Here is a 72089-nt window from a genome sequence, read left to right on the forward strand (position 1 = left end):
AGACAGAGAGAGAGAGAACACATACATAATTAAAAATAATAAAATCCAGTTAATCCTGATGGCACAACCTTTATATTCAGCCCTCAAGAGGCAGAAGCTGGTAGATCTCTTTGCATATAACCCCAGCTTGGTCTACAAACTGCACCTCTAGACCAGCAAGCTCTAGCCAGTGGGACTGAATCAAAAAATAAATAATTAACATAAAATCTACATCACCACAAGGATTTTTTCAAAAAGTGAGTAAAGAAATTTCATCATTGAATGGTAACCCAAGGCTTTTATGAAAACAACAATCATTATGTCCACGGTAAGGATTTCACTTTACCATGAACAACTTAAAACCATAAAAATAATGAAAGAAAAAAAGTTAAACCTAACTAATGCAGAATGCTTTAAATATACCATCTTTTAATTGTTAGTGATTTCTCCTGCCAATGCTTCAAGTATCTAACATTTTGTACCTTCTCTAGTTTGGGTTAAATTTTTCCTAAGCAGCCTTTCCTAAGCAGATTTAAGTGGGATGTAAAGTAAGATTATGTAGTCCATATTGCCCACAAAAACATCTTGAATTTGATCCTGATCAGTTTATACAGGTGTTTATGAAGACCCTCCTTTTCCGACTAGCAAAAGGAAAGCTCAAAGCTCATGGATGCCTGCCTTATGTCATTAGGTTCAGAAAAGATTATTGAGACCCTGCAGCCTGGCAAACATGCACACATGCATGATTGCAGGGAGCTACTGGCTCACTAGCACAGGCTGGGGGTTGGGAATGTGATGAGTCAAGTCAGTGCAGCAGCAGGTTCTGCTCAGAGGAGAGGGAGTCAAAGATGCCTGTCACATCCACCTGAGGAATGGTCAGGAAGACAATGCAGCAGCCAAGGTCAGCTCCCTCTGGGCCCTGTTGTGTGTTTCATAGACAGACATCATCTTTGCTCATTAATTATTGCAAATCTGTATAAATTAGTACACTGTTGTATAGATCTATAGTCTTTGGCTCTGAGGAATCAGATCAGAAAGCTATCAGATCAAGACCTTCCTTTCCTTGTTCTACCCTGTATTGTCCTGGCCGCACACTACCCCTCCTCTTGTTCCCTCAATCAGTCCTGCCACTTTATCTCTGTACTCTTCCAGGGTGAACATTAACATTTCAAAGCCCAGGAAGTGTTGTGGATTGTTGCTGTGTGGGAATACAGGCTATTGACCAAACAGAAATGAATATTTGTTTGGTACAGGGATATGGCACAAAGTCACCATTCTGAATAGGAATTAAATTTGGTGTCTGCCATGCCATGAAGGATGTGAAGGGATGAAATACTTGACAGTTAACATACACATTAACAGTAGAGTGGCAACACCACAGACCGTGGTGGTTTCCAAATGTAAGGTTATGAATGGTTAGAAGGATCAAGTAAGTATGATTTCTCATGATAGGATAATTATAATAAAGGAAAGGGGCTTCCAAAGTTACTGTAATTAGAGTGGTAGACAGAGTGAATTGAAGTGTGTGTGTGCTGGTCTTCATGTCTGTCTGTGTGTTACACTTGAGGATCACAAGTGAGGAGTGGGTATGTCAAGAGAATATCCAGTGTGAGAAAAGGCAGAGTGTCTTTTGCATACAGAGCTACAGTCTACAGTGGTACAAAATATTAATTTTCTCCATAATCTTGTCAGGTGATCTAGTTTGAACGTTGGGAACATTCTTTGGTGTCTTTATGTATTTTTTTTATTTATTGGCATATTCATTTTTTGAAATGTTGTCCTGATATGACAATAGACTAATGCTTTGAGAAATACATGGTTTTGATATGTCATCTATTTCATGTTTATAAAATATGCAAATGGTATGGTGAATTTGTCTTTAGGCACCCTCTGACAGAGAAATCCACAGGGATATGTACCTTTTTTGTTTGTTTGTTGGAGGTTTGGGTTATTTTTTGTAACTGTATTTTTTTTTCATTTCAAAATTATCTTTGTATATTTTTTCCTTTTAATGATAATTGATTCTTTTCTAATACAATATATCATGATAACAATTTTCCTTCCTTCTATTCCTCCAAGTTCTTTCACACCTCTCCATGTCTGGGTCCATGTTCATGCTTTAATTGGAGTCTGTGTTGATATCCATGGCCCGAATTAGTACAGGGACTCATTGGATTTATGGGTGTTGTAATCTGAGGGCGGTGTGAGACAGCCCCATTATTTATTGACCCTGAGATATCTTGCCCTGCCCTTGACTAGGTTCTACAGCAGAAGTGTTGGCCCCACCTTTCATGGGAATGCTGGCCCCCACACTCAGGAGATATGATTCCACCCTTCACCATGGGCATGTGAGAACCGGGGCTACCCCTCACATATAGGGGGCAGTCCCAGTAGCCAAGGCTAACCAGCTCAGATATGACCCAGGCCTTGGGTTGTCCCACACTAACATCTACCTCATCCACATCCCAGGCCTTGGATTGGCCCACCCTAACATCTACCTCATCTATGACCTAATGGAGCATGTGAAGGGACTGGTCCTACAGAATGATAGCCATAGGGTCTCCATGGCACTGTGCAACAGCATATCCAAGAGGAGTTTTGGTGAGTTTGGTCCAGTGATGATGGTGTGCTAGAGGACAGAAGCCTTAAACCAGACCAATTGATCTCCGTGACATTTTTTTAAATTTTCTTTTATTTTATTTTCCTATATAATTGAATTCTACATATCAGCCATGGTTTCTCTTATTCTGCCCCCTCCCGCTCCCCCTATTTCCCCCCAGTCCACACCCCATTCCCATCTCCTCCAGGCAAAGACTCCCCAGAGGATTGAAATCAACCTGGTAGACTCAGTCCAGGCAGGTCCAGTCCCCTCCTCCCAGGCTGAGCCAAGCTTCCCTGCATAAGCCCCAGGCTTCAAACAGCCATCTCATGCACTGAGCATAGGACCCTGTACCACTGTCTGGGTGACTCCCAAACAGATGAAGCCAATCAACTGTCTCACACATTCAGAGGGCCTGATCAAGTTGGAGGCTCCTCAGCCATTGGTTCATAGTTCATGTGTTTTGATTCGTTTGGCTATTTGTCCCTGTGCTTTATCCAACCTTGGTCTCAACAATTCTCGCTCATATAAACCCTCCTCTTTGTTGCTAATTGGACTCCCGGAGCTCCATTCGGGGCCTAGCCGTGGATCTCTGCATCCAGTTCCCTCAGTCATTGGATGGGGTTTCTATCACAGCAATTAGGGTGTTTGGCCATCCTATCACCAGAGTATGTCAGTTCGGGCAGTCTGTTAACCATTGAGAGTAGTCTATTTTGGGGACATTTTTGTGGATTTCTGTGGGCCTCTCTAGCACTTTGCTTCTTCCTATTCTCATGTGGTCTTCATTTACCATGGTCTCCTATTCCTTGTTCTCCCTCTCTGTTGTTGATCCATCTGGGATCTCCCGCTCCCCCAAGCTGTCTTTCCCTCGACCCTCGTCCTTCAATAACCCCACTCACATCCAGGCTGTTCATATAGATCTCTTTCATTACTCCATCATTGGACGATCCCTGTATCTTTCTTGGGGTCATGTTTTCCAGGTAGCCTCCCTGGTGTTGTGAGTAGCAGTCCAGTCATCTTTGTTCCACATCTAGTATCCTCTTAAGAGTGAGTACATACCATGTTTGTCTTTCTGAGTCTGGGTTACCTCACTCAGGATGATGTTTTCTAGATCCATCCATTTGCTTGCAAACCTCATGATGTCATTGTTTTTCTCTGCTGAGTAGTATTCCATTGTGTATATGTACCACAATTTATTTATCCATTCTTCAGTTGAAGGGCATCTAGGCTGTTTCCAGGTTCTGGCTATTACAAACAATGCTAATATGAACATAGCTGAGCAAGTGACCTTGTGGTATGAATGGGCATTCCTTGGGTATATGCCCAAAGTGGTATAGCTGGATCTTGGGCGAGATTGATTCCCAATCAGACCAATTGATCTCCTTGAATTTTAGGCCACCCTGGTCTGCATTGCAAATTACAGACCAGCCAGATGTAAATAACGTTTTCCTGTCTCAAAACAACAATAAAAACAATATCAACACAAAAATTTTGGCAAGTTAAGCAATTCTGATGCAGAATGTTCACTAATTATTTTACTTTCCTCTATTGGGCCATCATTAGGGTCCCTGGCTGTATAATGAATCATAAATTTTCCCTCTCTGTATAGTAACACTTAAACCTGAGTAAAATATTTTACCATTTATAACTCACTGTAACCCTCTTCACTATATGATTCTTTGTATGGGTTGCAAGTCTTTGGCTCCAAGAATGTGAACTTTAGTAAAATTAGAATGTTATTCCCTTTTCCCTGTATACTTAAGGCTATTAAAAATGACCCATTGTGGTCGAATACACACCTTTATTCCCAGAATTCAAACAGACAGGAAGGTAGATCTCTCTGCATTTGAGGCCAGCCTGAATTGAATAGTTACAGTGTCCCCACTTAGACAGGACTACATAGTAAAACCCTGTTCAAAAACAAAAACAGAAACAGATAAGTCAACACTGAATCCCATCCTTCATTTTTAAATGCTTTTGCCAAATCACAGGATGAATGCATATTCATGTCTTTTACTCACAGTAACTCATCTCTTGCAGAGCAAATTATTTCTATACAGACAACTCAGCATGTCTAGAAATCTCACTGTCCAAGAAAAAGGCCACTCAACAGGTTCCACAACTTGAATATAATCATAATCATTATGCCCTACTTTTATGGATGGTGATATAAAGTTTAGTTCATCAATCATTTTAAGGATATATCCACACTTACAAGGTGAACCCTATTTATTTGTAGACATGACTTTGAATATCATGTATACGCAGATATCCACTATGGGATTGTCCCTAAGAACATTCGATTCTCAGATTTGTTAAACATAATGGCACACTATGACACCCATGAGAAAGACCATACTCTCGCCAATATAGCAAAAAGGCAAATCATCTCATGGCACTTGGGGGTAGGCAGCTATCAGAAACTGTCCCATGGACATGCCATCCTCATATCAGCACTGCTTGCATGCTTGGTTCCCCATATAGAGGCCATGGAACCACTTCTCCTTGATATCATCACTGTTCATGCTCCAATTTTGTTACATGAATTGCTGTGTGCAATAATTTATGCCTGAATTTTCCACATTATATTCTCAATAAGTGTTATTCTACACATTTTAGATTTATTTATATTGTTTCAAATATCAGGAATTTTTTCTTTTCTACTGTGGAAAGAGGGAGAGAAACGTGAAATTACATGGCTAGGGAGATGTTGAGGATCTAGAAGTTTTGTGGAGGATAAAATTAATTAATATCAAAATTAATACCAAATTATATTTATCAAAATATATTTCAAATATTATATATATATATATATCATTTATTATCAAAATAATTTAATCAAAATATATTTCAGGACTAAAAAAAGTGCTGACCAAGGGTGATACCACTGAATTTGCCAAATTGGATAGGCAACTATGGATACCTGGGAGTAGGAGCAGTGATCTTCCCCAGGAAAAGCACATCAACTCATTGTGCAATGCCAAATGGTCATCCCTGAAGACATACATACAAGTAACATTATACAGACTGCACAGGTTATATATAGGAATAAGTTTTTGTATAAATATATGTATGTATAAAAATATACATACAGTAACTTCTGTAGGAAAAAAGAGCTCATTAATTTAATGGAGAGAGTGGAGGGTTATGTGGGATGATTTGGAGGAAAGGAATGAAAAAAGCTATTTATTGCATGAACTAAAAATATATTTAAACTGTATTTTTTTTTACAAAAAAATAATTATTTATTTAAAAAAATCACTGTTTAAGGCCATAAAAGATAGTCAGCTAGTAAAAGTTCTTGCTGCTAACTTAGTCAACTTGAATTTAATACCAGGGATCCATGTGATGGAAGGAGAGAAATGCCTATTTTAATGAACCCTTTGACCTCCACACATGAAACATAAAATGTGTGTGTGTTCCTCTCTCTCTCTCTCTCTCTCTCTCTCTCTCTCTCTCTCTCTCTCTCTCTCTCTCTTTCTCTCTCTCTCTCTTTCTCTCTCTCTCTCTCTCTCTCTCTCTCTCTCTCTCTCTCTCTCTCTCTGTGTGTGTGTGTGTTAATGCACACATAAGCAATAAAGGTATAATTTTAAAATTAAATAATTTGATGTTTGTGAAATTGTGTTGCTGTGTTTGCATACAATATGCAATAAGTCTTTGACTGGTATATTAACATTTATTTTATTTGGTTGGGCGGTTTGGTTTTTTCAAGAAGGGTTTCTTTGTGTTGCCTTGGCTGTCCTGCACTTCTCTCTATAGACCAGGCTGGCCTCAAACTCTTGGAGATCCACCTGACTCTGCCTCTCTGGTGCTGAGGATTAAAAAACATTGGCCACCACACTCAGCTGAAATTGATTTTAAGTCTGTTAAATATTTTGTTTTATTTCTTCTTCCTTCCTTTCTTTCTTTTTTATTTAAACAGAGTCATATGTCACAGGCTGGCCTGGAAATTATGTTGTACCAAGAATGATCTTGTACTCCTGATCCCTGTGCTTCCACCACTTGAATGCTTGCATTAGAGGTGTGCATCACTCCTGTTTATGCAGTGTTAACATAAAACCCAGGGTTTTGTGCATGCTGAGCAAGAACTCTTCCAGCTACACCCTGGCATCCCATTGGGTATTTTAACCACATTTAAGGCTACAAATCATGCCTAGCAGTTGATGGAAAACACAAAGCAAAATCAATGTATTTCTGTAGAGTTTTGTCTACTATTGCTTTGCCTCGGTTTTTTTGGTTTTGCTGGTGGTTGGCTTGTGCATTATGGTGTTTGATTTTGTGTTTTTAATGGGCTCTGTATTTGTGGTTCTTATTCTTTTTTAAATATTCACGTATTTTTTATTCATTTGATTTTTGTTTCAAGAATAGAAAAAAAGGAAAGGGTATGATTAAGGTGGGTATGAATTTGTAGCTGGAGTTTTCTCCCTGGGTCCCACCATGTCCCGGAAGTCCAACAGCTCAGTTATAAAATAAACACACAGATGCTTATATTATTTAAACTGTTTGGCCTAAAGGCTCAGACTACTTGCTAGCTGTTCTCATATCTTAAATTAACCCATTTCTATTAGTCTATAAGTTGCCACGTGGCTCGTGGCTTACCAGTACCTTATGTCTTGCTTGTCATGGCAGCAGCAGGTAGTGTCTCTCTGCCTCAGCCTTCCACTTCCCAGAATTCTCCTCTCTGTTTGTCCCTCCTATACTTCCTACCTGGCTACTGGCCAATCGGCATTATATTTATACAGCGCAATATCCACAGCATGAATTGATTTTAATTCTACTGTTCCATCATAATTCTACCAATATATCTCAAAATAGAAAAAAAAGAGACAAAGTTTCATAGGAGACATATTCTTCAGTGCCACATAATTTATCTTCAAGTATCAAGCCACTGTGTATGTGTGTGTGTATGTGTGTGTGTGTGTAGTTTCAGTTATTTTGAGCAATTGTGTGTTAGTTTTTAAAAACAATACTATTTGTAAGCTGTCTGTAAAACTGTTCATGATGATAGGAAAAGAAAAATCAAAATTATCTTCTTGTTAGGGAGATGGAGGCTATATCAGAGTATATTAGAGGTTCTTGGAAATTCATTATAGCCAAGAAACAGGTGAAGGACCAATGGATAGAAAACTTTTAAGTACTGATGAAGACTCTGGCTCAAGAAAGATCAGAGTGATAAGACATCATTTTGAAAATGGGGAGGGATGAGAAGCATATTCCAATGTTGCAGGCTGGTACATACTTGCACCATAAAAATGTCTCTTGTTAAGATAGAATTTTATGTAAAAGTGCACAGATATCCTAAAACAAGTTTGTACAATCCTGAATGAAATTTAATTAAAAAAGAAGGAATATCATTTTTAGGAGGCTTAAGTGTGTTTTGTTGTTCTTGCCAATTTTGTTGTGTTTGTTTTCCCTTATACTTCTGGATACTGGTCTCTAAGGCTGCATACACTTGAAAAGTGCTCTACAGGTGTTCAACAATGTCATTTCAATAATTCAAGGAATTTTTAACAAAATATTCCCCTATCACCTATACCATCCTGTTCCAATGAACAGCAGTAATATTTTCATAACTTCACTTGACAAGTTAGATTAATATTTGTTTGAAGCAACATGTTCAATTGTTTCAGATCAGTCTTTACACAAGTAGCACAACTTTCTGATGCTCTCATGCTGACATAAATTTTGAAATAGAGTAACATGAATATCTTCCTTTCCTCAAGATAATTTTATGCTTTGTAGATTCTCATGTTCCCATATAAATTCCTGTGTTAATTTGTCAATCATTCCTAACATTATTGCCAAATATCATCAGGGATTTCCTTTCTTCATGTCATAACATGGAAACTTTATGCAGTTTATGTATAAAGTTTATGCATCTACCATCCTCTATGACATGAGATGACCTTTCAGACTGAGGATAGCCACTATGTCATGAATCTTCTGTGACATGTGTTTTAGTGTCATGAGAATATATTCCTTATCACATTAAAAGTAACAATGAGACAATGAAATAAGCTTGGTCTTGAGACTTAGAGTGAGAAAAACAACTAATTCTTACTCCAATCTTCACTTCTCAAACCAGAATCTGTAACTGCTTGTTTAGAATGTGTAATTTTATAACATTCTTACCCTTCCAGGCTAACACTTCACTTGTTGAGAAAATACCAGCTTATGTTAAATCGTTTGATTCTGCATAAATTACAGCTATAGTGATTGAAAATGAACTATGTAATACTGGTAGAACTACAGGCCTCTCCCATATTTCAGAATTCCATGGACACTTAAACTCAAGGTTTCAGTGACTCCTGTGATCAGAGTTCCACCTACCATCCAAGAAAATGAAGGATCTGAGGGAAAGGTCATTTAAAACTTATGAAAAGAAATATGGTGCCTAAGGAAAAATTACTGTGCTCTGTAGAGAAGAAGTTTTCAATTTTTATTTCATTATGGAATGTAATACGTAATTTCTAGAGTAGAGGGATCCTAATCAGGCTTCCTTATAAAGACAGAAGGAATACTTGACAATGTCATCTTTTCCTGCCATTCCTACACAAACCATGAATGCAAAAACACAAATGAATAAGTCTGATCAAGGATATGCTATGCTTTTATGAATATCATTTATCTCTTCAGTTGCTCTATGGTGCACAAGACTAAGGAAATCTCTTAAGTTAAAGCTTTCATGGGTTTTCACGTGTGATGGATGTCACAGAGTTTTCTGAATATTCAGTGAAGTCTCCTGGCCCCTGTTACCCTGTTGAAATCTGCACTGGATAGCTACAGAGATGGGAAGCACCATTTGCAATGTTTCTGCCATCCTTCTAGAAAACTGAAGGTTCTGGGAAGTGGTGGGGAGGAGGTGAAGCTGGACAGAAGGTTCAATCTTTGGTTTCCACTGTGAGGGCATGATGAGAAGAGCAGTGGTGACCCTCTCAATCTGATTTCCTTTGGCTCATCTTGAGGCTATTTAAACAAGCTTCTGGAAAATTTCCACAGGTCTAAAACATACTACCAAGTCTTTCAACATGTAACCCACAGTGAAAATGTTCACAACTTTTTCTTCCTGGCAGTTTCAATCTTTTGTTACTTAATATTTTCTGAATTTCATAGTGGTAACATATTTTCCAAGTAGTATTTGGTGTGTAATGCACTACTAATTTCTGTAGAATTATAAAATAATGTAATTTTCTATCCTGCTTCTTCAATATTGAAGATTTTCAACTGTGTATATTGTAGTAATCCAAAAACTTTAAACATTTTGGGTAATATTGATGTTCATTTTTTTGATGCTGTATTGTGTTTTTTTTTCCTTAAGAAATGTTTTATTTCTTTTACATACCAACCACAGGTCCCCTCTCTTCCCTTCTTCTGCCCCCTAGCTTTCCTCCCCAAACCCACCCAGTATTAGGCTTTGTTATTCCTCTTTTGTTTATCAACTGTATCTTTTTATTTGCAATTTTCCAATAAACTAGTTCAATAGGAGATTTTTTCATTCAATGTCAAACATTCCCATGGTCTCAAACACTCGTTATAAAACAACATTTAAAAATTATCCTAGTTTCAAAGAACTTTCTCCCTTTCTTGAAACACTTACTGAAGGATCACAGCTGCATATCCTGATTTAATATAGTCTATCCCTTTGAAATTTTTCTGAATCTGGGCCCCTAATTCTTTCATTTTCCAATTCAATTGCAATAAATGGTTTGAATTTTTTCTTGTCTTAGAAATATATGAAGTAAACATTATCATGTGAAGTTCAAAATGTTTTTAGTTACAAAGTGTCACCTGGTAAGTAGTTAAATCATGTGGGACATCAGTCTTTGTGAGCTAGATCAGGAAAACAATGTGAGATAACAACTAAGTGCAGCAGTCACAGAAAGGCTGAATGATTCCCCTTTATAGTGTCATTTACCAATGAAGGCATTGAAGACACAAGTTTGTAGCTAGAGTTTTCCTGCCTGGCCCACAGTCAGGATAAATCTCTGCCACCCACCAGTCCCACAACCTCTCAGACCTGACCAAGTAAACACAGAGACTTATATTGGTTTCAAACTGTATGGCCGTGGCAGGCTTCTTGCTAACTGTTCTTACTGCTTAAATCAATCCATTTCCATTAATCTATACCTTGCCACGTGGCTTGTGGCTTACCAGCATCTTCACTTGCTGTTTGTCATCATGGCGGCTGGCAGTGTCTCTCTGACTCAGCCTTCTACTTCCCAGCTTTATTCTCCTCCTTGTTCCACCTACACTTCCTGCCTAGCCAATGGCCAATCAGTGTTTTATTTATTGACTAATCAGCAACACATTTGCCATACAGAACATCCCACAGCACAAGTTAGTACTTAATCTTGCTGAAACTTACACATAGAAAACAGATGTTAGAATATGTAACCACACAGTAATGAATGTTGTAATATTTTAAGGGCTTTCATTTTACCTAAAATCTCTGATTTAGGAAGGAAATGTTACAGTATTGGAGAAGGCAAGATAAAACAGCAGAAGTTAAGAAACAAATCATTAAGACCTACTACCCTGATTATCTGATTTATCATTTGTCTATAAATTTTTAATTGTTTATCCATGTAAACTATCCTATCTTTATAGGAGAAAAATGAGCTAATGATGACAGAAAAGAGAGATAGAGAGAAAGACAGTAATAGAAACTCTCTCTGTGTCTATGATTCTTAATATAGGAAAGCCAGTGCATTTCTCACATAAGATTTCTGCTGCTTTCTTCTCATAAACATGTTCGTATTATGGTATACCATTGTGTTTTGTTCTATCGGTCCTATACTTTCTTACTTTATTAAATTATAAGTTTATTTACTTGAATATTTGTCAGTATTTCCATATTTGACTATGGTTATCACTGTGTGGTGAATAGCATTCTATACATATGTAAATAAGAAAAGGTAAAGTGTAGAGCTCCACTTTTAAAAACAAAGTAGGGATTTTAGAGACCACAATCTTGGTAATGAATATAAACAGATTAACCAAACACAGATAGGGAAGACTACACTCATAAGACAAAATAAATTAATCTGAATAAGATTTTAGATAAGAAATTTGGTGAGGTACAAATATTCTGTCTTCCTTCAGTTCTTCAATGGTGTGTAACTGGTTGTCCTTTCTATAATACAAAATGCCCACAGCAAGTAAGTGTAAATGGAGCGGAAAGATAGAAGATTCTCCCAGCTGCTGGAGTCAATTTACTCAAGGAACAATTTCCTTTCATTCCACTTACCTGATTTTAAATTTCTTCTTGGTGAAACAGAAAATGAGTGTTTGGATTTTGTTTAAATCTTCTGGTGTCTTAGTTAGGGTTTCTATTGCTATGAAAAGACACCATGACCATGGTAACTCTTATGAAGAAAGCATTTAATGGCAGTGGCTTACTGAAAATCATCTGCACAAACTACAAACTCTGCTTCTCCTTTCCAATCTGAAAACCCTCTTCAAATCTGCAACTCCATTCAGCTTTGTTGACTACAACACATTTCGTTCATTGAGCTAGTTCCATTCCCAGTTATCAGTGCTCCTCAGCAGGTATCCTATAACTCTGGCATTTCTAACGTCTTGGGTTTTCCAAGGCAATACAGGCTTCAGTTCCATAGCTTCACCAAATGATATCGCTTGGCCTGCATTCAGGGACACTCCCTGACACATGCCTGGCCTCAGTATTTTTCTTATGTGAGCAGGCAAACTCCATAACCACTTTCATCTATGCTTTTCTCTACATTTGTTTGTTGTTTTTAATCTTGTATCTTGCCACATTACTGAAGGTGTTAATCAGATGTAGGAGTTTCCTGGTATAATTATGGGGTCACTTATGTATATTATCACCTCAGCTGCAAATAACATTACTTTGACTTCTTCTTTCCAATTTGTATCCCCTTGATCTACTTTAGTTGTCTTATTGCTCTAGCTAGAACTCCAAATGCTATATTGAATAGATATGGAAAGAGTGGACAGTCATGTGTCTTGTTCCTGATTTTAGTGGAAATGCTTTGAATTTTTCTCTGTTTATGTTGATGTTAGCTATAGGTTTAGTGTAAACTGGCTTTTTTAAAATTTAATTTCATTTTATTTTACAATACAACTCAGTTCTACATATCAGCCACTGATTCCTTTGTTCTCCCTCCTCCCGCCCCCCTCCACTTCCCCCCAGCCTACCCCCTATTCCCACCGCATCCAAGGCAAAGCCTCCCCTAAGGACTGAGATCAACCTGGTAAACTCAGTCCAGGCAGGCCCGGTCCCCTCCTCCCAGGCCAAGCCAAGCGACCTTGTATAAGCCCCAGGTTTCAAACAGCCAACTTGTGCAATGAGCACAGGACCCAGTCTCACTGCCTGGATGCCTCCCAAACAGATTAAACCAATCAACTGTCTCACCCATTCAGAGGGCCTGATCCAGTTGGGAACTCCTCAGCCATTGGTTCATAGTTCATGTGTTTCCATTCGTTTGGCTATTTGTCCCTGTGCTTTATCCAAAATTGGTCTCAACAATTCTCGCTCATATAAACCCTCCTCATTCTCGCTAACTGGACTCCCAGAGATCCACCAGGGGCCTAGCCATGGATCTCTGCATCCAGATCCCTCAGTGTTTGGATGGGGTTTCTAGCACGACAATTAGGGTGCTTGGCCATCCCATCACCAGAGTAGGTCAGTTCAGGGTGTCTCTCGACCACTGCCAGCAGTCTGTTGTGGGGATATCTTTGTGGATTTCTGTGGGCCTCTCTAGCACTTTGTTTCTTCCTATTCTCATGTGGTCTTCATACCATGAACTCCTATTCCTTGTTCTCCCTCTCTGTTCTTGAACCAACTGGGATCTTCCCCTCCCCCAAGCTGTCTTTCCCTCCACCCTCACCCTTCATTACTCCCACTCATGTCCAGGCTGTTCATGTAGATCTCTTCCACTTCTCCATCATTGGGCGATCCCCATGTTTTTCTTGGGGTCCTGTTTTCCAGGTAGCCTCCCTGGTGATGTGAGTAGCAATCTAGTCATCCTTGTTCCACATCTAGTATCCTCCTATGAGAAAGTACATACCATGTTTGTCTTTCTAATTCTGGGTTACTTCACTCAGGATGATTTTTTCTAGATCCATCCATTTGCCTGCAAACCTCATGATGTCATTGTTTTTCTCTGCGGAGTAGTATTCCACTGTGTATATGTACTACATTTTGTTTATCCATTCTTCAGTTGAAGGGCATCTAGGTTGTTTCCAGGTTCTGGCTATTACAAATAATGCTGATATGAACATAACTGAGCAAGTGCTCTTGTGGTATGATTGGGCATTCCTTGGGTATATGCCCAAGAGTGGTATAGCTGGATCTTGGGCGAGATTGATTCCCAATTTTCTAGAAAGTGCCATATTGATTTCCAAAGTGGTTGTACAAGTTTGTGTTCTCACCAACAGTGGAGGAGAATTCCCATAGCTCCACATGCTCTTCAGCATAAGGTGTCTTCAGTGTTTTTGATCTTAGCCATTCTGACAGGCATAAGGTGGTATCTCAGATTCATTTTGATTTGCATTTCCTTGATAATTAGGGATGTTGAGCAATTTCTTAAATGTCTTTCAGCCATTTGAGTTTCCTCTGTTGAGAATTCTCTGTTTAGTTCTATAGCCCATTTCTTAATTGGACTGTTGGGCATTTTGATGTCTAATTTCTTGAGTTCCTTATATATTCTGGATATTAGTCCTCTGTCAGAGGTGGGGTTGGTAAAGACATTTTCCCACTCTGTAGGCTGTCACTTTGCCTTGTTGACAGTATCCTTTGCTCTCCAAAAGCTTCTCAGTTTCAAGAGGTCCCATTGATTAATTGCTTCTCTCAGTGTCTGTGCTACTGATGTTATATTTAGGAAATGATCTCCTATGCCAATGCGTTCAAGACTACTTCCTATTTTCTCTTCTAGCAGGTTCAGAGTAGCTGGATTTATGTTGAGGTCCTTGATCCACTTGGACTTAAGTTTTGTGCACAGTGATAGATATGGATCTATTTGCAGCCTTCTACATGTTGATATCCAGTTATGCTAGCACCATTTGTTGAAGATGCTTTCTTTTTTCCATTGCACAGTTTTGGCTTCTTTGTCAAAAATTATATGTTCATAGGTGTGAGGATTAATGTCAGGGATTTCAATTCAATTCCATTGGTCCACATGTCAGATTTTATTCCAGTACCAAGCTGTTTTTATTACTGTAGCTCTATAGTAGTACTTGAAGTCAGGGATCGTGATGCCTCCATAGGTTGTTTTATTGTACAGGATTCGTTTGGCTATCCTGGTTTTTTGTTTTTCCATATGAAGTTGAGTATTATTCTTTCCAGGTCTGTGAAGTATTGTGCTGGTATTTTGATGGGGATTGCATTGAATCTGTAGATTGCTTTTGGTAAAATTTCCATTTTTACTATGTTAGTCCTGCCTCTCCATGAGCATGGGAGATCTTTTCATTTTCTGACGTCTTCTTCAATTTATTTTTTCAGGGACTTAAAGTTCTTGTCATATAGGTCCTTCACTTGCTTGGTTAGTGCTACCCCAAGGTATTTTATGTCATTTGTGGCTATTGTAAAGGGTGATGTATCTCTGATGTCCTTCTCAGCCTCTTTTTCAATTGTATATAGGAGGAGGGCTACTGACTTTTTTGAGTTGATCTTGTATCCTGCCATGTTGCTGAAGATGTTTATTTGCTGTATCAGTTCCTTTGCTGAATCTATGGTGTAACTCAAGTATAATATCATGTCATCTGCAAATAGGGAAAGATTGACTTCTTCCTTTATACTTTGTATCCCCTTAATCTCCTTATGTTGTCTTATTGCTCTAGCTAGAACTTCAAGTACTATATTGAATAAGTATGGGGAGAGCCGACAGCCTTGCTTCATTCCTGATTTTAGTGGAATTGCTTTGAGTTTCTCTCCATTCAATTTGAGGTCGGCTGTTGGCTTGCTATAAACTGCCTTTATTATGTTTAGGTATGTTCCCTGTATTCCTGATCACTCCAAGACCTTTATCATGAAGGGGTGTTGGATTTTGCCAAATGCCTTTTCTGCATCTAGTGAGATGATCATGTGGTTTTTTCTTTGAGTTTGTTTGTATGGTGTATTACATTGATGGACTTTTGTATGTTGAACCACCCTTGCATCCCTGGGATGAAGCCTGCTTGATCATGGTGGATAATTGTTTTGATGTGTTCTTGGAGTCTGTTTGCCAGTATTTTATTGAGTATTTTTGCATCAATGTTCAAGAGGGAGATCGGTCTGTAGTTCTTTTTCTTTGTTGTATCCTTGTTTGGTTTAGGAATCAAGGTAATTGTAGCCTCATAGAAGGAGTTTGGTAATGTTCCTTCTGTTTCTATTGTGTGGAACAATTTAGAGAGTATTGGTATTAACTCTCCTTTGAAGATCGGATAGAATTCTGCGCTGAAACCATCTGGTCCTGGGCTTTTTTTTGCTTGGGAGACTTTTAATGACTGTTTTTATTTCCTTAGGGGTTATTGGACTATTTAAATAGTTTATCTGGTCTTGATTTAACTTAAGTATGTGGTACCTATGCAGAAAATTATCCATTTCTTTTAGGTTTTCCAGTTTTGTGGAGTAGAGGTTTTTGAAGTATGACCTGATGATTCTCTGGATTTCCTCAATGTCTGTTGTTATGTCCCACTTTTCATTTCCGATTTTGTTAATTTGGATGCTCTCTCTCTGTCTTTTGGTTAGTTTGGATAAGGGCTTGTCTATCTTGTTGATTTTCTCAAAGAACCAACTCTTTGCTTCATTAATTTTTGTATTGTTCTCTTTGTTTCTATTTTATTGATTTCAGCTCTCACTTTGATAATTTCCTGGCGTCTATTCTTCCTGGGAGACTTTGCTTCTTTTTGTTCTAGAGCTTTCAGGTGTGCTGTTAAGTCACTAGTGTGAGATTTCTCCAACTTCTTTATGTGGGCATTTAGTGCTATGAATTTCCTTCTTAGCACTGCTTTCATAGTATCCCATCAGTTTGGGTATGTGGTATCTTCATTTTCGTTAATCTCTAGGAAGTTTTAATTTCTTTCTTTATTTCTTCTTTAACCAATTGGTGATTCAGTTGAGCATTATTCAGTTTCCATGAGATTGTAGGTTTTCTGTAGTTTTTGTTGTTGTTGAAATCTAACTTTAAACCATGGTGGTCTGATAGAACACAGGAGGTTATTCCAATTGTTTTGTATCTGTAGAGATTTGCTTTGGGCCAAGTATGTGGTCCATTTTAGAGAAGGTCCCAAGGCGTCCTGAGAATAAGGTATAGTCTTTTTTGTTAGGATGCAATGTTCTGTAGATATCGATTAAGTCCATTTGAGTCATGACATCAGTTAAGTCCTTTATTTCTCTGTTAAGTTTCGATTTGGGAGATCTGTCTAGTGGTGAAAGTGGGGTGTTAAAGTCTCCCACTATTAATGTGTGGGATTTTATATGTTATTTAAGCTTTAGTAATGTTTCTTTTACATATGTGGGTGCCCTTGTGTTTGAGGTATAAATGTTCAGAATTGAAACTTCATCTTGGTGAATCTTTCCTATGATGAGTATGTAATGCCCTTCTTGATCTCTTTTGATTGATTTTAGTTTGAAGTCTATTTTGCTGGATATCACGATGGCTACACCCGCTTGTTTCTTAAGACCGTTTGAATAGAAAGTCTTTTCCCAGCCTTTTATTCTTAGATAGTGTCTATCTTTGAATTTAAGATGTGTTTCTTGTATGCAGCAGAAAGATGGGTCATGTTTTTGTATCCATTCTGTAAGCCTATGTCTTTTTATAGGTGAATTAAGTCCTTTGATATTAAGGGATATTAATGTCCAGTGATTGTTCATTCCTGTTATTTTTTGGTGGTAGTGTGTGTGTACTTCTATTCTTTGGGGTTTACTGCTGTGGTTTTATCTATTGCCTGTGTTTTTGAAGATCTATCTGACTTTCTTAGGTTGGAATTTTCCTTCTAGTGCTTTCTGTAGGACTGGGTTTGTGGATAAGTATTATTTAAATCTGGCATTGTGTTGGAATGTCTTGTTCACTCCGTCTATGATGTTTGAAATTTTTGCTGGGTATATTTGTCTAGGCTGGCATCCATGGTCTCTTAGTGTCTGCATTACACCTGTCCAGGTCCTTCTGGTATTCAGTGTCTCCATTGAGAAATCAGGTGTTATTCTGATGGGTTTGCCTTTATAAGTCACTTGGCCTTTTTCCTTAGCTGTGCATAATATTCTTTTTTATTCTGTACGTTTAGTTGTTTAATTATTATATGGTGAGGGGACTTTTTTGGGGGTCTAGTCTGTTTGGTGTTCTATAGGCTTCTTGTATCTTCATAGGCATTTCCTTCTTTAAGTTGGGAAAGTTTTCTTTTATGATCTTCTTGAATATATTTTCTGTGCCTTTGAGTTGGTATTCTTCTCCTTCTTCTATCCCTATTATTCCTAGGTTTGGCCTTTTCATGGTGTCCCAAATTTTTTGGACATTTTGGTTCATGACTTTGCTGACTTTAGTGTTTTCTTTGACTGATGAATCTATTTCTTCTACTGTATCTTCAACACCAGAGATCCTCTCTTCCATCTCTTGCATTCTGTTGGTTATACTTGCATCTGAAGTTCCTGATCCTTTACTCAGATTTTCTATTTCCAGCATTCCCTCTGTTTGTGTCTTCTTCATTTTTTCTATTTCCCTTTTCAGGTCTTGAACTATTTCCTTCATTTGTTTCATTGCATTTTCATGATTTTCTTTCAGTGATTTGTTGTTTTCTTCCAGGACTTTATTGTTTTCTTCTACTTTATTTGTCCTTTCCTCTAGTTTTTTTTATAACGTTCTTCCCATTATTTTGTCTTTTCCTCTATATAAGCCTCTACTTCCTTCATGATGTTATTCATAAGGCTGTTTTCTTCTGCTTCTTCCAATTTTTGATGTTCAGGTCAAGATGTTGGAGGAGGGCTAGGTTCTGGTGATGCTGTATTGCTCTTCATTTTGGTGTATGTGCTTCTGCCTTGATGTCTGCCCATCTCCCTGTGGTTTGTTCTTGGTCTTATCAGCGCAGTTGGTTTAGACAGAGCTGACAGAATCAGGAAGTCTCGTTCTCTTATCCAGATGGGATTTCTCTTGTCCAAATGGGAACTCCAGGACAGGATCGGAACTCTTGTCCAGATGGGAAGTCCAGGGCAGGATGGGAGCTCTTATTCAGAGGGAAGTCTGGGACATGATGGGAGCTCTTGTCCAGAAGGGAAGTCCGGGGCAGAATGGGAGCTCTTGTCCAGAAGGGTAGTCCAGGGCAGGATGGGAGCTGGGGGTCTCTAAGTCTCAGGAAGTAGCTGGGTGTCAGGCAGATGGGAGTGGGGGGCAGGGCGTGGAGATTGCAGCATCTGTCAGGGGTCTGGAGAAGGGGAGCCTTCCTGGTAAGGATAGAAGGAAACCTGCCCAGTGGCCAGAACCTGGAGCCAGGTTGGGCAGGTCTTCCCCAGAGTATCTGGTGCCCAGGAATGGGGTCTAGGCTGAGCCCGGACACTCACTTCTGGTACAGAGTGGAAGTCCAGGCTCCATAGTTTTCTTTACTGCTTAAGCTTGGCTGTCCTGAAACTTACTCCACAGACCAGGCAGGCCTCAAACTCAGCAATCCACAAGCCTCTGCCTTCCCAGTGCAAGAATAAAAGGTATGAACTTCCTGACCTGACTCTAAGCTTTCTTCACTTCCTTTTCACAACTAGGAAAGTTAGCTGGATTGGACCTTGCCCGGAGGTCATCACTACCTATATTCCATTTTTTTATTCTTTTTTCCTGTATTAAGAAATGTTTTTATTCATTTTACATGCCAACCATGAATCTCCCTCTCTACTCTCCTCCTCCTCAGTCCCCCTCTTCCCCAACCCACCCCCATTCCCTCCTCCAAAAAGCTAAAGCCTCCAATGGGGAGTCAGCAAAGCCTGATGCATTCAGGTGAGGTAGGTTCAAACCCCTTCCCCTGCATCAAGTCTGTGCAAGGTGTCCCACCATAGGTAATGAACTTCAAATAGCCAGCTCACGCACCAGGCATAGATTCTGATCTTACTGTCAGTGGGCCTTAAGCACACCAAGCTACATAACTGTGTCAGTTATGCAGAGGGCCTAGTCCAGTCCCGTACAGACTTCACAGCTGTTGGTCTAAAGTTCATGAGTTCTCACTAGATTGATTTGGTTTTCTCTGTAGGTGTCCACATCATGCTCCTTGCTCATAGAACCCCTCTTCCCTCTCTTTGACTGGACTCCTGCAGCTGGGCCTGGTACTTGGCTGTAGATTTCTACATCTTCTTCTATCAGTTACTGGATAAAGGCTCTATGATGACAGTTAGTGTATTTACCAATCTGATTACCAGGGTAAGCCAGCCCAGTCATCCTCTCCACTATTGCTAGTAGTCTAAGATGGAATATGTCTAAAAGGTATATTTCATTTCTTAATCCATTTATCTCCTTGAACACAGGATTTAGCTCCATTCTACTTCCTGGTGCTCTTTTTCACCTCAAAATTTACAGTTTGTAATTTACCTTGCTCAGCTTGCTCCTTTCATTATAAATACTGATTAGTGTTACCAATAATAACCACACTATAGTGTCTATAGTAGGATGATTTGAGATTTCCTCTGCCAACAGAATTAATCCAAATCCTTTACTTTATCCTCAGGTAGCAAACGCAGACACTTTCTTTACCAAAGTATCAAAAGACCAGTCTCTAAGACATACTAAAATTCTTCTCCTACAAAACCTCTTGGTCCTCCGTGTAGTTGGAGTTTTCCTGCCTGGCCCACAGTCAGGACAAATCTCTGTCACCCGCCAGTCCCACAGCCACTCAGACCCGACCAAGTAAACATAGAGACTTATATTGGTTACAAACTGTATGGCCATGGCAGGCTTCTTGCTAACTGTTCTTACAGCTTAAATTAATCCATTTCCATTAATCTATACCTTGCCACATGGCTCGTGGCTTACCGGTATCTTTACATTCCGTTTCTCATCATGGCAGCTGGCAGCGTCTCCCTGACTCAGCCTTCCACTTCCCAGCTTTATTCTCCTCCTTGTCCCGCCTACACTTCCTGCCTAGCCAATGGCCAATCAGTGTTTTATTTATTAACTAATTAGCAACACATTTGCCATACAGAACATTCCACAGCACTTCCCCCTTTTTTTTTCAAAAGGAAGGTTTTAACCTTAACAAAGTAAAATTACATACAATTTGGGAATTTGGGCATAGCTTCTCTTACTACTTCCTGCTGGAGGGGGGCGCTGTATCTTATGGGGAAACAAAGAAAATTTTAGGATTATGGAATAGTCCATGAGGGTGTATCGTCTGAGCCAGTTGCCTTCAAACCATTCTGGATGTTGGATCATCTGGGCCATGGTGTCATTGGAGACCTTTCAGGGGGCTTGGCTGGTCAAACCTGATGTGTCTTAATCTGGAACAAATCCATAGCCTCTGGCTTTCTGTGGAAACAAAAGCAGAGTCTCCTTTCCAAAGTAACATATCCTTATATCCAAATTTTGAAGTCAAGGTACCTTTAAAATATACATTTTGGCATAACTCAACAGCTTTTACAATCAAATGTTTTTCTGCAGTTACAAGTCCCAAAGACAACACAATGCAGATTCTCTGTGTAATATCCATTTTTACATGGCTTATTTTTTATACTACCTTTACTGTCTCTTGAAAGACTTTATTTTTTAAAACTATGTATTTGTTTCTATAACTCTATATATCATCTTTTTTGTCTCTTTCAAGCCTACGTATCATTTACACACATTGTAAACTATTACATCTGAATCTGTCTTATTGTGAATCTATTGCCTTAAACTGCAGCAGCTGTGGCTGCTGGCTCCACCCACCTTAGCTTCCCAACATGGCCATGGTTTACCGCCAGCTCTGGGAGCTATCGGGGGTCTATGCTTTTAGCCAAGCAGCGTGTAGCCCAGAAACCTCCCCCTTTGCTCTGCACCAGCAAAGGCTAAATCCACCATGCAGCTCAAAGTGCCACTTGCAAAGGCCTCATTCCCGCCATAGGCAGGTCGAGCACGCACGCTAGGAACCCACCAGTAGCTCAAACCAGCAGCTGCCGCTCATTTGAGAGAGACAATTAGGAACTGTTTTTAGCTCCGTTTTAGAATCTTTTCTCAGGTTTTAGGTGGAAACTCTTGCCACCACGTTGGACGCCATTTGTAGTTGGAGTTTTCTTGCCTGGCCCACAGTCAGGACAAATCTCTGTCACCCGCCAGTCCCACAGCCACTCAGACCCGACCAAGTAAACACAGAGACTTATACTGGTTACAAACTGTATGGCCATGGCAGGCTTCTTGCTAACTGTTCTTACAGCTTAAATTAATCCATTTCCATTAATCTATACCTTGCCACATGGCTCGTGGCTTACCGGCATCTTCACATGCTGCTTGTCATCGTGGCGGCTGGCAGTGTCTCCCTGACTCAGCCTTCCACTTCCCAGCTTTATTCTCCTCCTTGTCCCGCCTACACTTCCTGCCTAGCCAATGGCCAATCAGTGTTTTATTTATTAACTAATTAGCAACACATTTGCCATACAGAACATTCCACAGCACCTCCGAGTTCATCAAGCATGTACAGTACCATTGCCTTCCATGCTCCTACTAGGACAGTCCATTATGCAGCACTGAAAGCATTCCACTGCTTTCCTAACCCAAATTCAGAGTTTATATTACCCTAAACAAAAGCATGGTTAGGCCTGTAGACAAAATTCTAAATGGTCTTATGAAATAAGAAACACAGAGCCAAATACAGAGTTAGGGCCAAGAGTCACTACTACCTTATCTGGCTACCTTGTGCCATTGCTTCCCCCAGAGAGAGAGACCTGCTTCCTGTGTGATTGTCTTTTTACTGCCTCTCTGTTCTGCCTTCTCATTGGCTATAACACAGCTACATGACTTCCTTGTCACTGCCTGTCTATACAGACCTCCAGTTTTCTGTGGTATTAAAAGTTCAGGTCACCTTGCTCTGCTATGTTCTTGACCTCACAGAGCCTCGGCCTGACATGTGAGCAGGTTAAGGGCATATGCTACAACTGCTTGCCTTCTGCTTAATGGCTATGACCTCTGATCTCCAGGCAAGTTTATTAACATACAAATAAAATCATAATATCACCATACAGGCCTAACTCATGAATACCCCAGTCCCTCGTAGCAATGCTTATCATAATTAGACTTTCTATTGCTATGAAGAGACACTATGACCACAGCAAATCTTCTAAGGAAAACACTTAAGTCTGTGAAGCTGGATATCTCAGCTTGTCTTCAGTTTATGTATGAACCTCACAATAGTAGGCTCTAATGCCAGTAAAGGAATAAACTTGCCAGTAAGGGCAAGCAGGCAAAGAACAAGAGCTTCATTATTCCATATCCTTTAGATAAGCTGCCACCAGCACTTGTCACCTGTTCTTAAGGTGGATAACCCATCTCAAAAGTTTTAGATTTAAGTTGGGTCTTCATGCGTCAAATGACTCAAACAAGAAAATAAGCCTTCACAAGTGTGTCCCACAATTAAGTTTTAGTTAATTCCAGACATAGTCAAGTTTACACCCCAAATAGTTTATGCTTATTCAATATTATTCAATAACAAGTAGTTGCACCACTAAACTTCTTATAAAAAGACAGTATTACTCTAATTCCAAAACCAGGGAACCATAAAACAAAAAGAGAAATCTGCAGGCAAACATTTCTGACATCTACAGAAGCAAAAAAATCCGCAACAAATAATTTCAAAGCAGATAAAAGTATTTAAACAAATATGTTGCTAATGGAAATGTAGCACTGGAATTCAAGCAATGATTGCTATTTCAGCAGACCTGGGTTCAGGTTCCAGGACTCACGAGGAAAGTAATAACCCATAAACTGAGTTCCAAAACCCCAATGGATCAAAGACCTCAATGTCATACCTGAAATACCAAAGCTTTTAGTAGAAAATATACTTAATACTCTAAAAAACAAAGATTTGAGATGAAATTTTTGAATAGGACTCCATTAGCTTAGGAGTAAAGAGCAGCAATGAACAAATGACACCACATAGAATGTTCAGTACAACAAAGAAACAAATATCTATTGAAGAGGAAGTACAAAGAGGAGAGAAAACCTTTGTCAACAGGACATTGAATCTGACAGAGAATTACATAGGGGAAAATGCTGGGCTCCAAGAAATGATTTCTGACTACCCTCTTAATCATTATCTTGTATAATGTGATTTTCATAGCCAGATTGGCCTGGAACTCACAGAGTCAATTCTGCCCCTGCCTGTTGATTGATGGAATAAGACCTATCTTTGTGGACAGTAACATGATCCAGTGTTTAAAGTGCTTCTTGTAGAAGCTTGACCACCTCAGTTTGGTTTCAGGACACATGTAGCTTTTGAAAGAAAAACTAATTCCACAAGGTTTCCTCTGTCATCCATATTCACATTGTGACATGTGCATACCCACACTTGTACTCCACTATATCATGCTTACACAATAATCATAAATATTTTTTTCTTTGAAAGGGCTAATATGTATTTTTAGCAAATTATTGAGAAGTACATACTTGGCTGCATAGACTCGGGTCAATATAACAAAACCTAAAGCAATCATGAGGAAGAAATCTCTATTTTAAAGAAATGTCACCATGATTGGGCTATAGGCAATAGCCTAACTATGACAAGTTTGCCCCAGGATAGTGTGCTGATGCTGTGACAGACTAGACCATGTTGTTTTGGGGAGTGTTTAGAAGGATTTTCTAACTCGGCTATAAAAGATATAGGTTTTAAGAGCTCAGTGAACTGTTATATTGGTGCTTGGGATATAAGAATATTGAGAGCAGTGAAGACGAAGATGTCCTGGTTTGTGAAGTGTCAGATGGAAGCAAAGATGATACCTGGCCATTTGCTCTAAAAATTAGTAATTCTGGTTAGCTGGGGATGAAGAATCAGCTGTGATTAATGAGATATCAGAAGTACTAAAGTGAACACTTTGCTTTCCTGGATAATGGATGCTGGCTATCTGGAGCTAAACAAGCAGTTTTGATCAATGAGTGACCTGCAGCATCATGAAAGTGAAGTCTTCTGGGAAGTGTTTCTTCCTGGTCAGCAGACAAAAGCTGTGCTCCAGAATTGAACACTTTTGAACCTCCTGTTGGCTACTGATCTTACTAGTCTAAGTGTCACCTAAGTGGCACAGCTTTTGGAGACATGGAGGAGTCCAGGAGTGTAGCTGAGACTGGCACTGTATGGTTGTGGTGCAGGCTATGAAGAGAGTCCAGGAGAGGCTATTAGTGAAAGTGTAGCCCAGTTTCAGCAAGGCTCCCCAGTGTTTTTAGGCTATGAATACCAGGTGATGACCATCATGATCAGTAGCAGCAGTGGAATGGAGCCAGTCAGAACCTAGAAGACAAGCTGTGTGTATGTTACAGAGAACAGACCTGAAGAAGTGACCCAGACTCTAGGGAGGTGCCCTGAAGACAGTGAGTTGATTCCAAACATCATAATTTGAGTTTTTAACATATGGGAGTTTGACTTTGCTTTGTTCAAATTGTTCCTTGATTCTTCCCTCTTGAAGAAAGAGAGTATTTTTTTTTTAATTTTTCAGGAAACCACAGTTGAGATATTTTTAAACTTTTGTAAAAATGAAATTTGGGAGCCTCATAGAGAATTCTGATTTTAAAGACACTGGATATTTTTTAAAATACTGAATTTATAAGGCATGGGCCTTTAAGGTTTTTAAAAGACTTATATTGTGAGATATTTATTTATATGGTTTTATGGGCAAGACCACAAAAGCAAAAGCAGTGATATATTTATGTGTACTTGACAAGGGTTAAAAGGTATGGGATAGTGTCCTGTCAACTTCACACAAACTGAAGATACCTAAGAGGAAGGAACCCCAATTTAAAAAAAAATGCCTCCATAAATCAGGCTATAGGCAAGCTTGTAGAGCATTTTCTTAATTGCTGATTGTTTGGGGAGGGAACATCCAATTGTGGGTGTTCCCATCCTAGGGCTAAGGTCCTAGGCTCTGTGAGAAAGCTGGCTGAGCAAAATAGAGGTGGCAAACCAATAAACAACACTCTTCCAGTATCTTAAATCAGAAAGGGGCTTCTTATTCTCATTAAATTTATGCCAATTTTATAGCACTGAACATGTGTTACCAGGCCAGTCATCACTGTAGCTTGCAAAGTTCCTAGCTGTGTTAGAGTGATGAATGCTTTTCTCCTCTGGTAGCATGCATAGCATCTTTTATCAGTAAGAAGGTCAGCCACTGAGGACAAAGGTCAGAATTAGGTACCAAATTGTGTCTCCTGGATCTCTGGCTGAGGTATGTGGTATTTTATGCACTAGGGTCTGTGAGTGATATTAAAGGATAATCTCAAACAATGAAAAAGCCATCTGTGGTTCTTTGGAATTTCATTAGCTCACAACATCAAAAAGGGTCATAATTCATTGAACTGAACTCTATTTGCTCTACTGTGGTATCTAAATGGGGTTTTGGGGACCCATTATATGGAAACTTCATTTAACCTTTTTTCTTTTTTAAATTCATTACTTTTTTTGCTTTTAGTTTTCGATAAACCCTAACACAATTTCCTCTCCCTCCACTCCTCCCAGGCTCCCATCCATTTGCCCATATCTGCTCTTCTTCTGTTTCACTTCATAAAAAAGCAGGCCTCCCTGGTATATTAGCTGAACACAGCATTACAAGTTATAATAAGACTAGGTACAAATCATCATGCTAAAATGCTTAGTGAGGACACCTAGTATTATCAACATAGTAAAATGGTCATACTACCAAAAGCAATCTAAAGATTCATTGCACCCCAATCAAAATTCCAACACAATTCTTTAGAGACATTAAAAGAACAATACCTAACTTCAATGGAAAAAAAAATGGAGGATTCCTAAAACAATGCTAAACAATAAAAGAACTGCTGTAGCTATCACCATACCTGATTTCAGGCTGTGCTACAGAGTTATAGTAATAAAAACTGCATGGTATTGGCATAAGAACTGACATGCTGATCCATTTAAACTCTTTACATTTGTGTGTGTGAGTTTATATATATATATTATTATTATTATTATTATCATTATTATTAGTAGTAGTAGTAGCTCTGCAAAAGTACTTTTTCAGAAGGTTTTTAACACTATTAATCCCTCCACATGTTTCCTCCTCTGACTTATTCTTCCATCCTTCCCAACAAGTAATACTTTCTGATCCACAATTTCTCTTTCACACTTCTTATCACTCTGTTCTTTTTCTCCTCCCTTGGAAATTGTCCATGGTTCCTTGTTTAAGATCTATCTTTATATAATACAGACTTTTAAGGACTCACCTTTAGTAATCTTTTCCCTTATTTCATGGGATGTACTTTTACCAGGCTTTCTTCAGAAAATTATGTTCTCAAATAAAATGACATTAAAGATTCTTTATTATTTCCTTGGTTGTAGCTGACAATTATAAGGCAAAACCTTTACATGTCATTGATTTTTCAAAAAGCTCATATTTCAAGTTAGCTCTCTCTGCTTCTTTTCTGTGGTTTGAGATATAAGCTGCTACACCAGCAACCTGTTGTTCCCACTCAATATGTAGAAAGATCAAAAATAATTTTGATACTATTATTTTAATTTTGTTTATTTACTTTTGTTATTGTTGAGACAGCTCTCAATATGTAATCCTAGATGACCAGAAATGTACTATGTGGACCTGGCAGGAGTTAAACTCAAAATGAACAATGTGCCTCTACATTTAAAGAGTTGGAATTAAATGCATATGTCACCATGCCTGGAAATTGTTCCAGGAGTCCAAGAGTCCAATTATAAAATAAACACACAGGCGCTTAGATTATTTAAACTGCTTGGCCTAAAGGCTCAGGCTTCTTGCTAGCTGTTATGATATCTTAAATTAACCCATTTCTATTAGTCTATAAGTTGCCACATGGATCGTGGCTTAAAAGTACCTTTATCTTGCTTGTCATGGCAGCGGCTGGTAGTGTCCTATTTGCCCCAGACTTCCAATTCCCAGAATTCTCTCTGCTTGTCCCTCCTATACTTCCTACTTGGCTACTAGCCAATCAGCATTTTATTTATACAGAGCGATATCCACAGCATGAATTGATTTTAATTCTACTGTTCTACCAATATATCTCAAAATAGAAAAATAAGAGACAAAGTTTCATAGGAGATATATTCTTCAGTGCCACATAATTTATCTTCAAGTATCAAGCCACTGTGTGTGTGTGTGTGTGTGTGTGTAGTCTCAGTTATTTTGAGCAATTGTGTGTTAGTTTTTATAAACAATACTATTTGTAAGCTGTCTGTAAAACTGATCATTATGATAGGAAAAGAAACTTTAAAATTATCTTCTTGTTAGGGAGATGGAGGCTATATCAGAGTATATTAGAGGTTCTTGGAAATTCATTATAGCCAAGAAACAGGTGAAGGACCAATGGATGGAAAACTATTAAGTACTGAGGAAAGCTCTGGCTCAAGAATGATCAGAGTGATAAGACATCATTTTGAAAATGGGGAGGGATGAGAAGCATATCCCAATGTGCAGGCTAGTGCATACTTGCACCATAAAAATCTCTTGTTAAGTTAGAATTTTGTGTGAAAGTGCACAGATATTCTAAAATAAGTTTCTACAATCCTGAATGAAATTTAATTAAAAAGGAAGGAACGTCATTTTTAGCAGACTTAAGTGTGTTTTGTTGTTCTTGCGATTTTTGTTGTGGTTGTTTTCCCTTATGCTTCCGGATACTGGTCTCTAGAGCTGTATACACTTGACAAGTGCTCTACAGGTGTTCAACAATGTCATTCCAATAATTCAAGGAATTTTTAACAAAATATTCCCCTATCACCTATACCATCCTGTTCCAATAAACAGCAGTCATTTTCATAACTTCAGTTGACAAGTTAGACTAATATTTGTATGAAACAACATGTTCAATTGTTTCAGATCAGTCTTTACGCAAGGAGCACAACTTTCTGATGCTCTCATGCTGAGATAAATTTTGAAATAAAGTAATATAAATATCTTCCTTTACTCAAGATAATTTTATGCTTTGTAGATTCTCATGTTCCCATATAAATTCCTGTGTTAATTTGTCAATAATTCCTAACATTATTGCCAAATATCCTCAACGATTTCCTTTCTTCATGTCATAACATGGAAACTTTATGCAGTGATTACATCTACCATACTCTATAACATGAGATGGCCTTTCGCACTGAGCATAGCCACTATGTCATGAATCTTCTGTGACATGTGATTTAGTGTCACAGGAATATATTCCTCATCACATTAAAAGTAACAATGAGACAATGAAATAAGCTTGGTCTTGAGAATTGGAGTGAGCAAAACAACTGACTTTTACACCAATCTTCACTTCTCGAACCAGAATCTGTTATTGCGTGGTTTAGCATGTGTAATTTTATTACATACTTACCCTTCCAGGATAACACTTCACTTGTTGAGAAAATACCAGCTTATGTTAAACCTTTTGACTCTGCATAAAATAAAACAAACTAGTTCAATACGAGATTTTTTTCATTCAATGTCAAACATTCCCATGGTCTCAAACACTCATTATAAAACAACACTTAAAAATTATCCTAGTTTCACATCAAAACAATTATCCACCATGATCAAGTAGGATTCATTCCAGGGATGGAAGGGTGGTTCAACATACGAAAGTCCGTCAATGTAATACACCATATAAAAAAACTCAAAGAAAAAAACCATATGATCATCTCACTGGATGCAGAAAAGGCATTTGACAAAATCCAACACCCCTTCATGATAAAGGTATTGGAGCGATCAGGAATACAGGGAACATACCTAAACATAATAAAGGCAATATACAGCAAGCCAACAGCCAACATCAAATTAAATGGAGAGAAACTCAAAGCAATTCCACTAAAATCAGGAATGAGGCAAGGCTGTCCACTCTCCCCATACTTATTCAATATAGTACTTGAAGTTCTAGCCAGAGCAATAAGACAACATAAGGAGATTAAGGGGATACAAATTGGAAAGGAAGAAGTCAAGCTTTCCCTATTTGCAGATGACATGATAGTATACTTGAGCGACCCCAAAGATTCCACCAAGGAACTGATACAGCTTATAAACACCTTCAGCAACATAGCAGGATACAAGATCAACTCAAAAAAATCAGTAGCCCTCCTATATACAATGGACAAAGAAGCGGAGAAGGAAATCAGAGATACATCACCCTTTACTATAGCCACAAATGACATAAAATACCTTGGGGTAACAAGAACTTTAAGTCCCTGAAAAAAGAAATTGAAGAAGATGTCAGAAAATGGAAAGATTTCCCATGCTCATGGATAGGCAGGACTAACATAGTAAAAATGGCAATCTTACCAAAAGCAATCTACAGATTCAATGCAATCCCCATCAAAATACCAACACAATTCTTCACAGACCTGGAAAAAATAATACTCAACTTCATATGGAAAAACAAAAAACCCAGGATAGCCAAAGGAATCCTGTACAATAACACAACTTCTGGAGGCATCACGATCCCTGACTTCAAGCTCTACTATAGAGCTACAGTAATAAAAACAGCTTGGTACTGGCATAAAAACCGACATGTGGACCAATGGAATCGAATTGAAGACCCTGACATTGATCTGCACACCTATGAACATATAATTTTTGACAAAGAAGCCAAAAGTGCACAATGGAAAATGAAAGCATCTTCAACAAATGGTGCTGGCAAAACTGGATATCAACATGTAGAAGGCTGCAAATAGATCCATATCTATCACCGTGCACAAAACTTAAGTCCAAGTGGATCAAGGACCTCAACATAAATCCAGCTACTCTGAACCTGCTAGAAGAGAAAGTAGGAAGTAGTCTTGAACGCATTGGCATAGGAGATCACTTCCTAAATAGAACACCAGTAGCACAGACTCTGAGAGAAACAATCAATCAATGGGACCTCTTGAAACTGAGAAGCTTTTGTAGAGCAAAGGATACGGTCAACAAGGCAAAGCGACAGCCTACAGAATGGGAAAAGATCTTCACCAACCCCACATCTGACAGAGGACTGATATCCAGAATATATAAGGAATTCAAGAAATTAGACATCAAAATGCCCAACAGTCCAATTAAGAAATGGGCTATAGAACTAAACAGAGAATTCTCAACAGAGGAAACTCAAATGGCCGAAAGACATTTAAGGAACTGCTCAACATCCCTAATCATCAGGGAAATGCAAATCAAAACAACTCTGAGATACCACCTTACGCCTGTCAGAATGGCTAAGATCAAAAACACTGAAGACACCTTATGCTGGAGAGGATGTGGAGCTAGGGGAACTCTCCTCCACTGCTGGTGGGAATGCAAGCTTGTACAACCACTTTGGAAATCAATATGGCACTTTCTTAGAAAATTGGGAATCAATCTCCCCCAAGATCCAGCCATACCACTCTTGGGCATATACCCAAGAAATGCTCAACCACACCATAAGAGCACTTGTTCAGCTATGTTCATATCAGCATTGTTTGTAATAGCCAGAACATGGAAACAACCCAGATGCCCTTCAACTGAAGAATGGATAAACAAAATGTGGTGCATATACACAATGGAATACTACTCAGCAGAGAAAAACAATGGCATCATGAGGTTTGCAGACAAATGGATGGATCTAGAAAAAATCATCCTGAGTGAGGTAACCCAGACTCAGAAAGACAAACATGGTATGTACTCACTCATAGCAGGATACTAGACATGAAACAAGGATGACTTGTCTGCTACTCACATCACCAGGGAGGCTACCTGGAAAACAGGACCCCAAGAAAGACACAGGGATCACCCAATGACAGAGAAATGGAATGAGATCTACATGAACAGCCTGGACATGAGTGGGGGTAATGAAAGGCGAGGGTTGAGGGAAAGAGAGCTTGGTGGAACGGGAGATCCCAGCTGGATCAACAACAGAGAGGGAGAACAAGGAATAGGAGACCATGGTAAATGAAGACCACATGAGAATAGGAAGAAGCAAAGTGCTAGAGAGGCCCACAGAAATCCACAAAGATACCCACACAACAGACTGCTGGCAATGTTCGAGAGACTGCCTGAATTGACCTACTCTGGTGATGGGATGGCCAAACACCCTAATTGTTGTGCTAGAAACCTCATCCAACTACTGAGGGATCTGGATGCAGAGATCCATGACTAGGCCCCGGGTGGATCTCTGGGAGTCCAATTAGCGAGAATGAGGAGGGTTTATATGAGCAAGAATTGTTGAGACCAAGGTTGGATAAAGCACAGGGACAAATAGCCAAATGAATGGAAACACATGAACTATGAACCAATGGCTGAGGGGTCACCAACTGGATCAGGCCCTCTGAATGGATGAGACAGTTGATTGGCTTGATCTGTTTGGGAGTCATCCAGGCAGTGGGACCAGATCTTGTGCTCATTGCATGAGTTGGCTGTTTGAAACCTGGGGCCTATGCAGGATTGTTTGGCTCGGCCTGGGAGGAGGGGACTAGACCTACCTGGACTGAGTCTACCAGGTTGACCTCAGTCTGTGGGGACGGCTTTGCCCTGGAGGAGATAGGAATGGGGGGGGGGTCAGGGGGAAGGTGAGGGGGACGGGAGGGGGAGAACAAGGGAATCCGCGGCTGATATGTAGAACTGAATTGTATTGCAAAATAAATTAAAAAAAAATTATCCTAGTTTCAAAGAACTTTCTCCCTTTCTTGAAACACTTACTGAAGGAACACAGCTGCATATCCTGACTTAATGTAGTCTATCCCTTTGACATTTTTCTGAATCTTGGCCCCTAATTAGTTCTTTCATGTTCCAATTCAATTGCAATAAATGGTTTGAATTTTTTCTTGTCTTAGAAATGTATGAAGTAAACATTATCATGTGAAGTTCAACATGTTTTTAGTTACAAAGTGTCACCTGGTAAGAAGTTAAATCATGTGGGACATCAGTCTTTGTGAGCTAGATCAGGAAAACAACGTGAGATAACAACTAAGTGGAGCAGCCACAGAAAGGCTGAATGATTCCCCTTTATAGTGTCATTTACTAATGAAGGTATTGAAGACACAAGTTAATACTTAATCTCACTGAAACTTACACATAGAAAACAGATGTTAGAATATGTAACCACAAAGTAATGAATGTTGTAATATTTTAAGGGCTTTTATTTTACCTCAAATCTCTGATTTAGGAAGGAAATGTTACAGTATTGGAGAAGGCAAGATAAAACAGCAGAAGTTAAGAAACAAATCATTAAGACCTACTACCCTGATTATCTGATTTATCATTTGTTTATAAATTTTTAAATGTTTATCCATGTAAACTATCCTATCTTCATATGGGAAAAATGAGCTAATGATGACAGAAAAGAGAGATAGGGAGAAAGACAGTAACAGAAACTCTCTGTGTCTATGATTCTTAACATTGAACAGCCAGTGCATTTCTCACATAAGATTTCTGCTGCTCTCTTCTCATAAGCATATTTATATTATGCTGTACCATTGTGTTTTGTTCTATTGGTCCTATACTTTCTTACTTTATTAAATTATAACTTTATTTACTTGAATATTTGTCAGGATTTCCATATCTGCTTATGGTTATCACTGTGTGCTGAATAGCATTCTATACATATGTAAATAAGAAAAGGTAAAGGGTAGAGTTCCAGTTTTAAAAGCAAAGCAGGGATTTTAGAGATCACATTCTTGGTAATGAATATAAACAGATTTACCAAACACAGATAGAGAAGACTACACTCATAAGACAAAATAAATTAATCTGAATCAGATTTTAGATAAGAAAATTGGTGAGGTAAAAATACTTTATCTTCCTTCATTTCTTCAATGGTGGGTTATTGGTTGTCCTTTCTATAATACAAAATGCCCACAGCAAGTAAGTGTAAATGAAGCAGAAAGACAGAAGATTCTCCCAGCTTCTGGAGTCAGTTTACTCAAGGAACAATTTCCTTTCATTCCATTTACCTGATTTTAAATTTCTTCTTGGTTAAACAGAAAATGAGTGTTTGGATTTTGTTTAAATCTTCTGGTGTCTTAGTTAGGGTTTCTATTGCTATGAAAAGACACCATGAGCATAGTAACTCTTATGAGGAAAGGATTTAATTGCAATGGCTTACTGAAAACCATCTGCACAAACTCCAAACTCTGCTTCTCCATGTCTGATTTGAAAACCCTCTTCAGATCTGCAACTCCATTCAGCTTTGTTGATTACAACACATTTCATTCTCTTGAGCTGGTTCCATTCCCAGTTATCAGTGTTCCTCACTGGATATCCTATGACTCTGGCATTTCTAACATCTTAGGTTTTCCAAGGCAATACAGGCTTCAGTTCCACAGCTTCACCAAATGATATCTCTTGGCCTCCATTCAGGGACACCCACTGACACATGCCTGACCTCAGTATTTTCCTTATGTGAACAGGCAAAGTCCATAACCACTTTCATCTATGCTTAACTCTAAAGCCAGAACCATATGCCCAAAGCTGCCAAGTTATGCTGCTTGTTCAGGATGGAACATGGCCTTCTCATTCAATTACATCTTCACTAGCTCTCTGTTTTCCATAGTTTTTTTATTACATTGCTACCTATACTAACTGTGTTCTGTTCAAACTATTTTTTCCTTTACCAATGAGTTCAAATTTAAGTTTAAGGCTACTCTATAGCTTTTCTTCTATCAGGTTCAGTGTATCTCCTTTTATGCTGAGGTCTTTGATCCACTTGTAGTTGAGTTTTGTTCAGGGTGATAAGTATGGAAATATTTTTACATGTAGACATCCAATTTGAGCAGCATTATTTGTTGAAGATGCTATCTTTTTTCTAGTGTGTATTTCTGACTTCTTTATGAAAAAATAACTTGTCCATATGTGTATGCATTTATGTCTGGCTCTTCAGCTAGATTTACTTGATCAATATGCATATTTTTGAGACAATGCCATGCTGTTTTTATTACTGTAGTTTTGCAGAACAACTTGAACTCAGGAATGGTGAGACTTCAAACAGTTTTATTTTAGTGATTCTGTGTGTGTGTGTGTGTGTGTGTGTGTGTGTGTGTGTGTGTGTGTGTGTATGTGTGTGTGTGTGTGTGTGTGTGTGTGTGTGTGTGTGTTTACAAATGAAATTGAAAATTGTCCTTTCAAGTCTGTGAAGAAATGTTTTGGAATTTTGATGGGAATTGCATTGAATCTGTAGAATGCTTTTGGTGGAATGGACATTTTTCTATATTAGTCTTACTGATCCATGAACATGGGATGAGAGTTCTTTCCATCGTCCAATATCTTCTTCAGTTTCTTCCTTCAATATCTTTAAGTTTCTATCATGCAAGTCTTTCACTAGCTTGGTTAGAGATACCCTGAGATATTACTATATTATTTGAGTCTATTGTGAAAGGTGTTGTTTCCCTGATTTCTTTCTCAGTCCCTTTGTCATTAGCATGTAGAAGGGCTACTGATTTGTTTGTTGTTTTTAATCTTGTATCTTGCCACATTACTGAAGGTGTTAATCAGATGTAGGAGTTTCCTGGTATAATTATGGGGTCACTTATGTATATTATCACCTCAGCTGCAAATAACATTACTTTGACTTCTTCCTTTCCAATTTGTATCCTGTTGATCTACTTTAGTTGTCTTATTGCTCTAGCTAGAATTCCGAATGCTATATTGAATAGATATGGAAAGAGTGGACAGCTATGTGTCTTGTTCCTGATTTTAGTGGAAATGCTTTGAATTTTTCTCTGTTTAAGTTGATGTTAGCTATAGGCTTAGGGTAAATTGGCTTTTTTTAATTTAATTTAATTTTATTTTACAATACAATTCAGTTCTACATATCAGTCACGGATTCCTTTGTTCTCCCCCATCCTGCCCCCCTCTGCATCCCCCCAGCCTACCCCCTATTCCCTCCTCATCCAGGGCAAAGCCTCCCCTGAGGACTGAGATCAACTTAGTAGACTCAGTGCAGGCAGGTCCAGTCTCCTCCTCCCAGGCTGAGCCAAGGGACCCTGTATAAGCCCCAGGTTTCAAACAGCCAACACATGCAATGAGCACAGGACCCGGTCCCACTGCCTGGATGCCTCCCAAACAGATCAAGCCAATCAACTATCTTACCCATTCAGAAGGCCTGATCCAGTTGGGGACCCCTCAGCCATTGGTTTATAGTTCATGTGTTTCCATTTGTTTGGCTATCTGTCCCTGTGCTTTATTCAACCTTGATCTCAACTATTCTTGGTCATATAAACCCTCTTCTTTCTCGCTAATTGGACTCCCAGAGCTCCACCTGGGGCCTAGCCATGGATCCCTGCATCCAGGTCCCTCAGTCATTGGATGGGGTTTCTAGCACGACAATTAGGGTGTTTGGCCATCCCATCACCAGAGTGGGTCAGTTCCGGCTGTCTCTCGACCATTGCCAGCAGTCTGTTGTGGGGGTATCTTTGTGGATTTCTTTGGGCCTCTCCAGCACTTTGCTTCTTCCTGTTCTCATGTGGTCTTCATTTACCATGGTCTCCTATTCCTTGTTCTTCCTCTCTGTTCTTGATCCAGCTGGGATCTCCTGCTCCCCCAAGCTCTCTCTCTCTTGACCCTCACCCTTCATTACCCCGACTCATGTCTAGGCTGTTCATGTAGATCTCTTCCATTTTTCTGTCATTGGGTGATCCCCGTGTCTTTCTTGGGATCCTGTTTTCCAGGTAGCCTCCCTGGTGATGTGAGTAGCAGTCCAGTCATCCTTGTCTCACATCTAGTATCCTTCTATGAGTGAGTGCATACCATGTTTGTCTTTCTGAGTCTGGGTTACCTCACTCAAGATGATTTTTTCTACATCCATCCACTTGCCTGCAAACCTCATGATGTCATTGTTTTTCTCTGCTGAGTAGTCTTCCATTATGTATATGCACTACATTTTGTTTATCCATTCTTCAGTTGAAGGACATCTAGGTTGTTTCCAGGTTGCGGCTATTATAAACAATGCTGATATGAACATAGCTGACCAAGTGCTCTTCTGGTATGAATGGGCATTCCTTGGGCATATGCCCAAGAGCGGTATAGCTGGATCTTGGGGGAGACTGATTCCCAATTTTCTAAGAAAGCACCATATTGATTTCCAAAGTGGTTGTACAAGCTTGCATTCCCACCAGCAGTGGAGGAGAGTTCCCCTAGCTCAACATCCTCTTCAGCATAAGGTGTCTTCATTGTTTTTGATCTTAGCCATTCTGACAGGCATAAGGTGGTATCTCAGAGTCATTTTGATTTGTGTTTCCCTGACAATTAGGGATGCTGAGCAATTCCTTAAATGTCTTTTAGCCATTTGAGTTTCCTCTGTTGAGAATTCTCAGTTTAGTTCTATAGCCCATTTCTTAACTGGACTGTTGGGCATTTTGATGTCTAATTTCTTGAGTTCCTTATATATTCTGGATATCAGTCCTCTGTCAGAAGTGGGGTGAAGATGAAGACCTTTTCCCATTGTGTAGGCTGGTGCTTTGTCTTGTTGACAGTATCCTTTGCTCTACAAAAGCTTCTCAGTTTCAAGTGTTCCCATTGATTGATTGTTTCTCTCAGTGTCTGTGCTACTGGTGTTATATTTAGGAAATTATCTCCTATGCCAATGCATTCAATATTACTTCCTACTTTCTCTTCTAGCAGGTTCAGAGTAGCTGGATTTATGTTGAGGTCCTTGATCCACTTGGACTTAAGTTTTGTGCACGGTGATAGATATGGAACTATTTGCAGCCTTCTACATGTTGATATCCAGTTATGCCAGCACCATTTGTTGAAGATGCTTTCTTTTTTCCATTGTACACTTTTGGCTTCTTTGTGAAAAAATTATATGTTCATAGGTGTGCAGATCAATGTCAGGGTCTTCAATTCGATTCTTTGGTCCAAATGTCAGTTTTTATGCCAGTACCAAGCTGTTTTTATTACCGTAGCTCTATAGTAGAGCTTGAAGTCAGGGATCATGATGCCTGCAGAGGTTGCTTTATTGTACAGGATACTTTTGGCTATCCTGTCTTTTTTGTTTTTCCGTATGAAGTTGAGTATTATTCTTTCCAGGACTGTGAAGTATTGTGTTGGTATTTTGATGGGGATTGCATTGAATCTGTAGATTGCTTTTGGTAAAATTTCCATTTTTCCTATGTTAGTCCTGTCTATTCATGTGCATGGGAGAACTCTCCATTTTCTGACATCTTCTTCAATTTCTTTTTTCAGGGACTTAAAGTTCTTGTCATATAGGTCCTTCACTTGCTTGGTTAGTGTTACCCCAAGGTATTTTATGTCATTTGTGGCTATTGTAAAGGGTGATTTATCTCTGATTTCCTTCTCAGCCTCTTTGTCAATTGTATATTGGAGGGCTACTGATTTTTTTGAGTTGATCTTGTATCATGCTATGTTGCTGAAGATGTTTATATGCTGTATCAGTTCCTTGGTTGAATCTTTGGGGTCACTCAAATATACTATCATATCATCTGCAAACAGGGAAAGCTTGACTTCTTCCTTTCTGTTTTGTATCCCCATAATCTCCTTATGTTGTCTTATTGCTCTGGCTAGAACTTCAAGTACTATATTGAATAACTATGGGGAGAGCAGACAGCCTTGCCTCATTCCTAATTTTAGTGGAATTGCTTTGAGTTTCTCTACATTTAACTTGATGTTGACTGTTGACTTGCTATAAATTGCCTTTATTATGTTTAGGTATGTTCCCTGTATTCCTGATCACTCCAAGACCTTTATCATGAAGGGGTGTTGGATTTTGTCAAATGCCTTTTCTGCATCGAGTAAGATGATCATGTGGTTTTTTTTTTCTTTGAGTTTGTTTGTATGGTGTATTACATTGATGGACTTTCATATGTTGAATCACCCTTGCATCCCTGGGATGAAGCCTACTTGATCATGATGGATAATTGTTTTGATGTGTTCTTGGAGTCCGTTTGCCAGTATTTTATTGAGTATTTTGCATCAATGTTCATGAGGGAGATCGGTCTGTAGTTCTATTTCTTTGTTGTATCCTTGTATGGTTTAGGAATCAAGGTAATTGTAAACTTATAGAAGGAATTTGGTAATGTCCCTTCTGTTTCTATTGTGTGGAACAATTTAGAGAGTATTGGTATTAACTCTCCTTTGAAGATCTGGTAGAATTCTGCGCTGAAACCATCTGGTCCTGGGCTTTTTTTGCTTGGGAGACTTTTAATGACTGTTTCTATTTCCTTAGGGGTTATTGGACTATTTAAATAGTTTATCTGGTCTTGATTTAACTTAAGTATGTGGAACCTATCCAGAAAATTATCCATTTCTTTTAGGTTTTCCAGTTTTGTGGAGAAGAGGTTTTTGAAGTATGACCTGATGATTCTCTGGATTTCCTCAATGTCTGTTATTATGTCCCCCTTTTCATTTCTGATTTTGTTGATTTGGATGCTCTCTCTGTGTCTTTTGGTTAGTTTGGATAAGGGTTTATCTATCTTGTTGATTTTCTCAAAGAACCAACTCTTTGTTTCATTAATTTTTGTATTGTTCTCTTTGTTTCTATTTTATTGATTTCAGCTCTGACTTTGATAATTTCCTGGCATCTATTTTTCCTGGGAGACTTTGCTTCTTCTTGTTCTAGAGCTTTCAGGTGTGCTGTTAAGTCACTATTGTGAGATTTCCGACTTCTTTATGTGGGCATTTAGTGCTATGAATTTCCCTCTTAGCACTGCTTTCATAGTGTCCCATCAGTTTGGGTATGTGGTGTCTTTATTTTCATTGATCTCTAGGAAGTCTTTAATTTCTTTCTTTATTTCTTCTTTAACCCATTGGGGATTCAATTGAGAATTATTCAGTTTCCATGAGATTGCAGGTTGTCTGTAGTTTTTGTTGTTGTTGAAATCTAACTTTAAACCAGGGTGGTCTGATAGAACACTGGAGGTTATTCCAATTGTTTTATATCTTTTGAGATTTATTTTGTGGCCAAGTATGTGGTCAATTTTAGAGAAGGTTCCATGGGGTGCTGAGAAGAAGGTATAGTCTTTTTTGTTAGTATGGAATGTTCTGTAGATATTGATTAAGTCCTTTTGAGTCATGACATCAGTTAAGTCCTTTATTTCTCTGTTAAGTTTCAATTTGGGAGATCTGTCCAGTGGTGAAAGTGGGGTGTTGAAGTCTCCCACTATTAATGTGTGGGGTTTTATATGTGGTTTAAGCTTTAGTAATGTTTCTTTTACATTGGGTGCCCTTGTGTTCAGAATTGTTCAGAACTGAGACTTCATCTTGGTGGATCTTTCCTGTGATGAGTATGTAATGCCCTTCTTGATCTCTTTTGATTGATTTTAGTTTGAAGTCTATTTTGCTGGATATCAGGGTAGCTATACCCGCTTGTTTCTTAAGGCCATTTGATTGGAAAGTCTTTTCCCAGCCTTTTATTCTTAGGTAGTGTCTATCTTTAATTTGAGATATGTTTCTTGTATGAAGTAAAAAGATGGTTCCTGCTTTCGTATCCATTCTGTAAGCCTATGTCTTTTTGTAGGTGAATTAAGTCCATTGATATTAAGGGAAATTAATGACCAGTGATTGTTCGTTCCTGTTATTTTTTGGTGGTAGTGTGTATGTGTGTACTTCTCTTTGCGGTTTACTGCTGTGATTTCGTCTATTGCCTGTGTTTTCGAAGGTGTATCTGACTTCCTTAGGTTGGAATTTTCCTTCTAGTGCTTTCTGTAGGGCTGGGTTTGAGGATGAGTATTGTTTAAATCTGGCTTTGTCTTGGAATGTCTTGTTCACTCCGTCTATGATGATTGAAAATTTTGCTGGGTACATTAGTCTAGGCTGGCATCCATGGTCTCCTACTGTATGCATTACATCTGTCCAGGTCCTTCTGGCTTTCAGAGTCTCCATTGAGAAATCAGGTGTTATTCTGATGGGTTTGCCTTTATAAGTCACTTGGCCTTTTCCTTAGCTGTGCATAATATTCTTTCTTTATTCTGTATGTTTAGTTGTTTAATTATTATGTTGCGAGGGGACTTTTTTGGGGGGTCTAGTCTGTTTGGTGTTCTATAGGCTTCTTGTATCTTCATATTCATTTTCTTCTTTAAGTTGGGAAAGTTTTCTTCTATGATCTTCTTGAATATATTTTCTGTGCCTTTGAGTTGGTATTCTTCTCCTTCTTCTACCCCTATTATTTGTAGGTTTGGTCTTTTCAAGGTGTCTCAAATTTCTTGGACATTTTGGTTCATGACTTTGTTGGCTTTAGTGTTTTCTTTGACTGATGAATCTATTTCTTCTACTGTATCTTGTACGCCAGAGATCCTCTCTTTCATCTCTTGCATTCTGTTGGTTATACTTGCATCTGAAGTTCCCAATCGTTTACTCAGATTTTCTATTTCCAACATCCCCTCTGTTTGTGTCTTCTTCATTTTTTCTATTTCCCTTTTCAGGTCTTGGACTGTTTCCTTCATTTGTTTCATTGCTTTTTCATGATTTTCTTTCAGTGCTTTATTGTTTTCTTCTAGGACTTTATTGTTTTCCTCTACTTTCTTTGTCCTTTCCTCTAGTTTTTTATAGTGTTCTTCCCATTTTTTTGTCTTTAACTCTATATGTCTCTACCTTCTTCATGATGTTATTCATAAGGCTGTTTTCTTCTACTTCCAATTTTTGATGTTCAGGTCTAGATGTTGGAGGAGGGCTAGGTTCTGGTGATCCTGTACTGCTCTTCATTTTTTTGTATGTACTTCTGCCTTTATGTCTGCCCATTTCCCTGTGGTTCGTTCTTGGTCTTATCAGCGCACTTGGTTCAGACAGAGCTGACAGAATCAGGAAGTCTCTCTCTCTTGTCCAGATGGGAGCTCTCTTGGCCAAATGGGAACTCCGGGTCAGGATGGGAGCTCTTGTCCAGACAGGAAGTCTGGGGCAGGATGGGTGCTCTTGTCCAGAAGGCAAGTCCGGGGCAGGATGGTAGCTCTTGTCCAGAAGGGAAGTCCGAGGGCAGGATGGGAGCTGGGGTCTGGTCTCTAAGTCTCAGGAAGTGGCTGGCCTCTGGAATGGATGGGCGTTGGAGCAGGGCATGGGGATTGCAGGGTCTGCTGGGGATCTTGGAGAAGGGTAGCCTTCCCGGTAGTGCTGGAAGGGAACCTGCCTGGTGGCCAGAGCCTGGGGCCAAGTTGAGCAGGTCTTCCCCTGAGTGGCTGATGCCCAGGGATGGGGTCTAGGCTGAGCCGGACACTCACCTCTTGTCCAGAAGGGAAGTCCGGGCTCCATAGTTTTCTTTACTACTTAATCTTGGCTGTCCTGAAAGTTACTCAGCAGACCAGGCAGGCCTCAAACTCAGCAATCCACAAGCCTCTGCCTTCCCAGTACAAGAATAAAAGGTGTCAACTTCCTGACCTGGCTCTAAGCTTTCTTTACTTCCTTTTCACAACTAGGAAAGTTAGCTGGGTAGGACCTTGCCAGGAGATCATCACTACCTATATTCCATTTTTTAAATCTTTTTTCCTATATTTAGAAATTTTTTATTCATTTTACATGCCAACCATGAATCTCCCTCTCTACCCACCTCCTGCTCCATCCCCCTCTTCCACAACTCACCCCCATTCCCTCCTCCAAAAAGGTAAGTCCTCCCATGGGGAGTCAGCAAAGCCCAGGACATTCAGTTGAGGTAGGTTCAAACCCCTCCCCCTGCATCAAGGCTGTGCAAAGTGTCCCACCATAGGTATTGAGCTCCAAATAGCCAGCACGTGCACCAGGGATAGATTCTGATCTTACTGTCAGTGGGCCTTAAGCACACCAAGCTACATAACTGTCTCAGTTATGCAGAGGGCCTAGTCCAGTCCTGTGCAGATTTCAGAGCTGTTTGTCTAAAGTTCATGAGTTATCACTAGATTGATTTGGTTGTCTCTGTAGGTACCCACCTCATGCTCCTTGCTCATAGAATCTCTCTTCCCTCTCTTTGACTGGACTCATGGAGCTGATTCTGGTACTTGGCTGTAGATTTCTACATCTTCTTCTATCAGTTACTGGATAAAGGCTCAATAATTACAGTGTATTTACCAATCTGATTACCAGGGTAAGCCAGCCCAGTCATCCTCTCCACTATTGCTAATAGTCTAAGATGGAATATATCTAAAAGGTATATTTCAATTGTTAATCCTTTTATCTCTTTGAACACAGGATTTACCTCCATTCCACTTCCTGGTGCTCTTTTTCACCTCAAAATTTACAGTTTGTAATTTACCTTGCTCAGCTTGCTCCTTTTCATTATAAATACTCATTAGCATTACCACTAATAATCACACTATAGTGTCTATAGTAGGCTATTTGGAGATTTCCTCTGCCAACAGAATTAATCCAAAACCCTTTACTTTAGCCTCAGACAGCAAAACCAGACAATTTCTTTAACAAAATATCAAAAGACTATTTTCTAAGACATACAAACATTGTTCTCCTCCAAAAACACTTGGTCCTCCGAGTTCATCAAAGCACGTTCAGTACCACTGTCTTCCATGCTCCTGCTAGGATGGCCCTTTATGCAGTGCTGAAAGCATTCCACTGCTTTCCTAGACCAAACTTCCAAAGTGCATATTATCCTAAACAAAAGCACGGTCAGTATTATTTCAGCAATACTCCAGTCCGAGGTAGCAATGTTTATCATAATAGTTTTTCTATTGCTGTGAAGAGACACTATAACCACAGCAACTCTTTTAAGGAAAACACTTACTTGTGGGGGCTGGATTACAGTGTCAGAAGATCAATCCATTATCATCATGGTGGGGAGCATGGTGGCATGCTGGGGAAGTAACTGAAAGTTCTATTTCTTGTAGGCAACAGGAAGTCAATGAGACACTGGGCAGTAACCTGAGCATAGGAAACCTCAAAGCCCACCACCACAGTGACACACACTTCCTCTAACAAGGCTATAGCCATTCCAATAAAGCTACACCTCCTAATAGTGCAACACCCTAGGAGATTATTCAGGCCAATTACATTCAAACAAACACATCTAGGAAATGTGACCATTGATAATTGTACTTCTCAGTCCTCAAAATCTTCTTTATACACCAAACAGAGACTATCACAGTTTTCCATAGTTGTTCCAAATGAAAAGATGTGCCCAACCCTAATGAGTGCATTAAGAATATGATGGCTATACACATGCTCAAGGCTCTGCTTCAAGATTACACAACTTCTAAACATAACAGGAAAGGTGCACCCATTAAATCTCAATGATACAGTTTCCTAAATAAGCTCTCTACTCTGTCTCTACCATTAGACATATCAAGATGGATGGGGTTATTTCACAAGGCCTATTTCATATATAAAGAGCTATGGGAAATCAATGACTGCTACGACAGGGTAAATGAGTTTGCACCAGGGCAGAGGCCCTGGTCATTAGCCATAAACACAAGAATATATTATTCTATATATTATGTTACATTACATTATATTACATACACACATTACATTATACTTTAACAAATTGAATTTAAAATTTTAAATGTCAATTATAAAATAACATGTTAAACATTCACAACTTCATGAATTTATATATATATATTTCATGAAAATAAAAGGGAAACATGTTGGAAAGAAGGTTTTCAAGAGTAAAAGTTATAAAGATTCAAGTGAGTAATGGTGATATAAGTGACTAAAATGCATTATGTACATGCATGAAATTGTACAAGAATAAAAAAATAAAGACTAATGAAATGGCTCAGCAGACAAGGTTATTAGTGTTCAACCTTGACAATTTGAGTGTGATCGCTGGAACACATATAAAAGTGGATGTAGAAAACTAAGTCTACAAAATTCTCCTCTGAACTTTATATATGTTCAAAGTATGAACACACACACACACACACACACACACACACACACATTCACACAGTATAAAAATTTACTCTATACTGTGTGAAATTCACTGGTGGACGGTAAACACACAGGAGCTCTATCATTGAAGAGAACAGACTCTATATTACAAACAAACCTGCTTTGAACATAGCTGAGCAAGTGCCATCGTGGTATGATTGAGCATCATTTAGGTATATGCCCAAGTTTGAGATAGCTAGCTAGGTCTTGTAGTGAACTGGTTTTTAGTTTTCTGAAAAACTGCTACACTAACTTCCAAAGGGGCTGTACTAATTTCCACTCCCACCAGCAATGGAGGAGTGTTTCCCTTACTCCACATTCTCACCATTGTGAGATGTTGCTTGTGTTTTGATCTTAGCCATTCTGACAGGTAAAAGATGGAATGTCAGAGTCATTTTGATTTGCATTTCCCTAATGACTAAGGATGTTGAACATCTTCTTAAGTATTTCTCAGCTATTTGAGATTCTTCTGCTGAGAATTATCTGCTTAGATCTGTACTCCATTTTTAGTTTGTTTGTTGATCTAGTTTGCTGAATTCTTTATATACTTTAGAAATCAGAGCTCTGTCAGGTGTAAAGTTGGCAAAGATTTTTCCCCTTTCTGAAGGCTACTGTCTTATTCTATTAGTGGTGATCTTTGCCTTACAGAAACTTTTCAATTTCATGAGGTCCAATTTATTAACTGTCCATCTTAGTGCTTGTGCTATTGATGCTCTGTTCAGCAAGTTGTCTCCTATGCAAATGTATTTCTAAAAGGAAACGGAGAGGGAGGAGTGAGTGGGTGTGTAGAAATCGAGGGGAATGGGGGAAGCAATAGCAGGGGAAGAGTGATGGGAAAGTGCAGCCTTGATGTAAAATAAATAAATTTATTTAAGTACTATATTGAATAAATATGGGCAGAGTGGACAGCCTTGTCTTTATCCTGATTTTATTGGAGTCACTTTGAGTTTCTCTCCATTTAATTTGACGTTGGCTGTGGTACCTATGAACTGGGCAGTGGTGGCACATGCCTTTAATCCTAGCACTCAGGAGGCAGAGGCAGGTGGATCTCTGTGAGTTCAAGGCCACCTTGGGCTACAGAGTGAATTCCAGGAAAAGGCCCAAGCTACACAGTGAAACCCTGTCTCAAAAACAAAACAAACAAACAAACAAAATCCTTCGACTCTGTCTTTGGTAATGAGCCCTGAAACTTGAGGGAATAAGTATGCTAAAGATATCTCGTTTAGAATGTAACATTCAGTAATTTCTTAATGTCTGCACGTTGACCCGTTGTGGGCATCTTGGTTAAGCACTTTGTGTGTCAAAAGAACCTTCTCTGATGAGGATTGACGGACACTAATCTATGGGTATAACAATGAAACATTGGATCTTATATAACACTCTGCCCACTTAGTAGGGTAATATTTGTACAATGTTCTTTAGGGTCTATTATCTCTCTAGTAACATATATCTTAACAAATGATACTAGTAAAACTGAATGCTCACATGTCACATGCTGAAGAAGGATATTAGATATTCATCTATCAGGTTGTATAAAAATTCCTGATGGATTGCAGATTTAAAAGTGGAACCTGAAACACTGAAATATCTAGCAGAAAACATAGTTATTGCCATGTATTATGTAGTTGGGGGAAATAATTTTCTGGATAGGATTCCATTTACCCAGTATCAAGTTTAATATTTGACATGTGGGATTTCATAAAACTAAAAAGCTTCGATTCACTTAAAGCAACAATTAGCCAGGTGAAGCACAGGGTCACAGAATAGGAAGGGGTCATAGCCAGCTATATATATGATAAACAATTAATATCCAGAGTATATAAAGCATACAGAAATATAAGGAATCAAAGAAAAAAGAACATTTTTTTAAAAATGGGGCTGAGGCCTAAACAAAGAAGAGAGTTTTCAAGAGAAGAAAACAAGGGGTAAGAATTATCTGGAAAATGTTCATTGTCAATCATAAGTAGAGAAATGCAAATCAAAACCTCTCTGAGACTTCTTACCCCAGACACTCTGGCAAATATCACCAAACATGGGACAACAAACACTGTTAGGGCTGGAAAAAAGAGACCTCACATTGGTGTACAGTGGAACTGGGAGCTCATACTGCGACTACAGAAATCAGCGTGGAGAATTTGAAAACTCTAGGAATAAACCTACCATATGACCTGTGATCCAGCTATAACATATTTTTGTATATGCCCAAATCATTCACCATACTACTTTACAGACAAATACTCACACATTTTCATTACTGATTGATTCACTATACCCAGGATTGGAAATAAACTGAACATATTTCAACTGATGAATGCAAGATGAAAATGTGGACTGTATACATCATAAAATGAGGTTCAGATATAACTTCAGAAACCATGGAAGCAAAATGGAGACATTGCTGTGGATGGGGGTGTGGAGAAAGAAGAATAGTAGGGTCTGAGTGATATGCATGGTGAAATTGGAGAGGGGACCCATAATTAGGATGTGGAAGGGAGACAAATACAGAAAAAGAAGCTAAGAGAGTAAAAGATAAGGAAGGGTATCTAGAAAAGTGTGAGGAAACATGCTATTAACTAGATTCCAAATTACAAATAACTATACTACCTGTATTTATGTGTAGTTCTATGCATATATAGTTTAAATGAAATTTTGTTATTTGCTCTGGCAATGTATCCCTCCAATAGCCAAATATCACCTAGTAAAATTTCCAACAATCAAGAGGAGACCTATTTTGAATTGGTGTTCAAGGTTGCCCAGTTGACTCACAAACAAAACTGGCCAGGTCTAGCAAAGTCATGATTCTGAGGAGAACCCTTAAATACCCACCCCTTTAACAGGCCTGCATAATCCCTTACTACATTGTATATATCTGTCTTTCTACTTGCTGACAAGTGTAGTCCTTACCGTCTTCCAGGAAAATTTCTTTGTAAAAGACAGAGACAAAAAACCACAACCAGGCAATGACTGGTTGCAGGCCCTGTGTCAATGACTATATCTGCATAATTGCAGGCCCTGTTTCATTGGCTAGATCTAAATAACAACTCTAATACATAAGACTCAGGGAAACTGGGAGAGAAGAGGCTGGAATCAAGCTAGTTCAACAATGACTGTCTATCAATGATACAAAATGCAAATATACACTAGATGTTACACCGATTATTCTGGATGTCTCAGCTTGTCTTTAGTATATGTAGGAATCTCACAGTAGTAGGTTCCAATTCCAGTAAAGGAATGAACTTGCCAGTAAGGACAAGCAGGCAAAGAAAAAGAGCTTTATTATTCCATGTCCTTTAGATAAGCTGCAACCAGAAATTGTTACCCATTCTTAAGGTGGATCACCCATCTCAAAAGATTTAGATTTAAGTTGGGTCTACTCACTTCAAATGACTCAATGAAGAAACAAAGCCTTCACAAGTGTTTCCCACCATTAGGTTATAGTTAATTCCAGACATAGTCAAGTTTACATCACAAAATAGACAAATGCTTATTAAATTATTTGCTAGATAGTAGTTGCACCACTAAACTCCTTATACAAAGCCAAAATTACTTTAATTCTAAAACCACATAATCTTAACACAAAAGGAGAAATTTGCAGGCTAACATTTATGACATCTATAGAAGCAAAAATTCCTCCATAAAAATTTCAAGGCAAATAAAGGTATACAACAAGCAAAATTTTTGAAATGGAATGACAGCACTGGAGGTTAGAGCATTGAAAGCTTTTTCAGCAGACCTGGGTTCAGGTTCCAGCACTCACAGAAAAATTAACAAAAACTTATGAATCGAGTTCCACAACCACAATGGATCAAAGACCTCAATGTCTTACCTGAAATGCTAAAGCTGTTACTGGAAAATATGGTCAGTACTCAAAAGGACATAGCTGTAGGTATAAACTTTTTGAATAGGACTCTGTTAGATTAGGAGTAAAGACCAGCAATGAACAAATGGCACCACATAGAATGTTCACTACAGCAAAGACTCAAAGGACTGATTGAAGAGGAAGCACAAAGAGGAGAGAAAACCTTTGTCAACAAGACATTGAATCTGATAGAGAATTACATACAGAAAAACACTGTGTTGCAAGAAATGATTTCTGACTACCCTCTTACTAATGATCCTGTATAATGTAATTTTCATAGCCCTGTCTCTCCTGAACCTCACTAGATAGATCAGATTGGCCTGGAATTCATGGAGTAAATTCTGCCCTCTTGACAGCAAGGATTAAGACCTATCTTTGAGGACAGCAAGATGGTCCAGAGTGTAAAGTGCTTCTTAAAAAGCTTGACCACCTCATTTTGGTTCCAGGAGTCATGTAGCTTTTGAAAGAAAAACTAATTCCACAAGGTTTCCTCTGTCATCCATATTCACATTTTAACATGTGCATACCCACACTTGGACTGACGTACACCACACACACACACACACACACACACACACACACTAAACACAAATAATTTTTACTTGGAAGGGGCAAATATGTATTTTTACCGAATTGTTGAGAAGTACATACTTTGCTGGATAGACTCAAGTTATCATGACAAAAACTAATAAGTTTGTACCTGAATATGGTGCTAATGCTGTGACACTCCAGACCTTGTTGTTTTGGAGAGTTTGTAGAAGGACTTTGGAACCTTCCCTATAAAAGACATTGCTCAGTGAACTGTTCTGTTGGAATTTAGGGAGATAAGAATATTGAGAATACTGAATACAATGAAGACCTAGCTTGTGAAATTTCAGAGGGAATCAAAGACCATTTGCATTAAGATTTAGTAGTTCTAAGCCATGCAACAGTGGCACACACCTTTAATCCCAGCACTTGGGAGACAGAGACAGGCAGATCTCTGTGAGTTGGAGGCCAGCCTGGTCTACAAATCAAGATCCAGGATAGGCATCAAAACTACACAGAGAAACCCTGTCTCAAAAAACAACAACAACGAAAAGAACCAGCTGGGCTTAACAATATATCCAAACTACAAAAGTGAACCCTTTGCTTTGCTGGATAATGGATGCTGGCCACCTGGGGCTAAACAAACAAGCAGTTTTAATGAATGAGTGATCTGAGGCACCATGGAGGTGAAGACTTCTGAGAAGTGTTAACTCCTGGTCAGCAGACAGAACTGTCCTCTAGAAATAGACAAGTTGAACCTAATGTTGGCTATTGATTTTACTAATTTAAGAGTCACCCAAGTGGCACTGGATTTGAAGACGTGGAGGAGTCATGAAGAGCAGCTGAGGCTTGGCACTGTATGGTAGTGTTAGAGGCCTTGAAGAAAGCCCAGTTTTATAGCAATGAACATGTGTTACCAGGAGAGTCATCATTGTACCTTGAAAAGTTCATGGCTGTGTTAGAGTGACGATTGCTTTTCTCCTCTGGTTGCACACCTGGCATTTCTTAGAACTGTGATGGTCAGCCAGTAAGGACAAAGGTTCCGTTAGATACCAGATTGTTTCTCCATGATCTCTGACTCAAGTATGTGGTATGTTAAGCACTATGGTCTGAAATCAATATTAAAGTATATTCTCAAAATATAAAAAAGCCATCTGTGGTTCTTTGGAAATTCATTTGCTGACAACACCAAAAAGGTTCACCATTCCTTGAACAGGCTCTATTTGCTCTGCTGTGGTATCTAAATAGGGTTTGAGGACCCATTATGAGGAAACCACATTTAAACTATTGTCTTTTTTAATTCAATATTTTCGTTTTAAAATTTTTTCTTTAGTTTTCAGTAGACCCCTATTGCTATTTCCCCTCCATCCACACCTCCCAGGCTCCCCTCAATTTGCCTATATCCACTCCTCCTTTTTTTCACTTCAGAAAAGAGCAGACCTCACAGGTACAGCAAGAGAATGCCAAAATACAAGATACAGTAAGACTAGGCACAAACCATCAACCATTGTATCAAGGTACTGTGAGGACACTCAGTAGGACCAACATAGTATAAATGGTCATCCTACCAAAAGCAATCTAAAGATTCACTGCATTTCCAATCAAAATTTCAACACAATTCTTTACAGACATTAAAAGGAAAATACTTAACTTCAATGAAAAAAATGGAGGATACCTGAAACAATGCTAAACAATAAAAGAACTGCTGTAGGTATCAGTATACCTGATTTCAGGCTGTGCTACAGAGTCATAGTAATAAAAACAGCATGGTATTGGCATAAAAACAGACATGTTGATACATTTAAACTCTTTACGTTTGTGTGTGTGTGTGTGTGTGTGTGTGTGTGTGTGTGTGTGTGTGTGTGTGTGAGTGTGTGTGTGTGTGGGTATGGAAGCTCTGTATGATAGTTTTTTAAAGGTTTTTCAAAAGGTCTTTATCACTATTTATCCCCCCATATATTTCCTCCTCTAATATATTACCCCATCCTCCACCACATGTAATAATTTCTTATCCATGATTCTTCTTTCACTATTCTGATCCCTATGTTCTTTCTCCCCTCCCTTGGAAGTTATCCATGGTCCATTATTTAAGATCTATCTTTATATACTACAGACTTTGAAGGACTCATCTTTATTAATCATTTTCCTGATTTTAATGGATGTAGATTTACCATGCTTTCTTCAGAAAACTTTGTTCTCAAATAAAATGAAATTGTTTATCTTTATTATTTCCTTGGTTATAGCTGACATTTATGGGGCAAAACCTTTATGCTTCATTGATCTTTCAAAAAGCTCATGATATTTCAAGTTAGCTCTCTCTGCTTCCTCTCTGCAGTTAGAGATATAACTTGCTGGTCTAGCCACCTGCCATTCCCACTCATGAAATGGAAAAAGCAGAAATTATATTTTGATTCTATCATTTCAATTTTATTTATTATTTATTTACTTTTGTTTTTGTTGAGACAGGCTCTCAATATGTAATCCTAAATGGCCTGGAGTGTACTATGTAGACATGGCTGGAGTTAAACTCAAAATGAACTATCTGCCTCCACCTCTAAAGTGTTCGAATTAAATGCATGTGCCACCATGCCTGGAACTTGATAAGAAAATTTTAATTGTTAAAGTAATTCACGATAAATGAAAAGCACATTTAAAATGAGGGGGGAAATTCTGGGCCCATTGGAGCACACATGTAGTTCTATCATTAAAGAGATAGAAGCCAAAGGATTACTACAAGTTTGAAGACACCCTAGGTTACAGAATAAGACACTTTATTTCTGTTTAGAGTAGCCAAAATTACTGATGAAAAATATAAATTTTCTTTCAAAGTCACATTGTTTTTATTTTTATAATTATTTCTCTTCCATGGTTTCATAGTGCACAGTGCAGATTTTCCAATTTCAAAATTGGGAAAATTTTGCATTTCCTTATAAATTACTTTTTCCCATGTAGTCTTTGATCATGTATTATTAGGTCAATATCATGTTACATTTATTTTTAAAAAAAAATGGAATGTATGCATATTTAAAATTCAGGACTTTATCTAGATTTTTGTTTGTTTGTTTGCATTTTCAGTAGGGATCTAAATTACAGCCTTTCCTAAGCAGATCTAAAGTGGGATATAAATTAAGATTATGTAGTCCATATTGCCCACAAAAACATCTTGAATTTGATCCTGATCAGTTTATACAGGTGTTTATGAAGACCCTCCTTTTCCATACTAGCACAAGGAAAGCTTAAAGCTCATGGATGCCTGCCTTACATCATTAGGTTCAGAAAAGATTATTGAGACCCTGCAGCCTGGCAAACATGCACGCATGCGTGATTGCAGGGAGCTGCTGTCTCAATAGCACAGACTGGGGGTTGGGAATGTGATGAGTCAAGTCAGTGCAGCAGCAGGTCCTGCTCAGAGGAAAGGGAGCCAAAGATGCCTGTCACATCCACCTGAGGAATGGTCAGCAAGACAATGCAGCAACCAAGGTCAGCTCCCTCTGGACCCTGTTGTGTGTTTCATAGACAGACATCATCTTTGCCCATTAATTATTGCAAATCTGTATGGGTTAGAACATTGTTGTATAGATCTATAGTCTTTGGCTCTGAAGAATCAGATTACAAAACTATCAGATCAAGACCATCCTTCCTTTGTTCTACCCTGTATTGTCCTGGCCACACAGTGACCCTCCTCTTGTTCCCTCAATCTGTCCTGTCACTTTATCTCTGTACTATTCCAGGGTGAACATTAACACTTCAAAGCCCAGGCAGTATTGTGGATTATTAGTGTGTGGGAGTACGGGTTATTTACAAAACAGAAATGAGTATTTGTTCTGTTATATGGATGTTGTACAAAGTCAGCATTCTGAAGAGGAATTAAATTTGGTGTCTGCCATGCAATTAAGGACATAAGGGATGAAATTACTTGAGAGTCAGTATACACATTATCAGCAGAGTGGGGACACCACAGACCGTGATGGTTTGCACCTGCAAGTTTTCAAATGGTTAGAAGGATCAAGTAAGTATTATCTCTGATGCTAGGATACTTACAATAAAGCAAAAGGATTTCCAAAAAAAGTGACTATAGAGTGGTAGACAGAGCGAATTGTGGTGTGTGTGTGTGAGTGTGTGTGTTTGTCTGTCTGTCTGCCTGTCTCTCTGTCTCTGTCTGTCTCTGTCTCTGTCTGTCAGTTTCTGTGTGTGTTGCACTTGAGGATCACTGGTGAGAAGTGGGCATGTCAGCAGAATGGCCAGTGTGTGGAAAGGCAGAGTGTCTTTTGCATAAAGAACTACAATCTACAGTGGTAAAAAATAATACTTTTCTATGATCTTATCAGGTGATCTACTTTAAACATTGTGAACATGCTTTGGTGTTATTTATTTCTTGTTTATTAGTATATTTATTTTTGAAATGTTGTCCTTATATGATAATAGTCTGACGGGTTGTGAAATACATAGTTTTGATATTTTATCTATTTTATGTTTATTAGATATGCAAATGGTATGGCAAATTTGTCTTTAGGTACCCTCTGAGAGAGAAATCCACCAGGGTGTGTCCCTTTTCTGTTTGTTTGTTGGGGATTTGGGATATTTTTGTAATTATATTTTGTTTTTCATTTCTAAATAGTGTTGGTATTTATTTTTCCCTTTATTGATAATGGATCCTTTCTAATATAATATATAATGATAACATTTTTCCTTCCGTTTACTCCTCCCAGTTCTTTCCCACCTTCCCATGTCTGGGTCCATGTTCATGCTATAACTGGAGTCTGTGTTGACATCCATCCCCCCAATTACCACAGGAGGTCACAGGAACTATAGATGTTGAAATCTGAGGGCTGTGCTGAGACAGCCCTACTATTCAATGGCCCTGAGATGGCCAGCCCTGCACCTGACTAGTCTTTGCAGCAGAAGAGCTGGCCCCATCCCTCATAGGAAAGTCTGAACCAACACTCAGGAGATATGTTCTCACTTCCCACCATTGGCATGTGAGACCTGGCTCCACCACTCACCTGAGGGGGGCAGTCCCAGTGGCAGCTTAAATACCACCCAGGCCTTGAGCTGTCCCACCCTAACATCTACCCCATCCATATCCCAGACCTTGGGTTGGCCTACCCTAATGTCTACCTCATCTGTGACCTGATGGAGCATGTGAAGGGTCTGGTCCTACAGAATGATAGCCACAGTGTCTCCATGGCACTGCAACAGCATGTCCAAGAGGAGTTTTGGCGAGGGTCCAGTCATGATTGTGTGCCAGAGGCCAGTAGCCTTGGAGCAGACCAATGACTCATTGCAATGAAAAAGGGTATATTGTGTGTGACAGACCACAGCTCCCAATGTTACACACACACACACACACACACACACACACACACACACACACACACACACAACACCCAGGTAAAGTCAGTGGACAAACCTTCAGAAATCTATTTTCCCCTTTAACTGTTTGGATTCCAAGGTTTTCACACTTACATTATTCAGGCATCTTTCTGGAGAGAGAAGACAGAAAAAGAGATCTTATTTTCATATACAGCTTATGCATATGTGTTGGAACCATATTGTGATCATACCTGTGTATGATGAATTGTCATCCAGGCAGCATAGTGAGCAGTTATATTTTCTGAAACATTTGTAATATCTTTGTGTTGTTGACCCTCAGTTACTCCCCAGTCACAATGGCTGGTGTATGATACTGAAATCTCAAATCTTCAAATACAATCAGGAAGAAGAGAGAATAGATGATAAACAGTAAACATTGAGAAGAAAAAGGCTGCAAGACTTTTCATCTTAAAACCCACCACCTGTGATGTACTTCCTCTAGTAAGGCTATACCACCTAAACCTCACCAAACAGATCCACCACTTGGGAACCAAGTATTCAAACACCAGGATCTGAGGGAAATATTTCTTATACAAACTTTCTCAACTCCTCCCTATCCTGCCACAGTTGCCAATCCAGTTCAATCCCTCTAATAGGCTCCAGGCAAAATGTCATGGTCCTTGCCTTTCCATGGACGAACCTAGCAGCTAAAAAGACCTAGGACTGCTTGCCCCAGACCCCATCCCTGGGCACCAGCCACTCCAGGGAAGACCTGCCCAACTCGGCCCCAGGTTCTGGCCACCGGGCAGGGTCCCTGCTAGCCGCACCAGGAAGGATCCCCTTCTCCAAGACCCCTGGCAGACCCTGCAGTCTCCACGCCCTGCCCCCACGCCCATCCGCCTGAGCCCCAAGCCTCTTCCTGAGACTTAGAGGCCGGCCCCCAGCTCCCATCTTGCTCCGGACGTCCCTTTTGGAATACTGTGTGCGCATAAGGCCAAGAACGAACCACAAGGAGATGGGCAGACGTCAAGGCAGAAACATATACAACAAAATGAATAGCAATACAGCATCACCAGGCCCTAGCCCTCCTCCAACACCTAGACCTGAACATCAGAAATTGGAAGAAGCAGAAGAAAACAGCCTTATGAATGACATCATGAAGAAGCTAGAGGCTTGCGTAGAGGAAAAGACAAAAAAATGGGAAGAACGCTGTAAACAACTAGAGGAAAGGGCAAACAAATTAGAAGAAATCAATAAAGTCCTGGAAGAAAACAATAAAATACTGAGAGAAAATCAAGAAAAATCAATGAAACAAATGAAGGAAACAGTCCAAGACCTGAAAAGGGAAATAGAAAAAATGAAGAAGACACAAACAGAGGGAATGCTGGAAATAGAAAATCTGAGAAAACGATTGGGAACTTCAGATGCAAGTATAATCAACAGAATGCAAGAGATGGAAGAGAGGATCTCTAGCGTTGAAGATACAGTAGAAGAAATACATTCATCAGTCAAAGAAAACACTAAAACCAACAAAGTCATGAACCAAAATGTCCAAGAAATTTGGGACACCATGAAAAGACCAAACCTAAGAATAATAGGGGTCGAAGAAGGAGAAGAATACCAACTCAAGGGCACAGAAAATATATTCAACAAGATCATAGAAGAAAACTTTCCCAACTTAAAGAAGGAAATGCCTATGAAGATACAAGAAGCTTATAGAACACCAAACAGACTAGACCCCCAAAAAAAGTCCCCTCGCCACATAATAGTTAAACAACTAAACGTACAGAATAAAGAAAGAATATTAAGAGCAGCAAAGGAAAAAGGCCAAGTGACATATAAAGGCAAACCCATCAGAATAACACCCGATTTCTCAATGGAGACTTTGAAAGCCAGAAGAACCTGGACAGATGTAATGCAGACACTAAGAGACCATGGATGTCAGCCTAGACTAATATACCCAGCAAAACTTTCAATCACCATAGATGGAGTAAACAAGACATTCCATGACAAAGCCATATTTAAACAATACTTATCCACAAACCCAGCCCTACAGAAAGCACTAGAAGGAAAATTCCAACCTAAGGAAGTCAGATACACCCTCGAAAACACAGGCAACAGATAAAGACACAGCAGTAAACCCCAACGTATAGAAGTACCCACACATCACCACCAAAAAATAACAGGAATGAACAATCACTGGTCATTAATTTCCCTCAATATCAATGGACTTAATTCACCTATAAAAAGACATAGGCTTACAGAATGGATACGAAAGCAGGACCCAACTTTCTGCTGCATACAAGAAACACATCTCAAATTCAAAGATAGACACTACCTAAAAATAAAAGGCTGGGAAAAGACATTCCAATCAAACGGTCTTACGAAACAAGCGGGTGTAGCCATCCTGATATCCAGCAAAATAGACTTCAAACTAAAATCAATCAAAAGAGATCAAGAAGGGCATTACATACTCATCACAGGAAAGATCCACCAAGATGAAGTCTCAATTCTGAATATTTATGCCCCAAACACAAGGGCACCCACATATGTAAAAGAAACATTACTAAAGCTTAAATCACATATAAAACCCCACACGTTAATAGTGGGAGACCTCAACACCCCACTTTCACCACTGGACAGATCTCCCAAATTGAAACTTAACAGAGAAATAAAGGACTTAACTGATGTCATGACTCAAATGGACTTAATCGATATCTACAGAACATTCCATCCTAACAAAAAAGAATATACCTTCTTCTCAGCACCCCATGGAACCTTCTCTAAAATTGACCACATACTTGGCCACAAAACAAATCTAAACAGATACAAAACAATTGGAATAACCTCCTGTGTTCTATCAGACCACCATGGTCTAAAGTTGGATTTCAACAACAACAAAAACTACAGAAAACCTGCAATCTCATGGAAACTGAATAATACCCAACTGAATCACCAATGGGTTAAGGAAGAAATAAAGAAAGAAATTAAAGACTTCCTAGAGATCAATGAAAATGAAGACACCACATATCCAAATTTATGGGACACTATGAAAGCAGTACTAAGAGGGAAATTCATAGCACTAAATGCCCACATAAATAAGTTGGAGAAATCTCACACTAGAGACTTAACAGCATACCTGAAAGCTCTAGAACAAGAAGAAGCACAGTCTCCCAGGAAAAATAGACGCCAGGAAATTATCAAAGTGAGAGCTGAAATCAATAAAATAGAAACAAAGAGAACAATACAAAAAATTAATGAAACAAAGAGTTGGTTCTTTGAGAAAATCAACAAGATAGACAAGCCCTTATCCAAACTAACCAAAAGACAGAGAGAGAGCATCCAAATCAACAAAATCAGAAATGAAAAGGGGGACATAACAACAGACATTGAGGAAATCCAGAGAATCATCAGGTCATACTTCAAAAACCTCTATTCGACAAAACTGGAAAACCTAAATGAAATGGATAACTTTCTGGATAGGTACCACATACCTAAGTTAAATCAAGACCAGATAAACTATTTAAATAGTCCAATAACCCCTAATGAAATAGAAACAGTCATTAAAAGTCTCCCAACCAAAAAAAGCCCAGGACCAGATGGTTTCAGCGCAGAATTCTACCAGATCTTCAAAGAAGAGTTAATACCAATACTCTCTAAATTGTTCCACACAATAGAAACAGAAGGAACATTACCAAACTCCTTCTACGAGGCTACAATTACCCTAATTCCTAAACCAAACAAGGATACAACAAAGAAAGAGAACTACAGACCGATCTCCCTCATGAACATTGATGCAAAAATACTCAATAAAATACTGGCAAACAGACTCCAAGAACACATCAAAACAATTATCCACCATGATCAAGTAGGATTCATTCCAGGGATGCAAGGGTGGTTCAACATACGAAAGTCCGTCAATGTAATACACCATATAAACAAACTCAAAGAAAAAAACCATATGATCTTCTCACTGGATGCAGAAAAGGCATTTGACAAAATCCAACACCCCTTCATGATAAAGGTATTGGAGCGATCAGGAATACAGGGAACATACCTAAACATAATAAAGGCAATTTACAGCAAGCCAACAGCCAACATCAAATTAAATGGAGAGAAACTCAAAGCAATTCCACTAAAATCAGGAACGAGGCAAGGCTGTCCACTCTCCCCATACTTATTCAATATAGTACTTGAAGTTCTAGCCAGAGCAATAAGACAACATAAGGAGATTAAGGGGATACAAATTGGAAAGGAAGAAGTCAAGCTTTCCCTATTTGCAGATGACATGATAGTATACATGAGCGACCCCAAAGATTCCACCAAGGAACTGATACAGCTTATAAACACCTTCAGCAACATAGCAGGATACAAGATCAACTCAAAAAAATCAGTAGCCCTCCTATATACAATGGACAAAGAAGTGGAGAAGGAAATCAGAGATACATCACCCTTTACTATAGCCACAAACAACATAAAATACCTTGGGGTAACACTAACCAAGCAAGTGAAGGACCTATATGACAAGAACTTTAAGTCCCTGAAAAAAGAAATTGAAGAAGATGTCAGAAAATGGAAAGATCTCCCATGCTCATGGATAGGCAGGACTAACATAGTAAAAATGGCAATCTTACCAAAATCAATCTACAGATTCAATGCAATCCCCATCAAAATACCAACACAATTCTTCACAGACCTGGAAAAAATAATACTCAACTTCATATGGAAAAACAAAAAACCCAGGATAGCCAAAGGAATCCTGTACAATAACACAACTTCTGGAGGCATCACGATCCCTGACTTCAAGCTCTACTATAGAGCTACAGTAATAAAAACAGCTTGGTACTGGCATAAAAACCGACATGTGGACCAATGGAATCGAATTGAAGACCCTGACATTGATCTGCACACCTATGAACATATAATTTTTGACAAAGAAGCCAAAAGCGCACAATGGAAAAAAGAAAGCATCTTCAACAAATGGTGCTGGCAAAACTGGATATCAACATGTAGAAGGCTGCAAATAGATCCATATCTATCACCGTGCACAAAACTTAAGTCCAAGTGGATCAAGGACCTCAACATAAATCCAGCTACTCTGAACCTGCTAGAAGAGAAAGTAGGAAGTAGTCTTGAACGCATTGGCATAGGAGACTACTTCCTAAATAGAACACCAGTAGCACAGACTCTGAGAGAAACAATCAATCAATGGGACCTCTTGAAACTGAGAAGCTTTTGTAGAGCAAAGGATACGGTCAACAAGGCAAAGCGACAGCCTACAGAATGGGAAAAGATCTTCACCAACCCCACATCTGACAGAGGACTGATATCCAGAATATATAGAGAATTCAAGAAATTAGACATCAAAATGCCCAACAGTCCAATTAAGAAATGGGCTATAGAACTAAACAGAGAATTCTCAACAGAGGAAACTCAAATGGCCGAAAGACATTTAAGGAACTGCTCAACATCCCTAATCATCAGGGAAATGCAAATCAAAACAACTCTGAGATACCACCTTACGCCTGTCAGAATGGCTAAGATCAAAAACACTGAAGACACCTTATGCTGGAGAGGATGTGGAGCTAGGGGAACTCTCCTCCACTGCTGGTGGGAATGCAAGCTTGTACAACCACTTTGGAAATCAATATGGCGCTTTCTTAGAAAATTGGGAATCAATCTCCCCCAAGATCCAGCTATACCACTCTTGGGCATATACCCAAGAAATGCTCAACCACACCATAAGAGCACTTGTTCAGTTATGTTCATATCAGCATTGTTTGTAATAGCCAGAACATGGAAACAACCCAGATGCCCTTCAACTGAAGAATGGATAAACAAAATGTGGTACATATACACAATGGAATACTACTCAGCAGAGAAAAACAATGGCATCATGAGGTTTGCAGACAAATGGATGGATCTAGAAAAAATCATCCTGAGTGAGGTAACCCAGACTCAGAAAGACAAACATGGTATGTACTCACTCATAGCAGGATACTAGACATGAAACAAGGATGACTTGTCTGCTACTCACATCACCAGGGAGGCTACCTGGAAAACAGGACCCCAAGAAAGACACAGGGATCACCCAATGACAGAGAAATGGAATGAGATCTACATGAACAGCCTGGACATGAGTGGGGGTAATGAAAGGCGAGGGTTGAGGGAAAGAGAGCTTGGGGGAGCGGGAGATCCCAGCTGGATCAACAACAGAGAGGGAGAACAAGGAATAGGAGACCATGGTAAATAAAGACCACATGAGAATAGGAAGAAGCAAAGTGCTAGAGAGGCCCACAGAAATCCACAAAGATACCCACACAACAGACTGCTGGCAGAGGTCGAGAGACAGCCTGAACTGACCTACTCTGGTGATGGGATGGCCAAACACCCTAATTGTTGTGCTAGAAACCTCATCCAACTACTGAGGGATCTGGATGCAGAGATCCATGACTAGCCCCCGGGTGGATCTCTGGGAGTCCAATTAGCGAGAATGAGGAGGGTTTATATGAGCGAGAATTGTTGAGACCAAGGTTGGATAAAGCACAGGGACAAATAGCCAAATGAATGGAAACACATGAACTATGAACCAATGGCTGAGGGGTCCCCACTGGATCAGGCCCTCTGAATGGATGAGACAGTTGATTGGCTTGATCTGTTTGGGAGGCACCCAGGCAGTGGGACCAGATCTTGTGCTCATTGCATGAGTTGGCTGTTTGAAACCTGGGGCGTATGCAGGATTGTTTGGCTCGGCCTGGGAGGAGGGGACTAGACCTACCTGGACTGAGTCTACCAGGTTGACCTCAGTCTGTGGGGAAGGCTTTGCCCTGGAGGAGATGGGAATGGGGGGGGGGGTTGGGGGGAAGGTGAGGGGGACGGGAGGGGGGAGAACAAGGGAATCCGTGGCTGATATGTAGAACTGAATTGTATTGCAAAATAAATTTATAAAAAAAAAAAAAAGGGAATTTAAAAAAAATATATAATTTTCCTATAGACAACAATGTAATCTAAAGTAAAAGTAGATCTATTACCACCACAAAACTTTATTTCATATCTTTCAATCCATCTATCCATCTATATATCTATATATCTAGATAGAGAGAGATCAAGATTTTGTGAACAGTTTCTATTTCACAGGAATGCAGTAATGCTGGAAAATGCAACCATCAACTCTAACATGAATTATTGTATCATTTATAGAAGTATTAATATGGACATTTGTCAAGCCCTAGTAGCAGTTGACAGAGTCTATATCTGTAAGAATGAAACATTTCTGTGAAAGCCCAGAGAAGTATAATCATTTCACATTTTCTCCTGGGTTCAGATTACAGTTCAATTCAACCAACATATGTTGAATGGCTGCTTTGACTGAAGCTTTATGGTAGATTTAGAACACAAACATCAGGGAAATGCTTCACTCTCTCTGAACTTCTCTCCGTATACTTCTTGCCTATCTAAATTTTACCTGTCCTCTCAAAGTTGAAATCTTATGAAAATATATCATCTGTCTATCTATCTATCTATCTATCTATCTATCTATCTATCTATCTGTCTGTCTGTCTGTCTGTCTGTCTGTCTATCTATCTATCTATCTACCTACCTATCTATCCATCTATCATCTATCTATATTTGTTATCTATCTATATCTGTATTTCAAAATACATAATGGTAAATTCATAAAGCATATACCAAAATACCTGGGTACACAAAATTTCACAGTAAGTCTCTATTCATTTCACCATGCTTCTTGGCTTGTTAATTATTATCAGTTGCAAGTGCATACAAGTAAAGGTCATCTCCATAGCAAAAAGATAGTTTAGTTTTGTAGAAATAGAATAAGGATCCTTGTGAAGTGATGAGGCCAACCTTACCAACAACCAGACAAGGAGTTATTAGAGGGTACTGCATTGATATTTCAATATTATAGGGATGAAATGTACATGAACTACCTGATACATCCTACATGATTCTGGATGTTAAAGCTACAGCAGTAAAACACTCTGACAGAGTTCCTATACTCTGTAGTCATCAAAGCAAACAATAATCAAGAATGACAATCTTGGTTGGCAACAAAAACCCACTGATGAAAATGAAAGTCTAATATTATAGAAATTGACCAGTTGAGACTAAAATTAACTATTGAAACTCTATCTTGAGAAATAACTAGAGATGTGACTCTCAAGTAGCCAGGCAGAGTGCACAAAAGACATATTCTATAAATGCAAAAATTCAAAGAGTAAAAAGAGTCAGAATGACCAAGGATGAGAGTAAGAGGTAAGAAGGCAAGTTACATGGGATTTTCTTGGCCAGCATAAGGACTATTTGAACTATATTGGGAAATGGTTAAAAGTTTTAAGTTAAAGGCTTCTTGCAGCCTAAGTGCAGAGTCATGGCTGGACTAGCTTTCAGAAAGTTCCTTCTGCTCTTTGACAGATTATTCATTGAAAGGAGTGCCATTGAAACTGTAGCCAAAGTTGGCATGATGCTTCCAGAAAAGTGGCAAGAGAAGGCATTGCAAGTAACAGTAGTGGCTCTGGGATCAGGCACCAAAGGAAAGGGTGCAGAGATTTAACTAGTCAATGTGAAAGTTGGATGCAACATTCTTCTCCCAGAATATGGAGGCACCAAAGTAGTTCTAGACAACAAGGACTTATTCCTTAGAGATGGTGACATTCTTGGAAAATATGTGGACTGAAATCACTATTGAAATGGTGTCACATGAAGCTGCCCATTCTGCTGACATTAATGTAAATAATTTCCATGCCTCCCTTTTAAATAAACTGATGATGCCTAAACTAATGACATCCATTGTCTCTGAAGTTTAGTTTCACTGTACTGTTATAAACATTTCCAATAAAGTGATATAAATGAAAAAAAAAAAAAAAAGACCTAGGACTGGGCAAATAACATCTGCCCTCAGCTTGACTTCTTACAGGAGATAAATGAATACTGAACATTCTATTGGAGATAATTGCCTACCCATAGAAAAAATTAAGTTTTAAAAATAAATTTTCAACAAATAATGTTCTCATTATGTAGTCATGACTGATCTGGGCTCAGTATATAGAACTAACTGGTCTTCACTTCATAGAGACTCACCTCTGTCTTCCCTATGTTGGGACTGAAACCATATGCCCCACACTGAACCTCAAACTTTACCTTTATTATCTGCATTATTTAGCATTTATGTCTTCTATAAAATGCTGCTTAAGCTTAAAAGTTTCCCAGAAGCTTGGTAGTTTAGAATTTGGCTTTTCATAACATTTTCCCAGGCATTCAATGTTCAGTACAAATCTCACATTTATCTGTGTGTGAACCCAGAGAGACACTTTGTCTGCTTGAGCCAGTTCCTGGTGCCATATTGGTTGATTCATCACTTTATGAACTGAATTCCCATGCTAGTCTAAACCCTTTGAACATGATCATATGTATCTACAGTCCACTCAGTAATACTTGTTCTTCCTGCATTGTCTTATATTCCCTCGAAATTCATAGGGACATCTAATACCACCTTCCATATGCTCAGTTACTGCAGGAAGACTGGTTCTTCTGTTGCATTCCACTAACTGATACTCATGGGTGTGGTGATATTGTGTTCCCCAATATATTGTACATCCTAATAAACTTATCTGGGGTCAGAGAACAGAACAGACACCAGAAAATGGTGGCACTCACACCTTTAATCCTAGCATTCCAGAGGCAGAGATCCATCTGGATCTCTGTGAGTTCAAAGCCACACTGGAAACAGCCAGGCATGGTGACTCACACCTTTAATCCAAGGAAGTGATGGCAGAAAACCGAAAGGTATATAAGTTGTGAGGACCAGGAACTAGGCTGGTTAAGCTTTTAGGCTTTGAACAACAGTTCAGCTGAGATCTGTTTGGATGAGGACTCAGAGGCTTACAATCTGAGGAAACAGAAACAACTGAGGAATTGGTGAGGCGAGGAAGCTGTGGCTTGTTCTGCTTCTCTGATCCTTCAGAGTTCACCTCAATACCTTTGTTTTTATTAATAAGACTTTTAAGATTCGTGCAACACATTGCACGGCGGTGGTGGCACACGCCTTTAATCCCAGCACTCGGGAGGCAGAGCCAGGCGGATCTCTGTGAGTTCGAGGCCAGCCTGGGCTACCAAGTGAGTTCCAGAAGAGATGCAATGCTACACCGAGAAACCCTGTCTCGAAAAACCAAAAAAAAAAAAAAAAAAAAAAAAAGATTCGTGCAACACATGGAGACTTTGTATTGCAATAACTAAATGAATCTAATATTTCCTATGATGGAGCAATTTATTTAACATAAGTTGTATAGCTTTTGTGTCAAACAGGGATACTTAGTATATTACTTGGTTTCCTACTTTCCACAGCATTAAGAATGACTTTATCCAGTCCCATGACACTTAGCATCTGGAAGCCAGGTTTAAGAAACTCTTTCATTCAATATTTATAAGTTCCCGACATTTGGGGGTGTGATCATGCAAACGTTTAATCATATCACTTGAGTAACAGAACAGGTGGCTCTCTGTGACTAAAATGCCACCCTGGTATGCATTGCAAGTTACAGACCAGCCAGATCTACACAATGACTTCCTGGCTAAAAACAGCAACAAAAACAATATCAACACACACACACACAAAAATCTTCATCAATTTAAGCAATTCTGATGCAGAAAGTTCACTATCATAGTTTCCTTACTGGGCCATCTTTAAGGCCCCTGGATATGTAAAGAATCATATGTTTTCACTTTCCGTTTATTAACTGTTGAACCTGAGTAAAATATTTTATTATTTCTGACTCACTTTATCTCTCTTCACTGTATGATTCTTTGTATGGGTTGCAAGTCTTTTGCCCCAAGAAACTGATCTTTAGTAAAATTAGAATGTTATTCTCTTTTCCATGTACATGTAAGCCTATTAAAAATGACCCATTGAGGTCAGATACATACCTTTATTCCCAGGATTCAAAGAGACAAACAGGTAGATCTCTCTGCATTTGAGGCCAGCCTAAACTACATAGCTACACAGTGTCCCCACTCAGAAAGGACTACATAGTAAGAACCTGTTAAAAAGGAAAAACAAAAACAGGCAAGTCAACATCCCATTCCATCCTTCATTTTTACATGCTTTTGCCAAATCACAGGATGAATGCATATACATGTCTTTTCCTCAGAGTAACTCATCTCTTGCAGACCAAATAATTTCTTTCCTTTTTTTTTTTTGTTTTTTTTTTGTTTTTTCGAGTCTCTGTGTAGCTTTGTGCCTTTCCTGGAACTCACTCTGTAGCCCAGGCAGGCCTCAAACTCACAGAGATCTGCCTGCCTCTGCCTCCTGAGTGCTGGGATTAAAGGTGTACAACTCAGCATGGCTGGCTATGTTAATGTACATGAACAAGGCCACTCAACAGCTTCCACAACTTAAATATAATCATAATGCATATGCATTACTCTTATGGATGGTGTTATGAAATTTAGTTCTTCAATAATTTTAGGGATATCTCCACTCTTACCAGGTGGATGCTATTCATTATGGAGGCATGCCTTCGAATACAATATATAGGCAGATATCCACACTGGGACATTCCATTCTCTGTTGTCTTAAACATAATGGCACGCCATGACACCCATGAGAAGGAACATACTCTCGCCAATATAGCAAAAAGGCAAATCATCTCATGGTACTTGGGGTAGGCAGCTATCAGAAATTGTCCCATGGACATGCCGTCCTCAATTCTATCAGTACTGCTTGCATGCTTGGTTCCCCATATAGAGGCCGTGGAATCACTTCTCTTTGATATCAGTCACTGTTCATGCTCCAATTTTGTTGCATGAATTGCTGTGTGCAATAATTTATGCCTGAATTTCCACACTACATTCTCAATGAGTGTTATTCTATACATTTTAGATTTATTTATATTGTTTCAAATATCAGGGATATTTTTTCTTTTCTACTGTGGAAAGAGGGAGGAGGGACATGAAATTAGGTGGGTAAGAAGATGGAGAGGATCTAGAAGTTTTTGAGGAGGATAAGAATAATATCAAAACATATTGTATGACTAAAAAAGTGCTTAACAATGATGATAGCACTGGAAGTTCCAAACTGGATAGGCAGTTGTAGATAGCTGGGAGTAGGAGCAGTGATCTCCTCAGGAAAAACACATCAATTCATTGTGCAATTTCAAATGATCATCCATGAAAACATAGATACATGTAACATCATACGGACTGACAGGTTATATATATGAATACGTATGTGAGTAAATATATGTATGTATAAACATACATGCAGTAACTTATGTAGGGAAAAAAGAGCTCATTAATTTGATGGAGAGAGTGGAGGGTTATGAAGTAGAATTTGGAGGAAAGGAATGAAAAAATGTATTTACTGCATAAACTAAAAATATTTAAAATATGTGTTTTTATAAAAAAATACTTATTCATCAAAGAGTAATGAGTATTTAAGGCCATAAAAGATTGGTCAGCTAGTAAAAGTTCTTGCTGCCAGCTTAGTCAACTTGAATTTAAAACCAGGGATCCATGTGATGGAAGAAGAGAAATGCCTATTTTAATGAACCCTTTGACCTCTACACATGAAACATAAAATGTGTGTGTTCCTCTCTCTCTCTCTCCCTCTATCTCTGTCTCTGTCTCTCCCTATGTCTCTTTCTCTCTCTGTCTCTGTCTCTCTGTTTCTCTCGGTCTCTCTCTCACTGTCTCTGTCTCTTTCTCTCTCTCTCTCTCTCTCTCTCTCTCTCTCTCTCTCTCTCTCTCTCTGTGTGTGTGCTAATGCATACAAAACAAATGAATGTATAATTTTAAAATTATATAATTTGATGTTTGTCAAATTGTGTTGCTGTGTGTGCATACAATATGCAATTAAGTCGGGTATATCAACATTGATTTTATTTGGTTCGGCGGTTTGGTTTTTCAAGAAGGGTTTCTTTGTGTTGGCCTGGCTGTCCTGCATCTCTCTCTGTGGACCAGGCTGGCCTCAAACTCTTGGAGGTCCACCTGACTCTGCCTCTCTGGTGCTGAGGATTAAAAAACATTGGCCACCACACTCAGCTGAAATTGATTTTAAGTCTGTTAAATATTTTGTTTTATTTCTTCTTCCTTCCTTTCTTTCTTTTTTATTTAAACAGACTTATATGTCACAGGCTGGCCTGGAAATTATGTTGTACCAAGAATGATCTTGTACTCCTGATCCCTGTGATTCAACTATGTGAATGCTTGCATTAGAGGTGTGCATCCCTTCTGTTTATGCAGTGTTAACATAAAACCCAGGGTTTTGGGCATGCTAAGCAAGAACTCTTCCAGCTATACACTGGCATCCCACTGGGTATTTTAACCACATTTAAGGCTACAAACCATGCCTAGCAGTGGATGGAAAACACAAAGGAAACATAATGAATTTCTGTAGATTTTTGTCTGCTATTGCTTTGCCTGGGATTTTTTGGTATTGCTAGTCTTTTGCATGTGTATGATGGTGGTTTTATGGGCTCTGTTGTTTATATGATTCTACTATTTTTAAAAAATATTCATGTAATTTTATTCATTTGATTTTTGTTTTAAGAGTAGAAAATAAGAAAGGGTATGAAGTTAGGTAAGAAGACATTTGGGGAAAAGCTAGTAGGACTTTGGAAAGGGGAAATTCTGATCTGAATATTTTGGTGAAATATTATTTTCAATAGTAAATTTATATATATACATACATAGTAAATTTATATATGTATACACACATATATATGTATATATAGTATCTGACTTCCTTCTTGACTGGAATTTAACAGGCTCTTCTATCCATCTGCTCTTATGACTCACGAGATCAAAGGAAAAAGACTTTAGATTTCTATTTTTATATTTCAGTCTTTTATCACCTTCTGAGAACCAACCCCTGACTCAACATCAACTACAAATACAACTGAGTTGTCCTAATAACAGCACACAGTACACTGACAATGTTTCTACTACATATCACTTTTTGTAGCATGTTTCTTTAATTTATATTGAGGTATTTTTAGTTCTCAAAAATATTTTGAAATGACCCTGTATACTTTTTTAAATAATAAAAATAATCCGAATCTAAAAATAGGGATATAATAGCCTCTCATTAAACATCTTTCTCTTCTGAATGCCTGCAGAGAAGATCTCCTAATTTACTTAGATGAACTCTTCATGTATTACAAGAGTCAAATTTATTCACTACCTTCATAAAGATTTAGTTTTTCAAATTATAAAATATTGCAGTTTTTTAGATCAGGAGAGACTCATTTATTATATCCTCAAAGAAATCCACTTGTTAGTACCTGCATTTTAAACCAAAACTTCATGCAACAAAACAATAAAATATTTAAGTATTAAAAGAATCAAAACAAATTAACTGAGTTCAACTAATTATATTACTTGTTGCCATTGACAGTAATATGTTAAGATAGAATTTATTATTTTGTGAATCTTTATGGTATACTGAAAATTGTGCATACTTTAGAGTAACATTGATACTCTTTAGAATTATTCATTTTATTCTGTGTGTATTTGTGTGTTGTTGGCATGTATCTATATGTACCATATGTATGCCAGGTTAACGCCCAATTCCTTTTTTTTTCACTCTTTTTATTTATTCTTTTTATCTTTCACATCATGCATCCCAATCCCACAAATCTCCTATCTACTCTCATCATCAGCCTTCTGCCATGCAACCTCTCCCCTCAAAAATAATACAAGAAATAATTTAAAAGAAAAAGGGAAGAAAGGGAAAATCCCAATGTGGAAGCTGCAGTGTGACACACAAAGAGTGACACAGTAAACCCCTTTATCCATATATCTTTACATGCAATACTTCATTGCAAAGAATCATTGGATAGGTTCAACACCTCTAGTCTCTGCTACTCTATCAACACAGGACTGTCACTGGGACTCTTCCTGAGCATCCTGTTGCTGTCCTGTGTCATGGTGATCCTTAGCCCTGGGTCTACAGGACTATCCCACCACTCCCTGGGCTCCAGCAGATCACAGATGGAAAGGAAGTTGGGATGGGCCAACACTTAACATTTGTTTTGGCCTTGGGTAGTTAAGGGTTGATCAGCCTGCCAAGTCTCCCTTGTCTTTACCAACAGGGTGAGTTCTCCAACATTTCCCTGGATAGTTCACCCCTTGCAGTGATGAGCAAGGGGTACGGTCAGTTCTCCCACTTTCACATCCTCAGGTTAGGTTCTCCCACACCTACACCTTCAGCAACAGCTCTATTGTGTTGCCCAGTCGAGGAGTAGGAGCCTCTATCTGGAGTGCTGCAGCTAATTGGGGGGGCAGAACCACCTCTCCTGTTCTTATAACCTTAGTGCCAGCTCTTCTACCTTCTATCTGTGATCACAAATTCCTTTTTTAAAAGAGGCAGATGGGGTTGTTTTGGGGATGGGCATGAGTGGTACATCTCCCCCATCCATACCACCACATGATAGATGAGTAGTAGGACAGTTCTCCCATCTGCCTCACATATTGAATGGGGCAGGGGGTGGGGGGGAGGTCTCTTCCCTACCCATGTTGTCAAATGACAGATGAGTAATGGGGATAATTGTTCATTATTCACAAGGTAAGGACTGGCTCACCCACACCTCTGACCAACCGGGTTGGTACTATTGTCACACAGAGGTTTTTTATTTATATGGTTGGTTTTGGTTTTTTTGAGATAGGGTTTCTTTATGTAATTTTGGTGCCTGTACTGGATCTCACTCTGTAGACCAGGCTGGCCTCGAACTCACAGAGCCCTGCTTGGCTCTGCCTCCCAAGTGCTGGGATTAAAGGCATGCACCACCACCACCTGGCTGTCACACAGAATTTTTAAAAGACATCAGATCCTCTGGAACAGATGCACTGAAAACCTGTACCTAAGTGCTAAAAACCAAAGCTGGGACTTCTATAAGAGAAACAAAAACTCCTAACTATCAGGCCATCTCTCCATACAGAACAACCTCTATATTCTTGATTCTTGCTGAAAATACACAAAATTTGGGGGATATACATATTACAACAAAATGATGCAAGAACAGACAGTAGAGCTCATACTAAAACTAAAATAATAATACATGATTTTGAATGCCCTGAACAATTACTATTTCATAAATACAAATTACTATATAAAATGGGAAGACTATAGTAAGTTTGGCTAAGAAGTGTTATGTGACATAGCATGATAATTTTGATTGGTTAGGATGTTGGCTTCTTCAACCAGCCATTTTTACCCCTCTAGTCCACACAAATTCCTTTTTTAAAATAACCCAGTGGCTGTTTCTTCTGTGTCCTCTCCTATCAGTCCCTCCCCAAATCCACTCCTTTTCTGTCCAGGGAAGGGCATGATGTTTCTCATCAATATCAACAAAACATGGCATATCAAATTGCAATAAGACTAAGCATCTCCCCATATATTAAGGCTGGACTAGGTACCCAGTGTGAGGAATAGGGTTCCAAAAGCCAATAAAACAGGCAGGCTCCCACTGTTAGGAATCCCACAAGAGGACCACACTACTCAACTGTAATGTATGTGCAGAGTGCATAGCTCAGTTCCATGCAGGCTCCCTGGTTGTGGGCTCAGTCTCTGTGAGCTACTATAAGCTTAGGTTAGTTGATTCTATGGGTTTTCTTGTGGTGTTCTTGACCCCTCTGGCTCCTACAATCCTTTCTCCCCTCTCTTCTGCAGGATTTCCCAAGCTCTGCCTAATGTTTGGCTCTGAGTCTGCATCTGTTTCTATCAGTTGCTGGATGAAGCCTCTCTGATGACAAATAGACTAGGCAACAATCTCTGAGTATAGCAGAATATCGTTAGGCATGATTACACTGACTTTTCTTTTTCTTCCAGTCTTCTTTGATTCTATCCTAGGTCTCTGAGTCATCCTGTCTGTGGTTCCTGGTTCTCCTTGCAGGGTCAGGGGTGAGCTTACTCTCCTGGTATGGGTTGTAGGCCTGACCAGTCATTGGTTGGCCACTCCCTCAACCTCTAGGCCAGCCTTACCCCAACACATCCCATAGACAGAACAGTCTGTAGGTTGAAGATAATGTGGATGGGTTGTAGTTCCACTCCCTCCACTTAAGGCCTTGCCTGGTCACAGGAGATGTCCCTTTCACACTACCTATCTGTTATTGCTAGGTGTTTTAAATGGGTCATCCTTGTAGATATCTGGGACATTCACTTTGCCAGTTTTTTTTTTTTATTTATGGAGAGTGAATACTAGGATTTTAAAGGATTTAAAAGTAGAGAATAATGCCAAAGTCCTGAAAATCATCCGAATGCAGAGACATATAGCCCAGAGACAGAGAACTTGCTAAAAATATATAATGGCCTATGTTAAATCCCTAGAAGCAGGAAATAAAATAAAAACTCCTGAAATTTTTAGGAATAACCTACTCATACCATTCCTTCTGTTATGTGCACAAACACACACACACACACACACACACACACACACACACACACACACACAAATCCACATGCAAACACACAAAATTTATTTATTTCTGGTTGTCTTGGAGTGTACAGGCTAATTCTTCTCAAAAATAATTCATGAAAAATGTTTTCCAACACTTCTCATATGTGTAGTTAGTATGTTAACCACATACCAATTAGGGTCTTTTCATCCAAACTTAAAATTTAAAAGGTACATGTGTTTGGAAGTATATTTCAAGGTCCTCTCTTGAATGAAGACATAACTATACATTACATGACAAAGGAATTATTTTTTCCTTTATAAAATTCATTTTATTTTCTGTATGAATTATGTAGAATGTGTAATGGTAAAGAATTAAATCATGCAGCCATACAGCAGTATTCGTTAAAAGGGAAAGTATGAGCAAATATTGATATAATTGTTTAGAATATTTATGGTCTCTGTTAAGTTGAAATATCAAAATCAGTAAACTTTCTTTAAAACTTCTGTTAAAATTTATTTGTCATTTTTTTTACTCCACCGCTGATTTTT

The 72089-nt window shown here is 38.9% G+C and overlaps 1 long non-coding RNA gene and 1 pseudogene across 1 annotated transcript; one reads left to right on the plus strand and one right to left on the minus strand.

Moving 5' to 3' along the window:
* Positions 1-2830: 2830 nt before the first annotated feature.
* LOC128094933 (uncharacterized) lies at positions 2831-29141 on the minus strand. Its single transcript, XR_008213110.1, has 3 exons — positions 29032-29141; positions 4378-4488; positions 2831-4027 (listed from the first exon to the last, which is right to left on the minus strand). It is a non-coding gene; the product is annotated as an uncharacterized LOC128094933 (long non-coding RNA).
* A 33377-nt stretch (positions 29142-62518) lies between these two features.
* LOC128094932 (10 kDa heat shock protein, mitochondrial-like) lies at positions 62519-62824 on the plus strand (annotated as a pseudogene).
* The last annotated feature ends 9265 nt before the right edge of the window (positions 62825-72089 follow it).

Source organism: Peromyscus californicus, unplaced genomic scaffold (genome assembly GCF_007827085.1).
Source record: "Peromyscus californicus insignis strain IS unplaced genomic scaffold, ASM782708v3 Scaffold_4__1_contigs__length_199733344, whole genome shotgun sequence".
NCBI classification, from domain to species: Eukaryota; Metazoa; Chordata; class Mammalia; order Rodentia; family Cricetidae; genus Peromyscus; species Peromyscus californicus.